General features: G+C 33.1%; 1 pseudogene; it reads left to right on the forward strand.

Annotated features, from left to right (window-relative positions):
• Positions 1 to 13,995: 13,995 nt before the first annotated feature.
• LOC123246620 lies at positions 13,996 to 48,728 on the forward strand (annotated as a pseudogene).
• The last annotated feature ends 15,689 nt before the right edge of the window (positions 48,729 to 64,417 follow it).

Raw genomic sequence — 64,417 nt, forward strand, 5'->3', positions numbered from 1 at the left:
GAGAGAGAGAGAGAGAGAGAGAGAGAGAGAGAGAGAGAGAGAGAGAGAGAGAGAGAGGCCATATACATAACAAGACATGGTTATTAAATCAATTGATCTTAGAAGCAAAATGAAAACTAGACCAATAACAATTTCTCATAAAAGAAATTTAAAATTATAATTCATAGAGAGGTTAAAGAAAGATTCTATTTAAAACTATAGATAATGACGATTATAATAAATTGCCAGAATTTATATAAAACCTTAAGATTTGTAAAATATTTGCAAAATTTTATTTAATTTTATCTTCATATTAACCAAGGGAATTAACTGATATCATAAACTCCTTTATACAGATAAAGATAAAATAAAACACTTGCCTAGGATCACATAGTGTCTAAGGTTTCATTTAAACTCAAGTCCTTCTGACTTATGGCCCACTGCTCCATTCCCTATGTTACTTAGTTCAAGATACCTGAGAGATCATGTTGTCTGACCTCATTATTTTATAGATGAAGTAAAGCAGGCCCTGAAAGTTTAAATGACTTGCAAAAAGTCACAATGATAGTAGGCAGCTGGAATAAGATTTGTGTGGAGGCCTCCTGATTCCAGATGCAGCATTCTCTCCTTTATTCTACATGTACGGACTGTAGAAGCCCCTAGCAAATAAAAAGGAATTTCTATTTTATCCTTGAAAAACACTGAGGGTAATTGTGAAGAGATCAACTAATTAAGGTCCTATTCATATTCGTCTAGGTTAGGAGTATCTTACAATTATAAATCATGTCACTAACCAGTATATGGGCAACTAGGTGAAGCAATGAATGGAGTACTGAGCCTGAAGTCAGAAAGTTTCATTTTTCTGAGTTCAAATCTGGCTTCAGACACTTACTACCTTAATGAACCAGGGCAAATCACTTAAATCTGTTTGTCTTGGTTCCTCATCTATAAAATAAGCTTGAAAAGGAAATGATAAACCCTTGAACTCTGCCAAAAAAAAAAACAAAAAACAAATAAAGTCATGAAGAGTAAGACACCACTCGAGTGAATGACAAACAATACATAAGTATACCTTTGAGTGTATATTGACTTAGAAAAACACATAGTAACATGATCTAGGTTTTATTTATTTTTCCATATTAAAGACCATTATTTATTAAATTTTCTTATTTACATTATATCATTATACCATTAGCTCTCATTTATATATGTCAATGGATGGGGGTTCCTTGGGCAGGGAATACACCCACCAACAGTGCAGATTTAGACCCATTCACTTTTCCCAATTCCATTCCATTTTTTTCAATGGCCATCTGTAAATATTCCCCAGAGATCTGGCCAATATGCTAGGGCCCTTCCTATTCTTATTTTTATTTTTATTATATAACCACCAACAGCAACAACATCCCTCCAAAAGTAAAACTAAACAAATGCATAAAAAACATTGTGTAAAATCACAAATTCTACATTGTTTGCAATTTGTTTAAAATATGTAAATTATAGATATGCTTAAATCAGTATCTTCTGTTTCTGAGTTCCCTTTTACTTGGATACTATTTTTCTTTTGATTTTGTGGCTATTTATATACATATATATGTATACATATACATATATATATATAATCATCGAATTTATTATTCTCTTTTCTTCCCTTTTTGTCTTTTTATATATTTCCTTTATGTTTCTGGTATTTGTCATTTCTACAAACATAATACAATCTGTTACATTCAGATATCATAATCTATTCAATCATTTCATTCATTGCCTTTATGTTGTTTCCAGTTATTTTGTTATAACAAATTTCCATGAATATTTTCATTTGGACACAGCTTTTTATCCTCTCTATAATGTCCTTAGTAGTGAGATCTCTAGGCAAATGAGCATAAACAGCTTAATAGCTCTTGATGTATATTTTCATCTTATTTTCTAAAAAACAAAACCTGTTCTATCAATGTAATATTAGGCCTGTTTTTCCATGTTTCCGTTTATATTTAATTTAATCATGCTAGCTCATCTAGTTCCCAGTTAACATATATTAACAGGTTCATGTTTTGCTAGACTTGTCCTTAGAAAGCAGAGACAATCTATTGCCAGGACCATACTCTTGCCGAAACAAACCTTTGCAGATTGGTTATATCCAGTGGAACTTTTGTTCCAGTACCATAATCCCTCTTGGATGCAGGATTACCTCCATAGTATAATGAATATTGAAATAAGACTTTTGCAGCATATTTATGCTCTCTAAGTCATTGTTGTTCCTCTAGAAACTATGATTGGATTATGTGTATGCTCATGATTTGTTTTATTTTTTTATTTATTTTCTTATTTCCCAAATGTGTTTTAATCTGGTTCCTGTAGTTCTCAGGAGTAGTGTGAGATACTAGTGACCATAGACTTCATGTTTAATACCTCTGCTCTAAATGTTCACTTTCTACCTATAGTATTACTCTAGCCAAATTCATTGAAAAATAGTGGAGCCTTATTTTCCTCTAAGTCTGCTCTCTGTTCTGCTTTCTCACTAATCTTGGCATAATTCTTTCCTAGGAGGAAAATGTGAAGGTCAGTGATAATCTTCAACAGCAACAGACAAAAATGAGTTTCAGATATCCTCAAATAGCCCATCATGCCTTGACTTATAAAACTCCAAACCAACCCTTTCCACCAGACTGAATTAAACAGTTTGCAGAAAAATCTTTGTGTGTCTCAGGTCCCTCCTGTGCTTTTATATAATATTACCTACTGCATAGCTATGTATAGGATAGAGCATTAAGAATAAATTCAGGGAAATTTCTGTTCAAATCTTGCCTTAGACACTTAATAGCTATTCCAAACTAAGGGAGTCATTTACCATTCCTTGCCACAGTTTCATCATTTAAAAAAAAAGAAATCAGAAAGAATCTATCTTTCAGAAGATTCGTGATGATCAAATGAAATAATATTTGTAAAGTGCTTTGTAAACTTGTAAGTGTTCTATCCGTGCTATCTATTATTATTATTATTGGTATTAATGCCTGGGAGCTTAACTCTGAATCTGTCTCTAGAGTCAGATCCTTAAACAATCTTGTTGAGCCAGCTTAATAGTTGGCTAAAGATCCAGCCTTTGCATCTCACCCTTTTTGGATTCAGTTTGTTATTCTGGTTCTGAACATTTTATATTTTTATAGAAACCAATTCTGATCCTTTTTGCCTTTGTGTCTTTTTTTAAGTACTGGATACAAATCACAACCTCTGTCATTTGAAAGTTACCATACTGGCACTCAAAAGCTGCTACTCATTAGAAGACTCCAGATATACTATGATAGTTCCAATGACAACTATACTGAAAGAATAATGTAGATTTCTACTAAGCGTGATACTTAGCCATTATCATTATTTGTAAATCTGAATTTGCCACCCTTCATACTGTGCATGACACTTGCAAAATTATAAAGGAGAAGAAATTTGTCTTTGCTGTACCATATTCCTTAATCTATTCTTTATCCTCCCACCCTCCAACTCTAAGGAGAGTCCTCTTTTCCCCTCAGATATCTAATGTTCATAGTGTTCTCCCTTCCCATCCCTTTTTTTCTCCACAAAAACTGAGTTTCATAAATGAAACTGAAAAAATTTCACGCTAAAGTGAAAGTAACTAAGAACATGAAGTTTTTGCCTTTTTTTGCCAAATGTTTATATTTTAAAGGGTTAATCATGTCTGGATAATAGAATGAAGCTTTTGATTCATTAGATTTTAGGAATTCTCAAAAGGTAAGAAGAGTGTTATGGGGTGGGGGAGAAACAGGGAAACTCGACCATTCTGCAAACCTCAAAATATATAGGTTTTTGTCTACTCTGCCTAATATCATCCTGATTATGATTCTTATAATCTAGTGTTATTATAGATAAAAAAGGTAATGGAGGTGGAGAGGGAGAAGAAAATGGAGAAGGTCATCAAAAGGGTATATGTAGGTTAAGGCTGGTATATATTTTAATTGGAAAGTTCTGATATAATGGGAAACCTGGGTCCCATATAATTTCAAAATGTTCCCTTTCACATAAGTATTTAGAGAACTATATCATTAGTCACAGTTATTAAATTTATGCTATTAGATGTCAGTTTATGATTCAACCAAATTCTTCCCACCCTACTCAACTCCTCTCACATAGAAAAAATGGACATTTTAAAATGATTACTTAAAATAGGATTTGAATAACATTTTCTTGACTATTTTCTATTGAAAATTCAAGTTTCCTTTGCAACAGACCTGCACATTCTCATTATTTAAGATTATAACTTTTTTCTCTCTCCCTTTTTTAAAAAGATTTGCAAAGCTCTGCAAAAATTTCACATCTGGCTCTTTGCCTGTGCACCTGATGATATCTCAGGAGAAATTATATAAATTAAAGGCAGACATAGAAAGGTTCTTTTTTTTTCTAATTCAAAGTAACTGAAATATATTGAAGAAAACAAGAGTGAAGAGAAAATGTAAGAGATACAGAGTATTGAGCTATGAAACTAAAAAAGGGTGTGACAATGTGAAATGAATAGTAAGAAGAGCATAATAAAGAAGAGGAAAATGAGAATAACTTTTAAATCTGCTGAAGTCCATTGTGTGTGTTTCTAGAGAACATTACTTTTATTTTCCTCCATCACATCCCGGAGCCTTAGTCACTGGATATTTTTTTCCTTTAAATTTTGAAAATGATTAGAACTTGGCACATAAGTTTCAATGACCAATTCTAAGAAAAAGGCTCTAAGATTTTTTTTCTTCTTAACACTTCTATTGACCAATTTTTATGGACTTTTTCCCAGAACTGTTTAGAGAGAGAGAGACTTGGATGACAGGAGCATATATCTGTTGCCTATAACATGAAAAAATCCACGCTAGATCAGAAAGATGGCCCATCTGACAGTATTCTGTCATACTAGCCACAGGAGATGAGTAATGAAATGGAGAATGCTAAAAGGTCAAGGTTATTTACTCTAATTCTCCTTTTCAAAATCTTATTTTTCTTGAATAATCTATTACAGAGGTATCCTTCATGCATTGAGTTTATTTGTATGTTAAGCCTATACTATCTTTTGGGAGTTACAAGTTTATTAAGTTTGCAACCTGCTGTGTAAATCAGAGCTTTTCCAAACTACAAGGAGTGTCCTCTTCATTCAAGTGCTCCAGGAGGTAATGAACAGCTCCATGCTCATCCCCTTGACTATTTCTCATGAATTTTTTCTAGGCCTTGATCCGAACTTTCTTTAGCTTTTGTCCTTTTAAAGTGAAAATGAAACTTTTTTAGGCTGTCCCCTGTACTTCCTATTGATCCCCATTCCCTTGATCATTTTGACTTGGTCTTCCTAGTATTTCCCTTGTTCTGTTCTGTCTTTCTTAAAAAAAATCTATAATGGCACAGGGGGATATGAAAACACACATCAAATAAGTGTTACTCACTGTGCTCATAGCCCTTAGAAAAGCTCCAAGATTTTTTTCAGCTGGCTTAAGTCAGATGCAGCATGAAAAAACTTTGGGGAGTGGTGGGAATCTTATGAAGAAACACCAGGGCTAGTTAGCTCACTATGGATTGTGCACATGGGCAAACCCTAGGAACCATCAAGTCAGGAATTCTTTCCTGGATAAGTTTTAATACTTAGTAACTATCATCTCCACAAATTTTGGGTAGAAGGGGGAAGTGGTGGGATTATAAGTAAACTATTTTCATTTTGGTCTATTTAGAGCCAGAGGATCATTTTCATGAGATTACATTTCAAGATAGAATAGACAAGACAAATAATGCAATGTAAATATGTGTTAGAAATGTTATGATCTTTGAGGGACTTGAGAGAAATGATATAATTTGTTAAGAAGAGTAAATCTAAAATCTAAAATCAGCTCCAGAATGAGTCAGTGGATCCAGTTTCTCTCTCTTTTATATAGGGCACAGGGTAACTGATGATTGGTATCATGCCCTTGCATGGTATCAGGAATCTCCCAAGATTCCAAGTGTCCAACTGGAAACCCTACCCAAAGACATGGCTTCTTGCAAATCGTTCCAAAACTTAACTTACAGAAAAGAAACAATGGTAATAATGGTCATAGCTTCCATATGGACAATGTGTTAGGGTTTGAAAGGCACTTTACAGTTTCTGTTTCCTGATCTAATGTGGCAGCCACTGAACATTTATTTGCTAAGGAAAAAATATTTGACTTAACTAAAACAATAAATTGTACATTTCACTTTTACTTTTCCCACCTCAAAATAATATAACACTGAATTTAATTCTTATATAATAATAGACAACTGATAACTTTGTGTTCCCTTTCTCATTCCTAAGAGGGACAGGAAATTGAATTAAAATAAATAGATTTATGGGATATATAGATAGATATGTATATGTATGCACACATATATTTGTTTATGTATATATATGCACACACTTAATGAATGTGCATATATTTATATACATAACTATATGCATCTATATGCATGCACATGTGTACATCTACAAATATGCATGTATGGCTGTATACATATATTGTGTATGTCAATCTGAAAAAAAAACAAAACTACTAAAACAGTTATAATAAAGGTCTTTAATCTAGGTAAAAAGATTAATCTGGGAAGATAAGCAGAACCTTGGCCCTGGATCTTCCAATTAACTACAGAATGCAATGTGCCTGTATAAGTTTTTGGAGAGAGAAAGGGCATGGGTCCTGCTATTCACTTGAGAATGATGCCCTTGCCATAGTCAACCTGGCTGGGTGAAGAAGAAATTCCTTAGACAGAAACTAGAGAATCTGGGAGCAGCTTAGATACAAAAGGAGAAACTAAGATAAAAGAGATACTTAAAATTTGATTATATCTACTAATCCTATCAAAAGTAATCAAGGAATGCTTGAGGATTTATTGTTTGATCTGGGAAAAGGGTCCCAGATGGTTTCTTAAAGATAAGTTATAAGGAACAAGGCTCAATTTGAAGTTTCATAAAACAAGGTTGTCATATATATTGGTGAATAAATATACACATATATATGAAAATCTATATGCAAACATGTATACACATATCTACTTATTTATCTCTATATACACATACATGTGTATATACATATGAGCATATATTCATAAATAGCATTAATATTCACTAATAAATTTATATATGTATGTGTAACCCCCCAGTAATGAGAGTGGTCCCCAGTAAATTCACAGCCCTAACTTGGAAATAGCTAGACATGTAGCTTACTCCTCACATGAGAGCTCAACCCCTCCTCTCCCCAAATATTGTATGTTCTTACGAGAAATTACTGAAACAGAAATTCTGTGAAAGTTTTATTAGATGGTTACACACTCACACATTGAATTATCATCTACAGAAAACTCTGTTTGGAGCCACAGAAGTCATCTAAACCCATTGTCTCTATCCTGTGAATAATTGACTTCCATTGTGAGTGTTCTAATCCCTCTGCTTGATTCAACCCTCTATAAATATCTACCTGAAATCAATAAACTTTGTCACTGATCAGCAAGAGGCCTTTGATTCTGTCTGTAAGTCTCTCTGTGACCCTCCTGATCCCAACCTCATTCCTCTTATTATGTTCTGTGACCCTCAAGCTGGTCTCTACATGCATGTTATGTACATGAATGTGTATGTAAGTACACACACACATTCTCACTAATATGAAGGAGAAATGGCCTGGAGATTATTTTTTCTTGCTAATGTCTCTCTTAGGTTTTCTTTTTCTAACACAAAGTGCTTAAAGGAACCAATCTTTCTAATTCAAAACTTGAACTTCTTCTCCAGAATAAAAAATAAATAAAAATAAAACCAAGTGATATAGAGTAATATAGAGATATCTATTTATATTTTAAATGCTTTTTAGTTATAATGCAGTCCTAAGCTAAAGGCAGCAAAAGCTAAAAACACTCTGAAAATCCTTCCAAACCAATCTTTAAAAAGTTCCTCAAAACAACAAGTGTCAAAAACCAACAGCAAGATAGAGAGAAAGGGCTGTTCTGTGGAAAACAAGTAGAAAAGTAGGTAAAGAGAGTCAATTTTCAAGGTATAAGAGGGGAACTGGAAATAAAACTACACACAAGGGAGTGCTAGCAAATCGCCCCCCACCTACTGCTCCAAATTCCAAGCCTGGGCATACACCAACTTTAGGATCCCAGGACCTTGTCTACACCAACAACAAAGCACCCCACACCCCACACCCACCTTTCAAAGTCTCAAGCCAGGGCACCAGTACTCAGTGAGGTCTGAAAGTCCCTTAGTACTTGGCCCTTTTAAACAGCAAACCTAGCCCCAGGGCAAAATATCTTGAAGTTCTGAGTCCCACAAGCCATCTACAGAGGTGACAGAATTAGTAGGTTTCAAGACTTCTTTCTAGTTCATGGTAAAAAAAAAAAAAGGCTGGGAAAATGAGCAATCAGCAAAAGAAACACCTAACCCTAGAAAATTTCTATGGAGACAAAGAGCAAGGCACAGAATAAATAAGAGGCAGTGAGATCCAAGTAGTTCTAACCATTAAAGAGAAAACTATATTGTCTTTATAATTTTTTAAACTTTCTTCAAATTATTTAATTTGATTATGCCTGTTAATTGGCCTATAAGATATCATTTTGAAGGGGTTGGAAACTTTTCCCAAATAAGCCCTTCTTTCCCTTCCTCTTATTTCTATAGAGTTTACCCTTGTTACTAATACCAATCTGTTACTCCTAGACTGTGTTTTTTGTATTTGTAGTCCCTGAAACAGAAAATAATTAGGGCTTCCACCTTTTTTTTTTTAATGATGCTGTTTAACTGATCATTTCTATTCTTTGTTTGTTTTGGTCATTTTCAGCTAATATATTGTCAGTACTGCAAATAAAGATAGTCTTCTGAACATAAAGGAAGGAGAAAAGAATGCTGACATTTGAGATGGTCATTTTAAGAGTGAATGATAAAGTAACTGGGGAAGAGGAAGACTTTACTTGTTCTACTATCTCCACAATGCTCAAGTGAAATCTCAACTTCCCATCAGAAAATTGTTCTCCAGGAACTGGAACTTCTCAGTTCCATTTGATCTTCTAGATAAGAATACTCTTCTCCTGGTAATTGCCAGAGGAACTCTTAAGACCAAAATCAAAGGGATGCCAAATAAATTAAGGTAACACAAAGGTGAAGGTAATGAGGTAGTGAATAAAGAATGTAGATTCCAGAGAAAAGGAGAACATATAAAAAAATGATCATCTTGAGTTGAGAGACAGAATAATAGTGAATACTGCACTGGAGTTAGGAATCAAGAAGACCTGATTTCAATTTCCACCCCTGACTTTTAGCTCTGTGATCATGTCCAGGGGTGATTCATGTAATTTTTTTGAAGCTCAGTTTTTCTTAATCTTAAAAAAGGAATAATTATACATAGAATACCTACCTCATAGAACCATTGGGAGACTCAAATGAGATGTTATATGATAGAAACTTTAAAAATATCTGGAAAAATCATCTGATGTAGCCATGGAATTCCTGCCTTTTGAAGTTACTAGAATGGCTTTAAGCATTAACATATGACCTCAAATTACTGGTAAGTTGTACACACATATACAAATATTATCCTATTATAAGTGATATTTTTAAATTTATATTTAACATTTTTCTTTCTTATGAAACTCAGAGTGGATATAGACACAGCTATCAATAGATTCTAATTAAAACTCATAGATGAGAAGTTACTGTTAAAGCTAAGTTTTCAAAAAATTGTGAATAGGGGAAAGCTGGGTAGTTCAGTGGATTGAGAGCCAGGCCTAGAGATGGGAGGTCCTAGGTTCAAAGCCAGCCTCAGACACTTCCCATTGTGTGACCCTGGGCAAGTCACTTGACTCCCATTGCCCACCCTTACCACTCTTCCACCTATGAGCCAATACACAGAAGTTAAGGTTTTTTTTTTAATTGTGAATCACAAATATATTTTATTAATCAAATATATGGAAAAATTGAATGCTATAACATGGCTGCCACATTTATAGAAATTGTTTGACAGGATATGGAACTGTGGAATATTTATCTTGACCTCAAAGAAGATTGGGTTTAAAATGATGAACTACCTTAACAAAGATTCCCAAAAGCTAACTCTTAGAAATGATATCTAAGAAATGTATATGCTGTTGGAAACATTATGAAGAAATGGAAAAGCAATAGTGCTTAAAGGCCTAGGCTGGAACAAGCCTGTGATTGAGCATGAGCTTTTACTTTATCATACTGAGCAAATCATTTAAACTCTCTGCATATTAGCTTAATAATTCTTCTCTATTACACAAATACATTCAGAAAATTAATGTTTGCCAGGTAATTTTAGTTTATTTTTATTATAATATATTCCAGATTTTATGTGAATAAAATTTCTTACTGCTCATTTTCTGATATTTTACAATCTATTTTTTTCTCTCCCTATCATTCTTCCCCCCTCCCCAGGAAGGCAGGTAACATGATATAGGTGGTACATAGATTATCATATAAAGCATATTTTCATGTTTACCATTTTGCAAAAGGACATATATTGCTTACACCAGAGAAAAACTCATGGAGGAGTCAAACAGTTTTATAAGGAACATACTACAGATCAGGGATAAGATTTCCATTAATCTACATATTGGGATTCTAATTACAAAATTAATGACTAGATTATTTGTGGTATTTTATATCTTTTGTATATTTCAAAGTTCAATATAATACATTACTCTCTATCTTTGCAACATCCCACCTGAGATCTGAGGGCTAATAATTATTAATGGAAATCCAACTTTTTGTTCCCTTGTCTTTGGCATGGAAAATCTGGGAGTGTTCTAGTCATGACTGAATCTGCAGGTCTAGTTACAACCCGCTAGAAAATCTTATAACATGGAGATAAAGAAGAGCACATATGTTTCAAATTTGAAACATCACTCCCCTAAAACTTCAGTGGTTCCCTATTAACTCCAGGATTAAATATAACCTTGTCTCTCGTGTATAGCCCCTGAAAACCAGTATACCTGTCTATTATTGTACATTACTCTCCATCAAGCACCCTGAGACTTTGTCAAATTGAACTTCTTAGTGTTCCTGATAAATAACTCTTGATTTTCTACTTCCTTACACTCCCATTGGTGGCATCCAGTGCTGGAAATACACTCATTCCCCAACTTTGTCTTTCAGAACCAGTACTTTCCTTGGATATTCAGTTAAAATGACGCCTTCTACCTGAAGCTTTCCCCAATCATACTAACTAAAATTGTTCCACTCCAGTGATTTTGTGTCTTTTTATGTATTTCGCATAAGTACATATTGCATTCCTGAGATAGATCTTCAGAAAAAGGCTTTTTTTTTCTTTTGTTTTGGTGTTCCCATGCTAGCCTTTTTGTGGAATAGGTATTTAATAAATGTTGATTAATTAGTTGAAAGTAGAGAATGAAAAAAGATTTAGTGATTTAGATGTTCAAAATATTTATATTTGCATATCAGATTTGAAAGGAACCCTAAGAGTCATCTAATCTACTGATTCCCATTTAGGATTCCTTTGGGAGTTCCCAATGATAGGCTAAGTGGTCAGAGAAAAAGATTATATAATAACATCTAAAGCAGTGAATAACCATCTGATTATATTACAATTTACATTATTTTCTTTTTCCTTTGTGACAATAAACATGTACATGATTAGAGTTTATGAGTTTGTTTCTATAGCAATTGAGATATCATTATAATACACACATCAATTTTATTGTTAATGCAGGGATTACATTAAGCTAAGATTGCCTATAAGAGCAAGTTCTTAGAGTTTTTCAACCTGTAATCAAATTGTTTCCAAACTGACAAACGGCTATGACATTTCAATAAAAATGTATTTCCAATGAATGCACATACTCCATTTGTGTTCTTTACACTTCCTCTTTTTCTCTGTTCCCCTTTGTCATACTCGATTAATTGTATCTTCATATAAACATTACAGATGTTTGCATTTTGGGAGCACAAATGTCAGGCTGTTTGAAAATCAGGATTGTTAGGCATTTACATTACAAGCCATTTTGAAATCATCATGGATTGTCATAACCTTTCTGAAGAAACAATTTTATACTGTCTCATTGTAGTATTCAGTTCATTTTACATTTTCAATATCATCTTTTTATATAACTATTCTATCTTGGGAAATTTCAAACTATCTGATTGACAACACTGGGCAGTGACTCAGTAGAGTTTCTGTGAAAGTGTGATCAATGTGCCAAGAAAGTAACATCTGAAAAGATCTAGTCCTTAAAAAAGTTAGTTTATATGTTAATGTTAAAAACCAAGCAATATATGAATATGTACCTTACAAAATTTGTCTTTTAATTTGGAATCTGTCATTAGTCAATAGAAAAGCAAATATTTTTCACAACCAGTTATTCATTTTAATTGATTGCTTGGTGACTGATATTTTTAAATGAATGGTTATCTCTTAGAGAACTCATAAGTTTCTCCTTTTCCTTGTACTACATGTGCACAGAAACACACACACACACACACACACCCTCTTACTTTTTCTTTTTTAAACCAAAATGCAAAAATAAACATGGTATGAAACCAGTTTTAAGAGTTTCTGAGAAAATATTGCAAAACTTTCTTCAATTAAAAAATATAGCATTGAAATTAAATTTAGTTTAATATGTTGGTAAACATCAAATAACTTATATTTTATCTGATTAAAATATATATATATATTCAACAACAAATTTTTTAAAAATAAAAATTTTAAAGTAAATCCTGTAATATAATGATGATATATCTCAATAGACTACATGTTTTAATTATTACATTGGTCCAAATAAAACATTTGTAATATTTTAATTTTTTCTGATTTTATGTTTATATTTTGATGAGTATAGGCATAATATATTTAATTAATTTAAATTACATAATACAAACTTTGATATAGAGCTGTTAGGGTGCAAAAGTTATCATTGTATTTATTGTAAGAACTTTGTGAAAAAAATCAAAAATATATTAGGATAAGTTTATAAAATTACGTTGATGATTACACCAAAATTGTGAAGTTGTTGAAAGGATTAAGAAAATAAAAATTTGGGGAAACTATTGATCTAGAACAACTCCCTAATTTTGCATATGAGGAAATTAATGCCCAGAGAAGTGTGATTTTTTCCTAGGGTCACTATTGCTGGTTCCTAGGCATAACTAGGCCTACAGCCTAATCTTTCTCACTCCTATTGTAGTCCTTTTTATGTGGGAAACACATAAAAAGGTATACATGAGAAAGAACAAGGATATCACTTTGACTATATTACAGGATCAATGGAAGGGAGTAATATACAACCTATTTAATTTGTTTTTCCCATTAAATTAATAATGAATGAAAAATAATTATTGATGTCTGCTGAGGCTCCAGCCCCAGGCTGTTACAGAAGAGGAAAGCTTGTGAAGTTTGTGTGTGTGAGTGTGTGTGTATACATGTGCAATTTGCTTCAAAAATGTGCTAAGTGGTTTTGATCTTCCCAGTATTGTGGCAGTAATCTGGGCACAATAAAATGTCTAGATTACTGCCCTTTTTTACCTACCTCATAATGAAGGTGACCCAGGGGCTCTGGATGTAACTGAATTTATCTGACAAGAAGATTAGACATACAAATATTCTGTAACAGAAAATTATTTCTTTTAAGATACTATAATAGTGAAGAAATTATGATATGGTTTCAGAAAAGTTACAGTGATATGGAAAATAAAACACACCATCTGCTTTAAATAAATGTTAACTTCTTCAGATTTTAGAGCAGTGTAACCAAAAAAATGGAGAGGAGATTCTAACATTTATTGTATGCCAAACAAATACAGTTGCTGAGATCAAAGAATTTGCCTTCTTATGGCAGAGTCACATGGGGGAGTTATGAACAGGGAGAAGTATTTCTGTTTAGAAAGTTACCGTGAAGGTCAGTGGGACAAAAGAGAAGTAGACTGATGCAGCCATTTCTAAGAAAAAAAATTACATTTAATTCATCATTTCTGATTCCCATATTAGAGAACTTGGGGATAGCAAAAAAGGAAAGATGGAACAGATGGCTGGAGAAAAGGAAAATAAGCGAAGCAGAGTGGCTAGTGATTTCTTGGGAAATGCTTTTTTTGTAGAAGCAGGTAACATTCACGACTTGTGACTTCCAGGAAACCACTTTCTCCTGGCCATTTGTCAAACTGAGGAAGAGATGGCTAGACTGATTCTATTCCCCAAATTTCACTTAAACTTAAAATAAAGGTGTTAGTTATGTGTAGACAGTGAAATATATTGGTCCAAAAAGTTAGGACACCTAGAAACATTATTATTAAGCAATTTTTATCATTTCTATAGGTTCCAGGAGGATTATATATATTGAAAGCTAAAGATATACTGCATGTAGTCAAGATTAGAAGAAAAATCAGCAAACTGGGAAGACAATTTATAGACAATTCCTCAGGTAGAGATCTCTTATCTAAAATATATAGGGAACTTTGTCAGATATATGAGTATGAACCATTAACCAATAGATAAACATTCAAAAGATATGAACAGACAATTTTTGGATGAAGAAAGCTGCACATTAAAATGCTCTAAATCATTTTTGTCAGAGAAATAAAAATGAAAAAAAAACTATAGAATATCATCTCACACCTATCAGATTGGCTAAAGGAAAAATTAACATGTTAGAAGAGCAATGGAAAAACGGAGACACTAATGCCCTATAGGTAAAACTGAGAACTGATCCAACCATTTGGGGCAGAAATCTAGAATAAGGCCCAAAGAGTCATGAAACTCTATTTATTTTTTTAATTTTCCATTAATCATTTTATTTTTTATTTTTAGTAGAAAATCTTTATTTAATTAATTAAGAAAATGTTTCCATGTTTACATGATTCATGTTCTTTCCCTCCCCTCCAACCCCAAATTCCCCCAGTAGATGACTGTAATGTAGAAGATGGCAGGATGTAATTCCTGCAAAATACAGGGTCAAGCGTCACCCAGAATTCCAGGGGACCCCCTCCCTGGGAGAACTTTGGGTGAGGCTTGACCCTGTATTTTGCAGGAATTACATCCTGCCATTTTCTACATTACACGACACACAATTGCACTGGGTTTTACAAGTATCATTGATCAAGACCTATTTCCATATTACTAATAATTGCACTAGGTGATCATTTAGTCTATATCCCCAATCAAATCCCCATCAATGCATGTGTTCAAGCAGTTTTTGTTTCTGTGTTTCTTTTTTTTTTAACCCTTGTACTTCGGTGTATTGTCTCATAGGTGGAAGAGTGGTAAGGGTGGGCAATGGGGGTCAAGTGACTTGCCCAGGGTCACACAGCTGGGAAGTGGCTGAGGCCGTTCTGTGTTTCTATTCCCACAGTTCTTCCTCTGAATGTGGATAGTGAACTCTCTCATAAGTCCCTCAGAATTGTCCTGGATCATTTCATTGCTGCTAGTAGAGAAGTCCATTATATTTTCTTTTACCAGTGTTTCAGCCTCTGTGTATAATGTTCTCCTAGTTCTGCTCCTTTCACTCTGCATCAATTCCTGGAGGTCATTCCAGTTCACAAGGAATTCCTCCAGTTTATTATTCCTTTCAGCACAATAGTATTCCATCACCAATAGATACCACAATTTGTTCAGCCATTCCCCAAATGAAGGACATACCCTCGTGTTCTAGTTTTTTGTCACCACAAAGAGTGCATCTATGAGTATTTTTGTACAAGTCTTTTTCCCTATGATCTCTTTGGAGTATAAACCCAGCAATGGTATGCCTGGGTCAAAGGACAGTCTTCTAAAGCCTTTTGGACATAGATCCAAATTGCCATCCAGAATGGTTGGATCAATTCACAATTCCACCAGCAGTGCATTAATGTCCCAATTTTGCCACATCCCCTCCAACATTTATTACTTTCCTTTGCTGTCTTGTTAGCTAATCTGCTAGGTGTGAGGTGGTAGCTAGGAGTTGTTTTGATTTGCATTTCTCTAATCAGGGGGGATTTAGAACACTTTTTCATGTGTGTATTAATAGTTTTTATTTCTTTAACTTAAAATTGCCTATTCATGTCCCTTGTCCATTTGTCAATTGGGGAATGGCTTGATTTTTTGCATAATTGATTTAGCTCCTTGTATATTTGAGTAATTAGACGTTTGTTAGAGATTTCATTATAAAGGTTTTTTTCCCCAATTTGTTGTTTTGCTTCTAATTGTGGTTAGTTTGGTTTTATTTGTACAATTTTTTTAATTTAATGTAATCAAAATTATTTATTTTACATTTTTTAATTTTTTCTAACTCTTGCTTGGTCTTAAAATCTTTTATTTCCCAAAGATCTGACAATTATACTAGTCTGTTTTCATCTAATTTTCTTAAAGTTTCCTCATTTATATTCAAGTTATTCACCCATTCTGAATTTATCTTATTGTAGGGTATGAGAAGCTGATCTAAATCCAGTTTCTTCCATGTTCTTTTCCTATTTTCCAAGCAGTTTTTGTCAAATTATGGATTTTTGTCCCAAAAGCTAGGATCTTTGAGTTTATCATACACTATCTTGCTGTGGTCACTTACCCCGAGTCTATTCCATTAATCCTCCCTTCTATCTCTTAGATAGTACCATATTGTCTTGTTTTGATGACTACTAATTTATAGTACAGTTTAAGATCTGGTACTGCTAGGCTACCTTCCTTCACACTTTTTTTCATTATTTTATTTGATATTCTTCATCTTTTGTTCTTCCAAAAATGAACTTTGTTATGGTTTTTTCTAATACAGTAAAAAACTTTCTTGGTAGTTTAATAGTTATGGCAATGAATAAGTTAATTTGGTTAGGATGGTCATTTTTATTGTTAGTTCATCCTACCCATGAGAAATTAATGTTTTTTCCAATTGTTTAGATCTAGTTTTAATTGTGCAGAAAGTGTTTTGTAGTTGTCTTCATATAGTTACTGTTTGCTTTGGCAGATAGATTCCTAAGTATTTTATATTTCATAGGGTGATTTTAAATGACATTTCTCTAACTCTTGCTGCTGAGATGTGTTGGAAATATATAGAAATTCTGATGGTTTATGTGCCTTTATTTTCTATCTTCCAAGTTTGCTAAAGTTGTTGATTATTTCCACTAGCTTTTTAGTTGATTCTAAGATACTTTAAGTGGATCATCATATCATCTGCAAAGAGTGATACCTTAGTCTCCTCTTTGCTATTTTAATATCTTCAATTTATTTTTCTTCTCTAATTGCTTATGCTAGTGTTTCTAGTACAATGTTAAATAATAGTGGTGATAATGGGCATCCTTGTTTCATGCCTGATCTTATAGGGAAGGCTTCTAATTTGTCCCCATTGCATATGATGCTTGTTGATGGTTTTAGATATATACTGTTTATTATTTTTAGGAAAGGCCCTTCTATTCCTATACTTTTAATGTTTTCAAAATGATAGAATGTTGCATTTTTCAAAGGATTTTTCTGCATCTATTGAGATAATCATGTGGTTTTTTGTTGGTTTGCTTGTTAATAGAGTCAGTTATGTGAATGGTTTTCCTAATATTGACCCATTCTTATATTCCTGGTATAAATCCCACCTCATCATAATAATAACCCTCATGATCATGAGATGGAGTCTTTTTGCTAGTATTCTATTTGAGATGTTTGCATTTATGTTGATTAAGGAGACTGATCTGTAGTTTTCCTTTTCTGTTTTTGATCTACCTGACTTTGGAATCAGTACCACATTTGTCATAAAAGGAATTTGATGGAACTCCTTCTTTGCTTATTATGTTAAATAGTTTGTATAGTATTGGGATTAGTTGTTCTTTGAATATTTCATAGAATTCACTTGTGAATCCATCTGGTCCTGGAAATTTTTTCTTAGGGTGTTTTTGATGGCTTGTTCAATTTCTTTCTCTGAGATGGGATTATTTAGATCTTCTATTTCTTCTTCTGCTAATCTAGGCAATTGCCATATTTATTGCCATATAGTTGGGCAAAATAGTTTGTAATGATTGCCTTAATTTCCTTTGATAGAGGTGAAGTCTCCCTTTTCATCTTTGATAATGTTAATTTAGTTTTCTTCTTTCCTTTTTTATTAGATTGACCTTTACTTTGTCAATTTTATTTGTTTTTTCAAAGTTCCGGCTCCTAATCTTATTTATTAATTCAATAGTTCTTCTACTTTTGTTTTTATTAATCTCTCCTTTAATTTTTAGGGTCTCTTATTTAGCTTTCATCTGGGGATTTTTAATTTGTTAAATTTATAGTTTTTTGATTTTCATGCCCAATTCATTTATCTTTGTCCTCTCTAATTTATTAATATATGCACTGAAGGATATAGATTTCCCCCTTAGTACTGCTTTGTTTGTATCAGATAGATTTTGGCAGGATGTCACATCATTGTTATTCTCTTCAATGAAACTATTAATTGTTTCTATGATTTGTTCTTTTACTAACTGATTTTGGAGAATCATTTATTTTCTAATTAATTATTACCTTAGTTGCATTGTCATCTGAAAAGGTTGACTTTATTATTTCTGCTCTTTTGCCCTTGTTTGCCATGTTTCTATGCTCTAGTATATGGTCAATGTTAGTGAATGTAACATGTGCATCTGAAAAGAAGGAGTATTCTTTTTTGTCCCTATTTATTTTTCTCTACATATCTATTAACTCTAATTTTTCTAAGATTTCACTCACCTCTCTTACCTGTGTTTTATTTATTTTTTTGGTTTAACTTATCTAGATCTTATAGAGGAAGGTTCTGATATCCCATTAGTATAGTTTTACTAGCTATTTCCTCCTTGAGCTCTGCCAGTTTCTCTTTCAGTAATATGGATCCTATACCATTAAGTGCATCCATGTTGAATACTGATATTTTCTCATTTTTATACTGGTTTTTATCAGGATGTGATTACCTTCCCTATCTCTTTTAATCAGAACTAGTTTCACTTTGGCTTTGTCAGATATCATGATTGAGACTCCTGCCTTCTTTTTCTCATTTGAAGACGTAGATTTTGCTCCCGCCTTTTACCTTGACCCTGTTTATGTCTACCTGCCCATGTGTTTCTTTTAGACAACATATGGTAGGATTTTGGTTTTTAATCCACTCTGTTATTTGCTTCTGTTTTATAGGTGAGTTCATCCCATTCACATTCAGAGTTATGATTGTCACCTGTGTATTCCCCAAAATTTTGATATCCTTACCTAGTTCTACCCTTTCTTCATTCACTATTTCCTTTTAAATCAGTGGTTTACTTTCAATCAGACCCCCTAATCCCCATCCTTATTTTACTTCCCTTTTCATTCCCTCCCTTTTTGTTCCCCTCTTATCATTTTTTATGGCCTATTTAATTCCCTCCCTCCGCCTCCCTCCCTTTTTGTACTCCCATCCCACCCCCCACTTGGTTTTTCACTTTTGACTTTCCCTGTAGGATAAGATAGAATTCAATATCCCCAATGGATCTAGTTGTTCTTCCCTCTCAGAACTGATTCCACTGAGAGTAAGGTTTAAGTACTCTCTTCCTCTCCTTATTATAATATTATTATTCCCATCACCTCTTTGTGTGGTATAGATTATTCTATTTTTCTTATTTCTTCAAATTTCTCTTGATGGCATCTTCTATTCCCTCTCCCCTTTTCTTTTTTTTTGCATGTTGTCTTAGACCACTTAGTACCCCAACCTCTACTTATGAATAACTCTTCTAATTACTATAATAGTGAATATAATTTTTGAGTTACAAATAATATTTTCAATATAGGCATATAAACAATTTGATTTTATTTAAACCTTTAAATAAGAAAATTAATTTTTTTCTTTCCCCTCTCTTTCTTATTTCCCTTTTCATATTTCTCTTGATTTTTATGTTTGGATAACAAACTTTCCACTTAGTTCTAGTCTCTTCTTTACAAATATTTGGAAATCTTATATTTTGTTGAATGCCCATACTTTCCCCTGGAAGTATATAGTCAGTTTTAGTAGGTAGTTGATCCTTGGTTGGCTACCTAATTCTCTTGCATTTCTGAATATTATATTCTAAGCCTTGCAGTCTTTTAGTTTGGAGGCTGCCAGATCCTGTGTGATCCTGATTGGAGCTCCTTGATATCTGAATTGTCTCTTTCTGGCTTCTTGTAGAATTTTCTCCTTACTTTGGAAGCTCTTCAATTTGGCAATCATATTCCTGGGGGTTGTCTTTTGAGGATTTAATGTAGAGGGTGATTTATGGATTGTTTCAATGTTTTTTTTGCCCTCTTTTTGAAGAACATCAGGGCAGTTTTCTTGCATAATTTCTTGTAGTATGATGCCTTGGTTTCTGTTGACTTCTGGGTTTTCTGGTAGACCAATGATTCTCAAATTGTCTCTACATCTGTTTTCAAGGTCATTAATTTTCTCTGTGAGATATTTCATGTTTCCTTCTGTTTTGTCACTCTTTTACTTTGCTTTATTAATTCTTGCTGTCTTGCGAGATCATTGACTTCTACTTGCCCAATTCTAGTTTTTAATGAATGGTTTTCACCTAAGATCCTTTGATTTTCCTTTTCAGTTGGATCCATTCTGATTTTTCATGGCTTCCAGCTGGTCATTTCTGGTCTTCAATTTGCTTATTATTTCATGTCATTTATGGGCTTCAATTTCCAAGTGAGAGATCCTGTCTTTTTAACTGTTATTTTCTTTTTGAACTATTTCCCACTTCTCTTGCCAATTCTCTTCCACTTTTCTCATAATCTCAGATATGAACTCTTCAAGAGCTTTTGAGCAATCTCCATTTTGGGGAAGGTTTGGATGTGTTTATATGTTTGTCCTCCTCTGCTATCTCCTCTGTAGTCTGGGTTTTTTCTCTGTAAATATTATCCAAGGTCAGTGACTTTCTCTTGTTCTTTTTAGTGGTTGAAGGTTGTATTTCTTGGGAATTGCTGGCCATCACCATGCTGGTTTCTCCTTCCCTCAAAATTCTGAGTGAGGAGGGCAGGCTTTCTGTGTATGGTGCTACAGAGCAGTTTTTGTCTGAAGCTACTTTTTGAGTTTCTGTGTCTTCTACTGTGTTATGCCTCTCTCCTCTCTATCTCCATGCCCAAAGTCCACATTCTTCAGCCACCTTGGTTCTCAAATTTAGCCGCTCTCAGGGGTAAGTCCCTTGTATTCTTAGTCAGCTTCCATGAACCTAGAGATTGCCCCATGCTTGCCCTGATTCTGGTAAACTGGCTCTGCCTCTGGCACCATAGGTAGGGTATCGAAGGGTTGATAAGCTCGAGTTTTAGTGGGAGCTATTTCATTCCCTTATAGAGTGGAAATGCTCAAATCCCACATACCTTCAGTGTTGCGCTTTATGGGGGAGTCTCTACATTCATCTGAAATTGGTTCTTTTTGTCCCTTTTTAGTATCATATATTGGTCAGTGGTGAGGAAAGTTAGCTTCTTGTTTCTACTCTGTAGCCATCTTAACCCAGAAGTTCTGTATTTGCCTTTTGATAAAAAAAAATTATTAGTTTTATTTCCTAAGGTGATTAGGAAAAAGGAAAACAACCTATATGTTCCAAAAATTTTTATAGTAGCTCTCTTTGTTATGGCAAAGAACAAATTAAGACAATACCTATCTAGTGGACTGGCTCAACAAGTTGTGGGACATGATTTTGATAGAATTCTATTGTGCCATAAGAAATCACAAGAGCGCATATTTTTTCTAAAGGGAAGACCTACATAACATTATAAAGAGTGAAATAAGCAGAACCAAGAGAATATGACATACAGAAATGAATTGTTGATTGAAGAATGACTTGTGCATGTCCACCTCTAAAGAAAGTACTGATAAATAGAAATTAGAAAGACAGTTTTATTTAAAAATATATCATTTTGTTAAGTGTAGATAGTGGTTGGAAGGAGGGAGTTATCTTTCATGTAATAAAGAAACAAATTTAAATAGAAAAGCTAAAGTTGCAGAATAGGGATATATAGTTTCCTAGATTCCATATATAAAGTAACATTTGCTATTTCTGTTTGAACATAGGGTATTCATTATGTACCATATATTCTTCCAGTGCAGTACAGCTGCCTCCACAAACAGCTGAAGGGCAATGTGCTACTGGTTATTGTAACCTTTCAGATGAGATGTAAAACAGAATTATTTATAACTCTAGTCTCTTAAAATGGTTATGTAAATACTAAAATAGTAATTCTTTTTTTTATTAACATAGAAACTTTTTTGCCCCTGGATGTTAAACCATTATATACATATCAAAAATGGAAACTCACTTGAAGAAGAAACTGCTATTTTCTTAAATTAATATACAGGAAAAATGATTTTTATCTTCTGAAATTAATTACCTGAAAATATGCAAGTGTTGTTAGAAGTCTAGGTGTGGTGAGTTTAATTCCCAATATTACCCTTTCAGACTTGTAATGATCAAACACAATCCCTTAGATCTTTGAATGTGTCTGGTCTCCTGTTCACACACTGATCAGTACACATACTAATGCCAATTTTAGTGCTCTCTAACATTGTTAAGTCAGGATGCTATCAAAAACTAGGCATTTAGTTGTTGCCCAGTAAGTCATATTTACAAATACATGATGATGCCCCAGATAATCCTCTTTCATCCTGGCTGCTAGCACTTAATGACATCCTTGCTCCAAATGTGGCTAGCCCTATACAAAATTTGAATGAAGCCACATACTATATCCAGATTATCTATATTACTAATAATGTCCTTTTTGATCCTGATACACTTTCATTCATCAGAAAAAGCTCTAGGATCTGGGATAATCAATAAAATTTAATTTGCAAAGGTTGATTTCTTTCCAGTTTTAGACTCCTTTCCCAAAAGAGTTTATTTTTCATTCAGAAGCATTACTAAATGTTGACTATTAGAACCTAAGAGCATTAAACATGCTTTCCTTTTTTATTTTAATTTTTTTTCAGGAGATGGGTAAACATTGGTAGATCATAGATAGTCATGTATCCTTTTTTTAAACAGGTCCATTATTTCCATTTACAATGAAGTACATTTTTTTTATCCTATTCTGGAGCAAAACTAGAGAAAAAAACATATCTAACATATTTATTATATTCCATTTAATGTCTTAAAAATAAAGATTTACCACTGACCTTTCTAGCAAACATTTTCCCATCCCCTCTACCCCCTAAATCTCATATACAAGGAGAATGATTAGATTTGTTGCTTAAATGTTTTCTTCAAAAATATTATTGAAAACATTTTGTTGTCACATGCAATCATAATACAATTTATTTAGGTAGGATTATTTAAAATTACTGAGTGGTATTTTGGGATTCAAAGAAATGTTAAAATACTTCCTATGTTATTTTTACCTATATGGCTTTTGGCAAGTCACTTTACCTCTCAAAGCCTCAGTTGCAAATTGAGTTTTTATATTAAAATTATTTTAAATAAGTTGATGTCTGAGGTTCCTCTAAATTCTATTAATAAATTATAAGAGTAAGATATTTTAGACTTTTTGGATAGGTAAAGCTTAACATACTAAAGAAGAAGAAATTTATTTTTCTGTGTAGAATAGAATCTAGAAAAATGACAAGGAAAGAAGGTATCCAACAATGGTCATAGGATGAAGAATCATAATGGTCAATAATAAACATTATTCTGAGGAATACTGATGTCACCATATATTAATTTGATAACTATAATCCAGAATTATGATGTTTTTCTAAAACATGTATCCAAGACATGAGAGAGATCTTTCCAAGTCTGGTTAAAACTGAAGATTGCTCCTGATGTAAAGGGCTTCATAAGGTGATGAAAGACTCTTATAGAAGGAACAGAAAAGCATTGTTAAGTATCATGATGTCCTATGGAAGAAAAATAAATATAATAAATACTATTTACAATATTTTGATCACTTCTATACAGGTCATAGAAAAGAGTAAGGGGGGAGGAAAAAAGACAAAATTGTGGAATAATGCCAGTATTTTTATTGCTCTTTCTCGATCCACCCCTCTATAGAAATTTAAAAAATATACTAAACTGATTCTGAGTGGGAAAACCAACAAAAACTCAGTGTGTCATTTTTCCAGACCTGAATATCTTGGGAAATAGAAAAATAGATCTGGGGAAATTGTGGTGATGGCTGGCTAGGAGCAGAGCATAGTAGAAGTCATGATAATGCAATAGTAGCAAGATGCATTACTTATCAGAAAGACATCATAGATTATCACAACATTAGCAATGAGAGAAGAAATGGATACAATTTTGAAATTTTGTAAGCCATTACTAAATTTTAGATTAAAATTCTAGAGTAGACTGTTTCCATTCATGATAGAGCAAGGCCCTTATTTGGATAAGGAACACAGTACTGAGCAAGAAGTGAGTGATGAGATGTCTTTATTCTTTCACCACTTGGAAAAAAACCAAAAGGGGAGCAGGGGAGTGGGGAGGTCAAAAAAGGGAGGGGAGAAGAAGGGGGAGAGAATTCATTAGGCCTTTAAAAATAAAAAGAGGGGAATAACAAGGGAGGGAGTAGAAAGGGAAGTTAGTCAAGGGAGGGGATAAGGGATACCGGCTCAAAGCAAACCACTGGTTTAAAAGAAAATAGTGTAAGAAGAAGGGGTGGAACTAGGGGAGGATACAAAAATGTCAGTGAATGCACAACTGATAATTGTAACTCTGAATGTGAATGGGATGAACTCGCTCATAAAAGAGAAGCAAATAGCAGAATGGATCAGAAACCAAAATCCTACCATATGTTGTCTACAAGAAACACATATGAGGTCGGTAGACATACACAAGTTTAAGGTTAAGGGCTTGAGCAAAATCTTTTGGGCATCAAATGAGAAAAAGTAGGCAGGAGTGGCTATTATGATTTCTGACAAAGCCAAAGTAAAAATAGATATGATTAAAAAAGACAAGAAAGGTCATTACATCCTGATTAAAGGCAGTATAAACAATGAGGTAATAACACTGCTCAATATGTATGCACCAAGTGGTATAGCATCCAAATTCATATAGGAGAAACTGGCAGAGCTCAAGAAGGAAATAGATAGTAAAACCATAATAGTGGGAGATCTAAATATTCCTCTTTCAAATCTAGACAAATCAAACCAAAAAATAAACAAGAAAGAGGTAAGAGAGGTGAATGAAGTCCTAGAAAAATTAGATTTAATTGATATGTGGAGAAAAATAAATAGGGACAAAAAGGAATACACCTTCTTTTCAGCTGCACATGGTACATTCACAAAGATTGACCATGTAATAGGGCATAGAAACATTGCAAACAAATGAAAAAGAGCAGACATGATAAATGTAACCTTCTCAGATCATAATGCAATAAAAATAATAATTAGTAAGGGCACCTGGACAGGAAAATCAAAAACTGGATCTCAACAATTGGAAAGCCATTGATTGTTCATGGGTAGGAAGAGCTAACATAATAAAAATGACCATACTACCCAAATTAATTTACCTATTTAGCACCATACCTATCAAATTACCAAAAAAACTTCTTTACTGAATTAGGAAAAACTATGACAAATTTCATTTGGAATAACAAAAGATAAAGAATATCAAATAAAATAATGAAAAAAATATGTGAAGGAAGGGGGCCTAGTAGTACCAGATATTAAACTATCCTATAAAGCAGCAGTCATCAAAACAATATGGTACTGGCTAAGAGATAGAAGGGAGGATCAGTGGAATAGACTTGGGGTAAATGACATGAGGGTATATCCTTCAATTGGGGAATGGCTGAACAAACTGTGGTATATGTTGGTGATGGAATACTATTGTGCTCAGAGGAATAATAAACTGTAGGAATTCCGTGTGAACTGGAAAGACCTCCAGGAACTGATGCAGAGCGAAAGGAGCAGAGCCAGAAGAACTCTGTACACAGAGACTGATATACTGTGGTAAAATCGAATGTAATGGACTTCGGTACTAGCAGCAATGCAATGACACAGGACATTTCTGAGGGATTTATGGTAAAGAACGCTGCCCACATTCAGAGGAAGGTCTGCAGGAGAGGAAACATAGAAGAAAAACAACTGCTTGAATGAATGGGTTGAAGAGGACATGATTGGGGACTCAAAACTACCACACCAATGCAACTAACAACAATTTGGAAATAGGTCTTGATCAATGACACATGTTGAAACCAGTGAAAATGTGCATTGGCCATGGTTGGGGGGAGAGGGGAAGGGGGCATGAAAGGGAAAGTAGGATCATGAATCATGTAACTATGTTAAAAATGAATATTAATACATGTTTTAAAATTTTTTTTAAAAAGCACATCATATCTATGAAATATACATGGGGACTTCATAGCAACGAAGCCAAACATATCAATGTAACTCAGCAACTAGAATTTTAATCTATTGCAATAATCTTTCTTAGCCTAATACCTTAATTGTAATGAATAGGGAAATTACATCTATGAAAAATTTTGAAAAAATACCATTAGAGAAACCTCTCGAGGCTTTCAAGGTTGTCTTGAGCAGCCTTTAGGGAAATGTAGTTAGCCACACTATGGGATCTGAGATTTGCCAGTACTGATGGTGATTATGGAATGAACCATGAACATGCAGATCAAAAATATTATCATCTTTTTTTCCTGTATACATCACAATATATACATGTACCTACAATATTTATATTCCCATTTAACAGAAAAAGCAATAATTAAACAAAGTCAATACATGAACTATATCTGTCAGCACATACTATATTATCTACCTATAATTCCCATTTCTTTAATGAAAAAGAGGTCTATGTCTTTATAACTTCTCCGGACCTAGTCATGAACTTTACAATTGCAACAGTATTAAATTTCTTTGGATTTTTAAAAATTATATTTTGTCACTCTATATCATTTTCCTTGTCCTTTTTGCTTTGCAACATTTCATACAATAACAATTTAAAATACCAGGAGACTGAATCTTTGGTAAAAAAATCAATATAATAATCAGGCTAGCAATAACCAATAAACTAATTGATCAGTTATCTCTCTTGATGATCAGTGACAGATAGAGACATTCAACACCTTAAGTTAAATCTAATTTCAGGATCTCATTATTTAGCCCTCACCTAGATATCTCTAATTGGCAAATACCTAAGGAGGAGGTGGGTTCCTCCCTGATCTTATGAAGATGGAAAAACCATATGTTTAATCATAGGCTTGACATTTCTAAATGAAGAAACCAGGTATGAGCTTCTCCATTCACTCTACTGTGGGACATTGCCCTGTTGCCCTCTAGACCTATTTGACCATAGCCTGATTTGTTTACTATAAAAGATGAATCTTCAATTCTCAATCTTAGTTTATCAGGTTTTAGAAGCTGCTTTAAGGCAAAGAATGTAAGAACATACCTTGGTCTATTGGCAGAAAAGGGATGAGAAAAGAAGCTGGAAAACTCTAATGTTGCAAAGCCCTTTTAGAAATAATAAGCTCATTATTAAGAATAAATCTTTCCAATATACATTTCATCTTTTGTCACATGAATTGATTATATTTTTTATTTCTTTTGCACTAATCAAATTGAAATTTGTCATGAATTCATCATAGGTTTTTTGTTTATTTTTGTTTTTTCATTTAGGTAATTTGATTTTCTTCTACCTTTTGAACAGGTTAATTTAAGGGTTTTTCATTTTTTTGTCTTTTTAAATAATCACCATTTAGCTTGTTAATCCTTTCGATACATCATATCTATTTATCTTCTAATTTTCAAGGATGTTTTTCTTGTGATTTTTAGGGATTTACTAGTACACTGTTTCCATTGTTTTCATTTTTAATTACGAGTTCAGTTCATTAGTCTTCTTTATATTTTAAAGACATCTTTTCAGACTTCCAATATTTCCTCTGAGGGCTGGTTTAGCTACTTAATCAAATTTTTTTTTATTTCTTACTGTTTTATCTGTTTGAGACCTTAGGTCATATCCAGCCTGTCTCTCCAGGCTTTTTTCCCCTTATCTCTTTTTTGTTTTCCAACTCACTTGTTCCTAACTTCCCTCCTCACTTTTTGTGTCTTCCTCCTTTCACTTTAAATGACATAAAATCTTTTTTCTGTATAAAACTCCTGAGCCTTGTTCACTTAAATTTAAACCATTTTAGTAATGTGAGAATCTCAAGGAGAAGGGACTGATTCTAGTGTCTAGCTAAAATAAAAGACAACAAAAGCTTCATTAATAAGGGTCTTTAATTGAGGCAAGGAAATTGCAATTCCAAGTAGCACACAGAACCAGAGAACTGGAGTTTTTGAGGAGCTGGTTGAGCATAGGGCTCTTAAAGAATACTATCTCAGAGGGAGTGAAGTAGAATTCTTAGACCAGAACAGCTGCAAGCATAAAGCGATTGGAATATTCTATGGTTTTTCAAGTTACAAGGGGTGACTAGTAACTGTTAAGTTATTTTGCACAGATATGTTTGGGGATTTGGGAGGAGTTGTAACATCTGGCCAGAAAGAGGTTTTTAGGTACAGCAATAAGGAATATATATAAAAAAAACCATAGAACCAGTTTTTATCTTGTGGACCAGCTTGACCATTCTCAAGAAGTTTATGTCTCTTGGTCAGGGTGAAGTAAGCTCATACCTAGATGAATTCAGCACCAGGTTTTCCTTTAAGCACAAAAATCCTTTCCCTACCAACTACTTGTCTTTGCCTAGGCACCTCTCCCACACCTCCCTTTTTATCCACACCAGTAACCCATTGTAGTATGTGATGGTCTGTGCTGTATCTTGGGACCTGATTTTACAGATACACATGATGATATATATAAATATAGGTAGATAGATAGATAGATAGATAGATAGATAGATAGATAGAGACAGAGACAGAGACAGGGATAGAGATAGAGATAGAGATAGAGATAGAGATAGAGATAGAGATAGAGATAGAGATAGAGATAGAGATATATAGTGTTANAGATAGAGATAGAGATAGAGATAGAGATAGAGATAGAGATAGAGATATATAGTGTTAAAATGTCTTTTGTCTGGATGAGAGGCTGTATTTTTTCCTAGCTAAGTATAGAAAGCACACCATGAGTAAAACAAACAAATAAACATAAATGCTATATGTTGAATAATCTGGAGAGGATAAATTTTAACAAAGAAAAATATTAAATGGACCTATATCTCCTTTTCTGTCATGAACAATAGGTCAGTAAGTGTGGGGGTCCAAAGAATAGAAGTTTTAATACTATATATGAATATTAAATTAGGTTTTACTGTTCTAAATGTGAGCTTATTGTCCAAATGACTAATAATTAGAATACTATTATAAGTAAGGCATTGGATCAAAATTGACATTTTCCCTATAAATTGAATAAGAAGACAAAACAATGTTTCAACTTACTGGAAAGATGGCTCATAGCCATTACTTGAAGACCTGTGAAGGCACTCATGATATTAGATTTTTGTTTGTTTTTTTGGAGGGTCTGGAAGCAACAAGCAACACAACTCTTATTTTTTTCTTTTTCCTTCTTAATTTTACTGCATTCTTAAGATTTTGCATTCCAAATTACCTCTCACCACTGCTCCTCTCCCACCCATTGAAAAAGTAAGCAATATGAATATCAATTATAGATGTGAAGTCATGAAAATCATGTTAACCAGTTTGAAAGAAACAATACAAATCATGAAACATAAAAAAATTATTAGGTTTCTTCTGCAAGTAGATATTATTTTTCCTCATAGATAATTTGGAATTGCTTGGATCATTATCTTGTTCATAGTAGTCAGATCTTTCAAAATTTATCCCCCTTATATTATCTCACTTATTGTGTACAATTTTCTTCTGGTTCTACTTATTTCACTTTGCAACAATTTATGTAAATCTTCCCAGGTTTTACAAAACCTTTCAAATAATATCATTTCATAATTTATTTAGTTATCTCAGATTGCAATATTCATGATGATCATTTCTAAATAAAACCACAGTGTAAATAACTATTCTATAGGACCTAATATTCATTCTGAATAAAGTTGTAAGGAAATTCTGTAAAGTCAATAAACTAAATTAAATAAATGAATAATCAATTACTTCAGTACTTTAGGGGATGATGGCAAAAAAGTACACTGAAGAATATAGTTTAAGATAAAAAGAAAGATGCCAAAGTCTTGTTGAGAACACACAAATCTTATAGCCATATATCACAAATTCTGTTTTAAGAAGAGTCAGGAAGCAATGAATATGACAATTACCAACACACAACAAAATATGAAATATTATGTAAGCAAGAAGGAAGCATGAGGAGACACAAGAAGAAACTCATTACCAAACTTCAAGTCTGGTGTCTACAGGATCAGATCACTAGTTTCTTAGAACAAATATTATAATAACTATCAATGAAATTCCTACTAATTTTCTAATAGATTGTGAGATCCTTAGGGCAGCAGCCATATTTTTGCCTTTTTTGTTTTTGTTTGTTTGTTTCCTTAGTGATTAACAAAGAGTTTGGAACATTGATATGCAATAACTGCTTGCTTTTATTGCTGTTGCTGAATAATCTGAGATGTCCACAAGTAAAATAAGGCAGCCTTATGAAGTAGTATGCTTTTCTTCAATAGATGTCTTCATAGAGGTCAAGGATGTTACAGTGTGAAATTATTAGTATAGGCAAAATTTTCTATCTATGATTCCCCTGAACTGTTGAGATTCTATCAATATCTGATTCCTGTTAACCATTTTAAGTATTTTGACTTGCTTGATGTATTCAGATATAAATAAGATGATACCTGTTTTAGCATGTATTGCATTTTCTTCATTCATATTTACCTTGTTAGTCCCTCAATCCTTTCAGTGCTGGAGCTATGTATTTCTTTTGTCTCCCTCCTTTCCCTATTACCCTACTATAACTAAGTATAAATGTTTCTATATTACCTACTATTCTATATTACCCTACTATAACTAAGTATAAATAAAAGTCATCACTGACCTTGCCTATCCTAAACTTGTAATAGAAAGGCACCCTCAACATTTTCTTTTTCTTGCCAAATATAAGTTTTTAAGAATGTAAATTTCTTCTGAAACGGATGTACCTAGCACCTAGATCAATTCCTGGCATATAATGGACATTTAAAAATGCTTAAAGATTGAGTTATTGATGGATGAGGGGATGCCTTTGTGGCTCTTAAATTCATTCATTGTAGTTTTTTTCCATTGGTGTCAAGGTAAGGATATTAATATGTATTTCTCTTTCATAATTTGAGACAAGGTTTATTATTTTTATAAGATCAATTTTTCACTTATTACTCAACCATAAACATTATAAATTAATTTCTTCTAGAAATCACCATGGATCTCTGAAGTAATTTTGTACATGCAGGAAAAAATACTGTAAAATAGCATCTATCTTTGATTTACACTGCACTGTTAATAATATGTCATTTTTCATTATCAATGCAACTAAATAAACATTATAAATAGCTGTACCTTGGGTAGAGTATACTTAAAATAATCCAACTTGGGCAAACAAGATTTACATGAGAAGAAACAAAAAATATTTAATGGTAAATATGTACAGATTGTACTTTTTATTTTCAGATGTCTTCCTTAATTATGAACCTAAACCTATGGCTTATTAGAGATGACATCAGAAGTGGAGAGTTGAGATCACTGAAGTATTGATAGAATGCTCCTGGTGTTCACTTCCCCCTTCCATTTCTTTTTTCTTCTTTTGTTTGTCAGGCACTGTGTTAAGCACTTTGATTTTTTCCCCAGATTTTATCAATACATTTTTTATAATTGTTTTCTGACCCTTTACAATCTGTGTTATCTCCTGCCTCCCCAAGATGGTAGATAATATGATATAGGTTTCACATGTTAACATAAAATATGTAGTTCCAAGTCCGTCATGTGAAATAAGATACATCACCTACACCAAAGAAAAAGTCAAGGAGGAAATAAGATAAAGAATTTTATGCTTCAATATGCATTCAGACTCAATTGGTTCCTTCCATGGTGGTAGAAGTCCTTTTTCCTCATGAGTGCCTTATCACCTGGAAAGAGTGATAGCTTTGTTTCATCATTGCCTATTCTAATTCCTTCAATTTCTTTTTCTCTAATTGCTATAACTAGCATTTCTAGTACAATATTAAATAGTATGGATGTTCTTTTTGACTTCTGTAGCCAGAGTCACAGGATTCTCATCCAGGGGACATTCTCTCTCCCCTGGGAACCAGTAGTCTTTCCTTAGTCCTTGAACAGAGCTTTTTTTCCCCAAAGGTATACACCATTCCTATTGTGCCTAGATGTACTTATCTGAATTTTTGCTTGTGTTGTTTTACTGATATTTGTATCCCTAGTGCTTAGCACAGTGCCTCCCATCATGTAAGCTCTTAATATATGTTTGTTGCCGACTGCCTGAGGCTCAAACTCAAACTTTTGTTGCTTAGCAGAACCTGCCAGAAATTGTGTTACAAAGATGAACCCTTTGAAAAATCTGGAGCAATTGTAAGATACTGAAGAATAAAACATTAATGGAGAACATGACATTTTATATATTTTTTGTCTTTGATAGAAGCAATGTGTTATGGTCCTTAAAAGGATGCAGGGAGTTGGGGAGACATAAATTAAACATTGGAAGCAAATATGCCCCTCATTCACCTTGTTCTGTACCAATTTGCTTAGTGAGTGCTTTCCTGTAAGAGAAGTCAAAGGCAAAAATCTTCCTAGCACAGTCAGAGCATTCACAAATCTCCCATTTAATGGTGTTCAAATGAATAAGGTTTCAAATATTGTATAGAGCTCCTGATTGTTTGGTTAATGCTGGATTTGGATTCCCTCATTTCTGCAGTTTAACATATGCACCTATAAACTCTTCCAAACACAGCAGGAGGGCAATTATATTTCATTATCTCCCTCTCATCGTCTCCTTTCTTTACATGCCTCTCCTCTCTTCAGTAAATGTTAGTTGATGATAATTCCACTGTTAAAGTCCTGTGAAAGGGTAACATCCTTTATCCTGTAATATTAATGGAGCCCATCAGCAACATGTCACATAACTCAGCCATTTTATGCTAGTGATTCCTCTCTTATTACTTTAACTTGCACCCCTAGAGTTACAGTGTTTTATTGGTGTGGTTTAAGTGTGCTATTGTTACTTATGGGTTAAGCAGGTAGGATGATTGCATTAATAAAAATTGATAAGTAGTCAGGTTATCCTTTCTAATTTATTGCCATGGCAACAGACAGCACATGTGCCTTGTTGCTGAAGAACAGAATGCTAATAATCAAATGTGTCTTACCCAAATGAATATATAACATGGCTTACTAATATAATGTCTTGACATGGTATACATTACTGCAAAGAAATACACATTAATTCTGCATCCCAGTTACTTGATGGATGCGCTCTGGAGAATTAAAAAAAAAAGATGAAAAAGTTCCTTTGAAACATCAAAGCTGTTCATTAAAGTAATGTATTTTAAATAGTGTGTACAGTGAACGATTTAATTCTCCAACACTCATCTTGTTTATTTCTGGAGGTGCTTATATTCCAAGAAAAAAATTGTAGCAAAGAACAGTCATTGTGACATCCATAGAAAATAATGGGCACTGCACAAGAGTTCAATTAAGCAATAATCCCTGGGAAAAATGGTCATTACTAGCAGTTAATGATTGGTTTGTTAGTTAATGGCCCAAGGCAAAGCTGAGGGCGGTTTAGGCTCTAACAAACGAGTTGTGAATAGTAGTAATAGCTTGTGAATTGTAGCAATGAGGGATTTTAAAGGGACTTTTTTCTCTCCAGTTATAAACTACCTTTAATGTTTTATGATAGCAATAATATGCTTTTTAAGACAGTGATTGTAACACAAAACATTCTCTGAAATAACTGATTTTTTTCAGTAAATTGACAATTGATTTTCCACCGATAAGGATGCAGACCATGCCCTGTTAGGTTTATGGCATATGCTTTTGGAGAACACACGCATGTACATTACTGTATCTTTATTATTCAATGGATTGGCCTCAAATAGAAATGGTACAAGGCAATTTCCAATTGCTTTACCGCACTGCATTTTTTGTAGCTTGAAAATACATGGGGAAAGTCATTTAGGGATCATTTTACTTATTCTTTGTGTTTCTTGGGTAGCAAAATGTTGATTGTTAGCAGCACTATTAGCATAACTTGATAGTGAAGTCATCTGCTCTATTTTTCCATATAAGAGGGGCCTATGAGGAGAAAACTGAGTACTGTAGGTTCCCTCTGTCCTCTAATCATCTCCTCATGAAGCCATGGATAATTTAACAGAATAAATGTGCCATGTTCAGAAGTTCTTTACCCAACATCAGCTATATCTTATCTGTTCTCTCTTATAATCCATAGGAAATTAGGCTTCATTAGTTTGGGTACTTGCCTTAGAAAAGTACTTGTAATGAAAACATAATAGCTCCTGGGACATAGGAAAGCATCGACTCCTTTTAGAATTAAGACTCTGCATTCAGATTAAATGGGAACAGAGTCTGCACAATTGCCAAAAAAACAAATGGCCAATTCATTGAAAAAGGAAAAAAAGCACCTAAATAGTTTATTTAGCTGAGTATAGTCCTCCTAAAAGGAGTAGCTGACAGATCTATATCTATTCATATTTATACTTTATCTATCCTCCCTCTCTGTCTCTTTGAAAAAGGTCTCTCCTCCCATTTTTAGCTCATTGTATTATTAGAACCATAACTAAGGTCGAGAGTCAAGGTTTTGTCTCAAATATCTGATATCTGGGAGAGTGGTATCCCAATTTTCTCAACTAAAAAGTGGAGATAATAATAGCACCTTTAATAGGTGTTTCTTTCCCTAAGCGATTCTACTTCATTGTCCTCTATTCTGCTTTGGCTCAACCATACGATGCCTACCTCCATGGATATCGATCATCAAAAATTTTCCAACCCTGCAACCATGAGAATTCAACCATACTCAGTGTGTCTCCTAGCCAGGAAATCAAAGCCACACAAAATGACCAGAATTAATGGCACAATTAGTGATAATGTCTTCAGATACTAGCCTTCCTAGCAACAGCCATGGGTCTCCTTGCTTCTCCCTTTCTCTGCTCAAACTACAAATGGATTTGTTCTAGGTGATGGAACACTTAGTAATGACCATAATCAATATAAAAAACACAAGCTTATTGTACCTCATCCTTGACACTGGCACAGAGTAGGTCTACAGTAGGCCAGCTTTCCAAATTTAACCTTTTTTATCAAAAATGTTTACTATATTTCTATTCATCATTGTTGAGAAACTGAAGATTTAAAGGTATTATGAGTTATAATTTTGAGAGTACAGGGTCACTCATGGCTTTAAGCTATCCTCTGAATAGAGTAGTTTATTTGAAAATAATATATAGATAAACATAAATAATTATCTGTCTAAAATTCTCAGTGATTCTTTCCCCTTAGTGTCTTTGTTTTTTGTTTGCTTACTGGATTGTTTGCTGGTTTGTTTATGTGTATCTCTTAAAAGAAATGTATCCTTCCCTTTGATTCCTAAGAAAAATTAGCAAGTACTCCATCATCCTGCATATGATCCTTTCAAGCAAAACCTAGAGTTAAAATAAAACTCTTCATTTCAAGTTGGATTGAAAGTGGTCAAAAAAATAAGTCACCAAAAATATAGTTATGTGAAGGTATTTCAAAAGCATATACTAATTACTCTCACACTTCCATCCTCTACAGCATGAAAACATCTCTTTCTTTATTCTTTTATATATTATTGTACATTTGTGTGCCAGGGAGATAAAACACTTGACATTAGATAAAGAATTGATGATACGTAAATAATGACTATTAGCCCAATAAAGATGTGGCTGTCAGCACAATACCTTGTACCTCTTCCTAACTTAATTGGTAATGCAGAGCAGTGTGTACATTATGTTGCTCCAATTAATTCAAATCATGCCTAATTGGGATCTCTCAAACAACTCCCTCCTGAGTTACAGAGGAAATTGAATCAAGCATTAAATCAGAAAGCCATCTATATCTTTAAATATATTGTTGTTGATAATCAAAGATGCTACTGTTGATGTTATTAAAGTGAAAACTTGCTTATTTTATACACTGGAAGAATAAGGAGGGGATTGTGCCTACTTAGTAACAAATTCTGTTTAACTGAGAATTTCAAATGCCAGTGGAATACCACATTGTACAAGGATTCCAAAATTCCAATTCGAAATTATTTATTCAAGAAATCAAGATAGAGTAACAGTGATTTAAAAAAGCAGATCTAGAAGAGACAGTTCACTAGGGGCAAGAACAGAGAGAACCAAAGAAAACAATAACACAGCTAAATGGCAAGAGGATGAAGCATTTAAAAAATGAGCAAATACTAGAATGGTCAGGAAAAGGTAAATTAAGAAATTGCAAGGTTTTAAAACTCATTTGTCAATAATTTCTTCAGCTTTCTAATGTTAGCCTTTGCATATTGAAAAGTAAAATAATTACTTTTTTGATGGATGTATAAACCAGACTGTACATATCCTGCCTGCTATCACCTCAATGTCAACATGACTAGCCACAAATCTTTCTCTTGTAATTATTATCTCTTATCTTAATTTCTCAATATCTGTAGGTGCTATTTCCATTATTTTATTTACTCTCTTGAACAGTAATCTTTAACTCTTTGTTTTCTCTTTTACCCCATAACTAATAGTTGCCAAACACTATAGATTTTCTATACAATATTTTTTCAATGTCTCCATTTCAATTATATGTTGGTAATGATTATTGTTGTTTTTTAAGAACCATGACAATTATTTAAGACCCACTACAAATTTTCCCTCCTTCACTAAATTTTGCTTTACCCCTTTAAAAGGAATTGAGCATCTCTCTCTTTATATACATATATCTTGTACACTTACTACTTTCTAGATTACATTACAGTAATTTGCATTTCTGTCAGCTGATCCAAAGAATATTCAAATTACCAAACAATCATGCTCATCTCACATGCCAACAAGGTTATGCTTAAGATTTTGCAAGGAGGGCTTCAGCAGTATTTAAACTGAGAATCACAAGAACAGGCTGATTTTTGAAGAGACAGAGGAACTAGCGGCCAATTTGCTAACATTTGCTGAATTAGAAAGAAATCAAAGGAGTTCCAGAAAAAAATTCTGACTTTACTAAAACTTTTGACTGTGTAAATCACAAAATTAGCCAAGTCCTCAAAGAGATGGAAGAACCCGATTATTTTACTTGTCTTCTTAGGAACCTGCATAAGAATCAAGAAGCAAAAGAATCAAAAACAAAACAACTGACTGGTTTAAAATTTGAAAAAGAAAATGGCAGGGCTGTATATTTTCACCATATTTATTTAACTTATATACAGAGTGCATTATGTATACAATGCCAGACTGAATGAGTCAAAAGCTGAAATTAATGTTGCCAGGAGAAATATCAATTTTTCTGACATTCAGAAGATTTGACACTGATGGAAGAAAGTAAAAAAGAATTAAGGAGCCTATTGATGAGGGTGGGGAAAAGTGTAGATGTTGGCTTGAATTTTAATATTAATGAAAAAAAAACAAGAAGATTCTCACAACTGGTCCCATCATTTCCTGGAAAAAAGAGGGAGAAAAATAGAAACAGTGTCAGATTTTATATTCTTGTGTTCAAAGATCATTGCAAATGGTGACTACAGCAATAAATTTAAAAGATGCTTACTCCTTAGAAGGAAATCCCTGGAAAATATGGACAATAAACTATAAAACAGAAGCATCACCTTGATGAAAAAGGTACATATAGCCAAAGCTATGTTGTTTTTTCCCAGTAGCAATGTATGACTGTGAAAGGTGAATTATAAGAAAAGTTCAGCACTAAAAAAATAAGTGCTTTCAAGTTGTGGTGCTGGAGAAAATGTTTGAGAGTCCCTTGGACAGTAAAGAGATCACATCAGGCAACACTATAAGAAATTAATTCAGATTATTCTTTGGAAGGTCAAATGCTCAAGCTGTACCTTAAATACTTTAGCCACATAATGAGAAGTCAAAGACTCATTGGAAAAGACCCTGTTGTTAGGAAAGATTGAAAGTTAAAGGAGAAGGGGACAACAGAAGATGAGATGGATAAATAATATTATAGAAGCAGTAAAAATGAACTTGGACAGATTTCAGGAGATAGTGGAAGATAAAAAAGTTCTGTAGGGATACAGTTCATGGTGTCATGAAGAGTAAAACATAATGGAACAAATGAAAAATAATAGCTCATCAAAGGAGGTTCTACATTTAGGAGATCTTATTCAATTTCGGATACTCTGCTAGCATATTACCTTGCTTATTGAAAGTATTTAATAAATATCATTGAATTAATTGAATCCTACACATCAGTGATCAATGGAATGTGGAATAGTAATTTTAATATGCATTTATTACATGCCAATTGTAATTAGAGGCAGGTAGTTTGGAGCAATGGATAGTGTTAAGCCTAGAGCGAAGAAGACAAGACTTCACATCTGGCTTTAGATTGTTACCACCCATGTGATCCTGGACAAACCACTTAACTTCTGTCTGACTGTTTCCTCAATTGTAAATAGAAATCATAATAGCACCTATGCCCCAGGGTTGTTATGAGAATCAACTTAGATAAAAGTTCCTTAAAGAGTGATAAGCCAAATAATTGGAAATTAATAGATGTATGTATGTTTCTTTTCCCTTCTCTTCCCTACTCTAAAGACTATGGAGTTGGAAAATCTAATTGATAAGTGGAATATAATAAGACAACAAATAGTCAGTTAATCTAGAAACATTAATTAAATGCTCATGTTATTTTTTTATTTTTTTAAACTTTTATTTACAAGTTTTAACTTCTTTTCTTATGGAGTCAGTTATAAAAACTGTTGCCATGTAGAACTATAACATTATTTAGATTTCTTTTTCTCATATACATCTCATCCCTTCCCCAACACCTTCATTTCTCAAAATGTATGGCCTATTTAATTTTTTTTCTTTATTCAAAATACTTTATTTTCATTATTCTATATGATAATAATTTTCAACATTTTCTGAAATTACAAGATTCAAATTTTCTCCTTCTCTCACTTCCCTCCCCCCTCTCAAAGACAATTAGACATTTGATCTGTGTTATACATGTATTATACAAAGCATAGTTCCGTATTTGTCATTGTTGTAATAGAATACTCATTTAAACAAAAACTCCAAAATAAAGCCATAAATAAACTAATATGAAAGACAGTATGCTTTGGTCTGCATTCAACTCCTGTAACAGTTCTTTCTTTGGAGGTAGATAGCATTCTTTGTCCTAAATCTTTGAGAATTGTCCCAGATCATAATATTGCTGAGAGCACTGGAATCTTTCATAGCTGATCATCTCAAATACTGTGTTACTGTGTACGGTGATCTCCTGGTTCTACTTATTTTGCTCTGTATCTTTTTGAGTAGGTCTTTCCGATTTCTTTTGGAGTCATCCTGTTTATCATTTCTTATAGCACAATAGCATTCAATCACCAATAAAATTTGTCCCAACATTCTTCAATTGCTGGCAATTCCTCAATTTACAAATTTTTAACACCACAAAATATTCTTATACAAGTAGGCCATTTCTCCTTTTTTATGGTTTCTTTAGTATACACACACGGTAGTGGTATTATATGATCAAAGGGTATGCAAAGACTTATCATCCTTTGATCATAGTTCCAAATTGCTCTCCAGGATGGTTGCATCATTTTACAACTGCCAATAATGCATTAGTGTTCTAATTTTACCACGAATCTCCTCCAACATTTATTTTTCTTAACTATCCCTTTCCTTAACTATCATATCAACCATTCTAATAGATATGAGGTGCTGCCTCAGAGTTGTTTATTTTTTATTTCACTAATCAAAAACAAGTTGAAACATTTTTTCATATAGTTATTGAAAACTTTGATTTCTTAATCTGAAAACTGTTCATATCCTTTCATCATTTGGTAAATGGGGAATAAGTTTTATTCTTATAAAATTGACTTAGATCTCTATATAAATTTTAGAAATTAGACCTTTATTAGAGAAACTATTTTATAAAATTTTTCCAGTTTGCTGTTTCCTTTCTAATCTTGGTTGCAATGATTTATTTCAGAAGGTGATCTATGGATTCTATTTTATCCTTTTCTTCAATAATATGAGGGTAATTTTTATGACCCAGAACACTCTGAGTGACTTAGAAAAAAGAATGTTATCCACATCCAGAGAAAAAAATGTTGGAGTTGGCTAAGCTAAGAGGAAGTGCATTTATACATCTATGGTGGTTGATTGTGGTTCTGGCTCCTAAGTTGGTACATGATGTTGGACATGGATTAATTTAATTGGACATTATTAAAAGACCTAATGTGATTATCTTTTTTTTCTTATTTAGAATTTTTTTCATATAAAATTTAAAATTGGATGCTTAGAATTTTTCATCCAATAGTCATTTGGCCTTTTTTGTGCTAATTTTCCTGATGAATTTGATTGGCAGTGATTCATATTCCACTTGCTTCAGCCTTATATCCTTCTCTGATTTCAATGTTTCTTTCTATCCTCCTCAGGGGGGGGGAATGAATTTTTATTTCATATGAAGAGTTTAAGTTATTTTAGGAAAAGAGATTTACTACCTCCTGGAATCCAAATGGAGATGCCCATGGAGATCACATGGAGAACTCAAGCTGACCCAGGAGCCTAAGAGAGCAACCGAATGTGAAAACTTTTGAACTTTGTGGGTTTTTAAATTCATTCATCTGGTTTTAAATTCATTTGTCTTGTTAAAATCCATTTATTTTGTTAAACTCACCTTTTTTTTTGTTTAAATGCATTTGTTTTATGTACATATATATATATATATATATATATATATATATATGGAGAGAGAGAGAGAGAGAGAGAGAGAGAGAAAGAGAGAGAGAGAGAGAGAGAGAGAGAGAGAGAGAGAGAGAGAGAGAGAGAGAGAAAGAGAGAGAGAGAAAGTTGTTGTGAAAAAATGGGAATATCCCCTAATTTTTTTTTGTAAAAGAAGTGGCAAATATTTGATTTCTGCCTTCTTTTTCTCAGTTGAAGCCCATTGGTCCAGCCTTTTATTTTTACCCTATGTACGTTTTCCTGTTTCTTGAAGACAACATATGGTAGGATTTTGGTTTCTAATCCACTCTGCTGTTTGCTTCTGTTTTATGGATGAATTTATCCCATTCACATTCAGAGTTATAATTATCAACTGTGTATTCCCAGACATTTTGATTCACTCTTCTTGTCCTGTCCTTTCTTCTTTCACTATTTTCTTCTATACCAGAGTTTTGTTTTTAATAAGTTCCCCTAATCCCATTCCTTACTGCACTTCCCTTTCTCTCCCCTCCCTTCTTATTCCCCTCTTATTATTCTTTAGGGTCTTTTAAAAACTCCCCACCCTCCCCTCTCCTGCCCTAGTATTGCTTCACTCCCCACCAGGCCCTTAGTTCTCTAGGGCATGAATCAGTTCTTTTCCCCAATGGATCTGATTGTTCTTCCCTCTTTAAGTTAATTTCAGTTCACTTAAGAATTAAATATTTCCTCCCTCCAAACACTTTACCCTTCCAGTGTACTGGTCTTCTCCCCTGTTTGCCCCATGTGCTTCTTTATGGAATATCAATTTACTTCATTTTGTCTGTTTTCCCATTTCTCTTAATATTATTTCATTTTTTCCCTCTAGTTTTATATATATGTATATCTCTTGAAATTTCATCCTATACAGTTTGTCACTGTTCCCTCTCAGTAAATTTCTTCTAGTTACCCTGTTGATAATAATAATTTTTAATATTTACCAATATCTTCTTTTCTTCTAGGGATATCAATCAATTGAACTTATTGGGTCCCTTGAAGAAAAGTTTTTTTTTGTTGTTTTGGTTTTTTTCTCCCACTTTCTTAATTACTTTGTGGTGATTTTTTTGAGTTCTCTGTTTGGAAAGCAAACTTTCTGTTTAAGTCCAGTTTTTTCTTTATGAATGCTTAGAAGTCTTCAGTTTTAGTGAATGACCATACTTTCCCCTGCAAGAATATAGTCAGTTTTGCTGGATAGTTGATTCTTGGTAGTATATCCAATTCTCTTGCTTTCTGGAATCCTTTCTGGATCCTGTGTTATAATAACTATAGTTCCCTGGTATCTGAATTATTTCTTAGCAGCTTGTAATAATTTTTCCTTGATCTGGTCATTTTTAAATTTGCCTATAATATTCCTGGAAGTTGTCAGTTGTGGATTAAATGTAAGAGGTAATCTGTGGATTCTTACAATTTCTACTTTTCCCTCTTGGTCAAAAATGTCAGGGCAATTTTCTTTGCTTATTTCCTATAACATGATATCCAGGTTTTTTCTTTTGTCATGATGTTCTGGTAGACCAATAATTCTTAAATTGTTCTTTGGTTGTGTCAATGAGGTGTTTCATATTCACCTCAAATTTTTCATTTTTTTGATTTTTTTTGTTTTATATATTTGTTTTATATATTCTTGCTGCCTTGTGAAGTCATTTGCTTCTAGTGGTTGAGTTCTATTTTTTAAAAACTGAATTTCATCCCTGGATTTTTGGTCATCCTTCTCCTTTTGGTCTGATTTTCTTTGTAGATCGTCTTTTTTTCCTTTGTTTCATTTTCAAACTGGTAAATTTTGTCTTTTTAAGAACTATTTTCTTGTTTTAATTCAAGTATTTGCTTTTTCAAATTGTATTCAGTCTCTTTTGATTGCTTTTTGAGTTCCTAAAAATCTTGAGTTAATTGAATTTTGAGTTCTTCCAAAGCTTGTGTTCAAATTGCTGGAGCTTCTTGATCTATTTCATTTGCTCTTTTTTCACTTCCTTGAAAGAAGCTGTCTATTGTAATTTCTTTTCCTTTTTTCTGTTGTTTACTCATATTTTTTCCTTCTTTGTTCTGCTTGGCTAAGCAGATGGATTTAATGAGCTTTGATGAAAGATCTTCCCTCAGCTGGCAATAGAGGTTTTTATTTACTTTCTTTGCAGTCTATAGTGGAGGGATGTTGGAGTTTCCCTGCCTTCTGAAAACTTCTTGTTTATCTAATTGATGGGATTAAGCCAGGACTGGGTTAGTCCATAGTGCTTAATGTGCCCTAAGGCTAAAATCTTAAGTGAAAAAAGTATGGGAAAGATGGAGTGTTTTCACTGAGCTATCCAGCAGTAAGGTCCCCCTGCTCTGTCCTGCTATTACTTTTGTGTTTCTTTCCTCTCAAAGAACTTTGTTCTCTGTCTTGGTGTGGTAAATGTAGGTCTGAAGTTTTGCTCCATCCAAGCCACCATCTTCCAAGCATTTTTGATGTGTTTCTCTGCCTTTCTCCTCTAGCCACCTCCCTGGTGTCTGTGTTCAACTCCTTTAGTCTGGAGCCAGCAAGGCCCTCTCTCTAGGCTGGTGTTTTTGCCTGTCTGGAGATTTCAGAGGCTGTTGGAGACTCCACACAGTCCATGGAGGAGGGGTCCAGAGATTCCCCTTCTATACCCTCATACCAAACAGTTCAAGAATTTAAGCCTTTTTCTTGGTGTACCTCTTGAGCTGTCTATCAGTGGGATCGCCCTGCTCTGTCCTATTGTTAGATTTGGTCCTCTTTCTTCTCAAAGCTCTTTGTTTTCTATCTCAGTGTGGAAAGGGTGTGGAGATCTTAAGAATTGCTTCTTCTAAGCCGCCATCTTCCCAGAATTCCTAGAGTATTTTTCTTTGAAGTTCTACATGTACCCATTTTGCTTTCACTGTTTCCTTCTGAGTCTTTATCTTACTCTTCTTTTTCTCCATAAACATTTTCTATTGTTAGGTGTTTTTGTTTTTGTGTTTTTGTGTTTCTTTGTTTTTGATGTTTGCTTATTTTTCAAACCTTTTTCTTGAGTTTTACTTTTATCTTAAAGATAGGCTCTCTGTTCTCAAGTTGGAGAGGACATCTTCTTATACTTAAGTTTTAACTTGCTGCTGCCCTTAGCTCTATTTCTGACGTTTTGCAAGTTTCATTTCTTCCTAGGTGGTATAATGGCCTATGACCTTGGATATCTGAAAGCCAGCTCCCCCTCCCTGGGACTGCTGGTGGCTTACAGAGCTCAGAGTATTGTGAGATACCCTGTCTTGAGCTCAAGGTTTAGCCTTTGCCTTGGTAAAAACTTTGGGCATGACTTTGGGCTATTTCATATCAGGCACACTGTGGACAACCTTCCACTGGGGCTTATAGCCTTTCTTTGAGCTTGGGAAGGCTCTCAGGGCCCCTCTCTGAATTTACACAGACAAGGTGCTGTAGATTGCTTTAGCTAGTGCTCAGGCCCTACACTGGGCTTACACTAGCCAGGAGTACCAAGTAGACTGTCTTTCACTTGGATATTGGACCTCACTGGAATCTTGAACAAGGACTTTGGGCCTCCCCTTGGGCTCAACAACTATGCACCTTGCCAACTATCTTGCAATGGGCCCAAAGACCTTGGTTTAAACTTATTCAGAGGCTCAGACCTTCCTTCTGGGCCTACACCAGTCAGACATATAGTGGAATACACTGGGCTAGGACTTGGGGCCTTATTGCTGTGTTGGGCTGAGGCTTGCAACTTTAAGAGCTGTATTTGGGATTGTAATCCTTTTGGCTTTGGCAGGTTCCGGGGGTCTCGACATTGGCTTGGGTCCAGGTTCAGAACATGGCACAATAGGTGGGGTTAGGGTAAAGGGGACTTACTTTTGGCCTAAACCAGTACTCCTTGGTGGGTATTGCTAAGGTCTTGCCCTCTCTCGCCCCAGTGAACCAGACCCTCTCTGCCTACCTTTCAAGTTGTTTTCTGCAGGAAAGTTGTTTAACTCTATTCCCTGATTTTGTTACTCTCGTCCTGTTTCTGAAACGTTATTTTAAGGTCGATTGGAGAGAATTAGCATGGTTTGAGCTTTCTTTGCTTCTGTTTGACCATCTTGGCTCAAGTGCTTACCTAATAATAGGCATTATACTAAGCATTGGGGATACAAAGAAAGTAAAAAAGGCAGTTCTTATCATCAAAGAAATCATGTTTTTGTTGGGGAGGAAACATGATCCCAAAACAACACAAGTGTTGTTTTTCTTTATTTTTAATCTATTTCTTTAACATTTGCATTTTACTATTCTTATTTCAAAGATGTCTATATCTTTGTGGGATGTGAAATCCAAGAAAAATGAGAGGAAAAGAAGGCAGCAGAAAAATATGTTTCTGTGTATGTGGAGAAGAGCCAGGGCAATTAAATCAGGATAAATATCCTGATTTACTATAGTATAATAAAGGGAGGCACAAGTATAATGAAGCTTACAAAAGCAAAGCGTCAAGAATGCTTTTTATTTTCCATTGAAAAAGCACTAGGGTAGAGAGCTTGGAAGTGTGAGAATGCAGAGATAGTAGACACCCAAACCTTCAAACCAAAAGGATCTCTGAGGTTAGTAGCAAGGTTTTGAGATACCAGAGAGTTTCCTGAAGGTCCAGCTTTGAACCTCAAAGATTCAAAGTGGATTTTAACACCACCATGTGAATGTAACTATAAGAACTCATGGGAATTAAGGCAAGAGCTATGATGGTCAGCCAAAACACCCAGAATCTCAGCCTCATAGAAGATATAGAACAAAGCCTGAGTTCAGGAACTAATCCTGGAGATATGAACAAATTAAAGATGAAAACATCAGCCTGTAACAAACATAGAGAAACTCCAAAAGAACGAGCAAGCAACTCCATAACAACTATAAAAAAGATTCAAAGGAGTTGAATTCCTAGAAGAAATAAAGGAAGATCTGGTAGAGGATTCATTTCTCAGAAATAAAGATAATTGAGTCAAATTTATAAGAATGCAAACCATCTTCCTATTGAACAAATGGAGAAAGGATATAAACAGGCAATTCTCAGATGAAGAAATTAAAATTATCTTTAGTCATATGATAAAAATGCTCCAAATCACTATTGACTAGAGAAAAGCAAATTAAAACTACCCCCTAAGTACCACCTCACACTCATTGGACTGGTTAGCATGTCAAAAAAGGGAAAATCATAAATATTGGAAGAGATATAGAAAAACTGGTACAATAATATACTTTTGGCAGAGTTATGAAATGAAGTAACAATTCAGGAGAGCAATTTGGAACCATGCTCAATGGGTCATAAACTGTGAATACCCTTTGTCCCAGAAATACCACTACCAGCTCTATATCCAAAAGAAATTAAATATAGGGGAAAAGAATAGATATACACGAAAAACTTATATCAGTTTTTTTTGGGTTGTGATAAAGAATTGGGAACTGAATGGATGTCCTTCATTTAGCAGAACGGCTAATCAAGTTGTGGTATATGCTAGTAAGGGGATACTACTTTGCCATAAGAAATGACAAACAAGATATCCCCCAAAACCTGAAAAGCCAAAAATGCAATGATGGAAAGTGAAGTGAGCAGAACCAAGAGAATGTTGTTCACAGTAACAACAAAATATATATGATGATAAACTCATAACTTAGTTTTTATCTACAAGGCAAGAATGCAGGACAACTGCAAGAGAATCATGCCAAAAAAAAGGATTTCCACTGCTATATAAGAAACAAACTTAATCTGAGTGTCAGATGAAATTGATATTTCTTTATTTTATTTTCTTCATGATTTTTCTCTAGTGAAAGAGATATGGATCTCCTTTTATGACATGATAAAATTGGAAATATGCATTATGTGATATGTATGCAACCTATATCATATTACCTGCCTTTTTGGGGAAGAAGGGGAAAAAAGAGAGAACATGGATTGCAAAATAACAGAATATGAATATTGAAATTTGTATTGACATGTAATCTGGAAAATATTAAAATTAAAATTTTGATTTTTTAAGAGAAGTAAATAAAGATAAAAGGGGAAGAAAATGAAATAAATGGCATGGGGAGGGAGAAAATTGGAAGTAGGATAAAGAGCTTAGAAGAGAAAGTAATAAACCTTACCCAAGCAGTAGACTCCATTAAAACAAGAATAGATCAAATAGAAATCAATGAGATAGGAAGAAAGATTAGAATAAAATTAAAAGATTGAAAAACCAGAAGAAGAAAAAAAGAGCTGTCAACACTGATTTAGAAAATTGATCAAGGAAAGATAATACAAAAAAATATTATGATTCCTGAAAACATTGATAGAATAAAAAGTTTGGATGTTATGTTTCAAGAAATTATAAATGGAAACAGGTCAGATTTATTAGGTCCAGAGAGCATAGTAAAGATTATAAGAATTCGTAGATCTCTTCCTGAAAAAAATCAACAAATGAAAATTCCTAGGACTATTAATCAAAATTCAGAGCTCCCATATCAAAGAGAAAATATTTCAAAAATCCAGGAGGAAGCAATTCCAAATACCAAAGTACCAAAGACTTATAATCAAGATCACACAAGACTTGGCAGTTTGAAATATGAGAGGTATCTCAGAATAAAATTTTAGAAAGGCAATAGAGATCCAACTACAACTAAGAATAATCCACTCTGCAAAACTTAGTATAATCATATATGGAAAAATATATGTAATGAAGTTGAAGGATTTTTTTAAATGATAGAAAGAATAGAGCTGAGTAGCAAGTTTGAAATATAGGCATATGACCCAGATAAATCTAGAAAGGAAAAATAAGTTGATATCATCAAATCCTGGGTAGATGCAGAATGAAATGAGCAAAATTTAAACCAGCACAATAATGTAAAGAGAAACATCATTGAAACCATTAGATAAAATTGAACTTCCATGTCTCTAGATATTCTGGAGACATAATTCTCTTCTAGACAAAAGGGGTAGACTCAAGATGGAGAAAAGAACTTTAATTTTTGAACATGATATGGAATCATTTTCCTTATGGTATAGGCCCTCCTCACTTTGTGTTTTTAATTGGGAAGTAGCAGTAGGTGTGATTAGTAATAATGGTGCCTTACAAGGTCATTATAATATTTTAAATTCACAAAAAGGAATATAAGGAAATTCACCCCAAAACATGCCAATCAAGACAATTTTGTAATGAAAGTATAGAATTAAGACAATTAAAGCAAATTATATGTATAGTTTATGACTTTTTATACAATTACATTTTTTAATATTTTGCTTCATATATGGAAATGTTCTTTGTGGTATTTAAACTCAGTAATATTTTAAAAATCAAATAAAATTTTAAAATAAAATGAATGATTGGCATTTGACTCATGCTCTCAGAGCTATTGCAGTACATTGAGCTCCATAGAGACAGCATGAGGGAAAGTAATTAAAAATGGGCAATTTTTAATTGATCCTAAGGTGATCCTAAGAAGCTGATTGGTAAAATGTCTTCATATGCCTTCTTCATGCAAATCTGCCAGGAGGAACACAAGAACAAGCACCCAGACACTTCTGTGAACTTCTCAGAATTTTCTTTAAAAATGCTCAGAAAGGTGAAAGACAATATCTGTTAAAGAGAAAGGAAACTGTGAGAATATGGCAAAAGCTGATGAGGTTCATTATGAAAGAGAAATGAAAACCTACATACAACCTAAAGGAGAAACAGAAAAAAAAGTTTAAGAATCCCAAGGCACTGAAAAGACCTCCTTCGGCATTTTTCTTATTCTGTTCTGAGTATCATCCAAAAATCAAAGAGGAGCATCCTGGTCCTTCCATTGGAGACGTGATCAAAAAAAAATTGGGAGAAATGTGGAATAATACTGCTGTAGATGACAAACAACCTTATGAAAAGAAGGCAGCTAAACTGGCAGAAAAGTATGAAAAGGATACTGTTGCATACTGAGCTAAAGGAAAATCTGATGTGGATAAAAAGGGAGGAGATGTCAAAGCCGAGAAGAGCAAGAAAAAGGAGGAGGAAGAAGAAGATGAGGAAGATGAAGAAGATGAGAAGGATGAAGAAGAAAAGGAGGAGGAGGAAGATGATGATGACAATAAATAAGTGTATTCTAGAGCAGTTTTTTCCTTGTCTGAAAAAAACATTTACCCTCCCTGTATGTAACTCGCTACTGTTAAAGAAAAAAATTGAATTGTAAGGCTGTGTAAGATTTGTTTTTAAACTGTACAGTGTCTTTTTTTTTGTATAGTTAACACACCACCAATTGTGTCTTTAGTTAGCCCTGTCCTTCAGTGGTATTTTCAATAGCCACTCACCTTGCCTGGTACAGTATGAGAGCTGTAAATTGGCATGGAAATTTAAAGCAGCTTATTGTTGGTGCACAGCACAAATTAGTTATATATGGGATGTAGTTCATTTTCATCTTGATTTGTCTTTGATGCAGCATTTGAAATAATTGTTGTTCTGTTAACTGAATACCAATCTAATTTCAAAAAAAGTTGCATCTGTTTTGTTGACATTTAGATTGCTTCTAAATAAATACAAATTTTAATTTAAAAATGAATCATTTAAAAATAATCATATTATCATTCTTTTCTTGGATAGTCAGAGTTCTCTAGATAATATTATATGTCTATATGGTAGAGGCCAAAACTTCTGTTAAATTTAAAGATGGCACATTTATTTATTTTTAAATAATTTTTATTTTTTTAGAAAAGTTATCATGGTTACATGATTCATGTTCTTACTTTCCCCTTCACCCCACAAACCTTCTTCCCTTCCCCATAGCTGATGTACATTTAAAGATGCCACATTTAGTTGGTAAAAATGTAGCTTTGCGGGGATTTGAGTCAAAAATGAAACTATACAAATCCTAGACTGAAGATGTTTGAAAGGATAGTATTTCTTACATAAATGACTTGAAGTTAGTGATAGAGGTGAGTAGACTTAAAATATTCTTCAATGTAGCATAGTAACCCCTGAAGCAAACGTGACCTAATCATATATTAATAGACTTAAAGGAGAAGTGTCCAAATCCCGAAGTATCTGAATAAGGGAGTATTGTTAGCCCACTTTATTATTTCAGACAATATTATAATATTTAAAACACATATAAAAGAAAGAAAAAAATCAGATTGTTTTCCTATACCATAGAAGATAGAACTATGGTATGGGTGTAATTTTTAAGTTTATAGACTTTATCTTGATAGAAAAAATTATCACTGTTAGAGCTGCTTATAAAAAGAAATAAAATAACTTAGAAAGTAATAAATTATTTTTCAATGGAAGTCTCATAATGGAGACTATGGAATCATTTGTTTATTATGCAAGATAAACTTTCTGCTTCAGGTAAAATTCAGACTAGTTAACATCTGATTCCTCTTCTATAGCTTAGATTGCATGCTTGTTTATAGGAGCATAATTTTAAAAATATAATGATTACCCTATGAAAGAGAATGTGTTTATCTTCATGGGGAAGAATAAATCAGAGAGAATTGAGGAATATTGTATAATCCATGAAAAAGGATGACATATAATAAATGATATTCTATACCAATTGACAACAATATGAACAATGACAAAACAAAATTGTATCTATATAAAAGTAAAAGGATAATATGCATGTAATAACTTCAGATAATGGGGAATAAAGTTCACAGATATTATACAGACACTTTTTAAAGATATTCATTGATATTAAACTGATTCATAATTTTTTGTTTGAAAAAAGTTAGAAGACAAAAGAAAGGAAGAGAAAAACAAACCATATTCTTCATTCAAATTCATGAAAAATTGCCTTTCACTAGGTGTCAATATATTGTTACCACAGAAAGAAAGAAAAGCATTATTTAATGTATTAATATGAAAGGTAAATAAATGATAAAAACAATAAACATCATAGAATATCCTGAAATACTGAGAAATCTCATTTGATTATATCACTGATATTAAGATAAATTGAAAGTGGAACAGTACTACCTACCACAAACAAGGCACACATACATTTTTTAAGTCCTATCAAAATTGAAATTATAAACATACAATCTAGCATATTTTGGCATTAACATTTTTATGAAAACAAAGAGTAGGAACAAAGAAAAAAGATTTTCTAGAATTCCATTACTAAAATTGAATATACTGTCATTTCTAGAAACATAGAGGATAAAACAATCATTATACTCTGACAGATTGAGGTCAACTCTTTCCCCCTCAACTTAGTTTAAAAAAGAAGTATGCCTTCCTCAGCTTAAAAGGAAATTCATTTCTATCTTGCCCTTTTCAGATGGTAGCTCTTCAGTTAAATATGAGTAAATGGGCTCAGCAATATCATCTGCATTTATTCCAGGAGAGCACCACTGGTTTTTAATAAGAGTTCACCAGTACTTAGTCGGAATACTTTGTGATGGGGAGGCAGAGAGGCAGACAGAGAGGCAGATAGACATACAAAGAGACAGAGATTTGGTTTATTCCTCTCCTAGTATGTACATTCCATAAGGGAAAGAACAACATCTTCCCTAAATTTGTATCTTATTGCCTAGAGTTTTTGATTTAATAAATGTTTGTTATTTATTTTGAAAAATTAAAATAATTGCTTATGTGACAAAGATGTATATGTTCTTGTCTTTATCTTTGTCCTCATTTTGTCATGATTGTGCCTAAGGGATATCTAGCTAAGACAAGAAATATTTATTCTGACCTAAAGTCCATTGGCCTTTTGTTAATCTGTTACATATTTTTGCTGTTGCATTTTTTTCTTATCAGAGTACTTATTTAGTTTGACTCCAGCTATTATTTTTAAAAGGTAATTTCACCTTTTTTTTCACCTTCTTCATGCATCATGTTACATCCACTCCAGATTTCTCCCTTCTTCCTTATAATTGGTTCCTATTTCCTGATAACTACATCATAGAGCCTATAGTGGTGCAAACTGAAGAATGCATTATGGGGATTAGGGATATGACAAATGTCCCCTCTCCTCTCAATCTGGAAAATCAGTGTAAAGTTTTTTGGCTTTCTCTTTGTACCACAGAAGTAGCTTAAATTTCTTCTTTTTTCTTTTATGGAGTGTTTAGAGTAACTTATTTATATTTAAGAGTTACAAAACCTTTCAAGGTATCTCTCCATTTCTAACTCTTGCATATCTTCCACTATCTTTTGCATTTTTTAGCAAACTTTAAGTTTTTACTAATTTTGACTTAAACATTATGTATATTTATCTATTAAAAACTAAATATGTTGACCTTACAAAATGCTACACATAGGTATTCATTTGTTTCTATTTTTTTCTTTGTTGTCTACTGACCTTTGTGTGTCATCTGTGACTTCCACAAAACTCTCCAAAATTCCCATTTAGTTTCTTTTGCCAATCCATGATAATTGAAACCATGATGAAGAAAGTTATGATGTAGAAAGGATACCTACAGATGTTTTATAAATCTATTCCTAAAAAAATAAATAAAAAAGATTACCTTCTGTATGATGACCATATTTTATGGAACCCCCCCAAATTTACCTTTATTCCTTGGGAGTTTGCCTTAAGAACCTTTTTTTCTTAAGCCTCTCCCAGGTAGTTCAGTCCCTGGCTAGAGTCCTCCTTCTCTTGTCTACATATAAGCCAAATATTGGCCTTCTTTTCTTTTATTCTCCCCAGAAGGCTATATAAGACCCCCAAGTTTTTCAGTTGATTGGAAAATCCTCTTTGAGGTGCATTTTCCTGATGATAGTTTTACCAGAGTCCAAGAAATTGTCTTTGAGTGATATATTGTGCACAACTCTGTGTGGTGAGCATTAGAGCATTGTCTTTCTTGTCCTGATTAACGAGTTGTTCTAACTAGTTTGGTGGTTCTGTGTTTCTCAAGAGTGACATGCCATAGAATTGATACTATTTAGCTTGTTGTTTTTTTCACATCTAAATAATAAATCTCATCCACAAGTGTCCCTGCTTCTCCACATCAAAGATATTATCCAAAATACCAACTTGTACATATAAATTAAGTATGTCATGTTTCACCTCTAAGTTCACTTTCTGGAGTAAAAAATTACATTTTATTCTTCCAGCATTAATTCTGGGACTAAGTATAATGCTCTCCTGGTTCTACTCATTTTATTGTTCCTTATCTTGTGTAGTTCTTTACAAACTTCTTTTTTTAAATCAGTATGCTCATCATTTCTTATAGTACAGTAGTATTCTATCTCAATTAAACGCCACAATTTGTTTAGTCATTCTCTTATTGATGGACATCCTCTCAATTTCTAATTCTTTACCACCACAAAGATAGCTGCTATAAATATTTTAGAGCATGTGGTTGTTTTCCTTTTTCCTGATCTTCTTGGAAAACAGACCTAGCAATAGTATTCCTGGTTCTAAGGACATACACAGTTTAGTAACACTCTGGGTATAATTCCAAATTGATATCCAAAATAGATGGATCAGTCACAGCTCCACAAATAGTGTATTAGTGTCCCCATTTTTCTATGTGCTATCCAACCTTTGTCATTTGGCCTTTTTTTCATTTTAGCCAGTCTGATGGTTATGAGGTAATATCTCAGAGTTGTTTTTTAATGAATAATTTTTATTATGTTAAATTAAACATGTTTTGTACAACCAGAACCTAAGTAAGCAAGATTAGATGGGAAATAACAAAAGAACTAAACTAAATTTATGAGAACATGGGTCATTCCACAGTTATCAAAGGGTCAAAGAACATGAATAGGCAGTTTTCAGATAAAAAATCAATGTTATCAATAATCACATACAAATGTTCTAAATCACTTTTTTAGTCTAACAATTTTTATTTAATTAATTAATTCGGAATATTTTTCTATGCTTACATGATTCATGCTCTATCTCTCCCCTCCTCGCACCGCTCCTCCTATAGCTAATGTGCAATTCCACTGGATTTTACATGTGTCATTGATCAAGAGCTATTTCCATATTATTAATATTTGCATTAGGCTGATCATTTAGAGTCAACATCTCCAATCATATCCTCATTGACTCATGTAATCAAGCTCAGAGTTATTTTGATTTACATATTTCTAAATGGTAAAATTTTAGATCATTTTTTCATATACATGTACATGGCTTTGATTTCTTCATCTCAAAATTGTCTTCATTTCTTTTGCCCAATTTAACAACTGGTGGGTGGCTCTTATTCTTATAAATTTGAAAAAATCCTTTATATGTCTTATATATGAGACCACTATCTGAGAGAATATCTATAAATTCCCCCCCACAATTTTCAGCTTTCCTTCTAATTTTGTCAGCATTTATTTTATTTGAAAAAATCTTTTCAGTTTGAAGTTGTAAGTTTATTCTTTTTTAAAAAAGGATATGTTTTATTTTTCTGTTAAAAATATTTATATATTACTCTCACTTTGTGATCTCTTCTAACAAAATAAAACATATGAGTAAAATTAATCATACAGTGAAGAAATCTGAAAGTCCAGGGACCATTTAAAAATGTTAATTTTTGCAAGATTTTTCTATTAAGTAACAAAAAATATTTTAACAGTTTATAAAAGTTCTTTCAAATAGTTCATTTCAATAACATGTATGTGATATTGGCATGGAGGTGGCTCAATGGATAGAGAGCCAGGCCTGGAGATCAAAGGTTCTAGGTTAAAATATGACTTCAGACACTTCCTAGTTGTGTGACCCTGGGCAAGTCACTTAACCTCATTTGCCTAGCTCTTACCAATCTTTTGTTTTGGGATGAATATTTAGTATTGATTCTGAAACAGAAGGTATCAAACTTTAAAAATAATAATATTCACATGATAGTATAAATTATTTTTGTGATTCTGTTTATTTCTTTCTACATTGGTTCCTATAAAGTTTTTTTTTTCAGTTATAGTAATCTATTTCTTAATTTATTATGGCAAAATAATCCTCCTTCAAGTTTAAAAGCCACAATTTATTCAGTCACTCTTTAGTTGTTAAATACCCCTTAGTTTCCTTTTTGCCACCAATAATAAGGGATACGATGAATATTTTAATTTTTGTATGGAAAGGACCTATTCATCTTTCCTATAACTCTGTTGGGTATAAAACTTGCAGTGTTTTGGTTAGGTTAATAACGACTAGTAAATTTTTGTGTATAACTCTAAATTGGTTTACATAATGGTTGTAATTCTTCATAGGTCCACCGACAGTGCACCACTATTCCTGTTTTCTCACAGCTCTTATAACCATAATTTTTCATTATTGTCATCAATTGCCACTCTAAAGATCCACTGATAGATGTGAGGTAGAATGGATCAATTTTTTTAATTAGCATATTCATTTATGTAGTGCTGATTTAGAGCTATAGCAGATTTGCTTTTTTTAATTTGACAATCAAAATCATCTACTTTGTCTTCTGTAATCTCCTCCATTCTTTGTTGTATCATGAACTTTTCTCATTCATATGTCTGATAGCTATTCTTTGTATTTTATTTATAATGTGCCCTTTTATATCTAGGTCATGTAAGCATTTGAAGATTTTCATTGTATAAGTATAATAAATAACAAATTTAATGTTCTCCAGATTACTGTATAATTTTTTTGGCATTTAATGAGTTTTGATTGGAATGAATAGATTTGAAATACTTATTCCTATTTCTAGAAATGGGAAATAAAGAATAGAACCTCTTAAATTACTAATCACAATTGATCTGAGTGTACTTGGTCAATAATAAAAATGGGGGCCTCAAATAAGACTAGTATCATTTAGTTCAACCTCAACATTTTCTTTTTATTAACAAAATATCTATTTATTTATTTTTCAATTATATGTAGAAACAATTCAAAATTTTTTTCTAACATTTTAATTCGTAGTATATTATGAAACATGGAACTGATAGCTCCCTCACCTTTGTTCTTTTTTTTATTTTAAAAATATTATTTAATTGATTTAGAACATTTTTCATTGGTTACATGATTCATGTTCTTTCCCTCCCACCTTCCCACCCAAAACCCGCACCATAGCCAATGAACAATTTCACTGGGCTCCTCCCCTTTGTTTTGAGTTATTTCCATTATTTCTCTTGAAACTCTTCAATTTTTCTCCTCCATGTAAATTGTAATTTTCATTAGTTCTTTAATCATTTAAAAGATTAATTACAATAGTTTTAAATATATTACATTAAATAATAATTGTATTTATATTATATTACATTGCTCCCCGCATAATTATTATCAGGTATTTTGTTACTTTATCATTAATTTAGTTCTGGTTTTCCTCAGTCAAATAGAGTAACTGACCTCTTGATTGGAGTCTAATTTTATAGTACTAGATCATAAAATGTAAAAAGAGCAACTTTTCTTGTGATGTGATTTCTAAAAGAAATAATAATCCCACCTGTTTAAGTCAATTTTATTGATTTTTTAACATTACTTAAATTCCTCTCAATTTCTTTCACCTCCCTGAGAGTCATAACATGTAGCATATAATATTTTTTAAGGAAAGGAAAAAATCAGCAAAATCATTGTCAAAAATCTCTTGAAATAGTTTCAATGTTTCATATCTATGAGCATTGCAGATCTTCAAAAGAGTGTGAGAATAAGTAGTTTCATATCTCATCTTTGGTTCCATACTTGTTCTTCCTTATTCCGAAAAAAAATCATTTCTATTTTTAGTTGTTCTTTTCATTGACATTGTAGTTGTCATTTTAAATTTTATTTTCTTAGTGCAGGGGGTGAAGGGGAAAGTAGGAGCATGGATCATGTAACCATGTTAAAAATGAATATTAATAAATGGTAAAAAAATAACAAAAAAAAGTAAAAAAAATCAATAAATTTTATTTTCTTCAATATGTTTATGTCACACCAAATCAGATCACATAAATCTTTGTATTTTTCTTTCTATTCCACATATTCTTCATCTCATATAAGAGTAATATTCCATTATATTTATGTATCACAGCTTGTTACTCATTTCCAAGTTCATGGACATCTACTTTGTTTCTTATGCTTTGCTATTACAAAAAGTGATAATATAAATAATTTGAGATATGTGGGGATTTTCTTCTTTTCAATGACCTCATAAGTAAATGTATGTTTGTACCTATAAGTGGATTTTCCTAATTATATTTAAATAAATGACTTCTTCCTTTTGTGTCGACTCATCACAGTAATTGACCATAATAAATAAATAGTTGCCATAGAAGAATAGGAATTCTATGCACTAAACTGAAATTTATGTAGACTGGGAGGGAGGGAGGGAAGAAGGAAGGAACAAAACAACTAGTAAACATCTGTTATGTGCCAGGCATGATGCAAAGCAAAACATAGATCTATGATATTACTAATTTGGAAAGGGCAACCAATGATTCAGGCTGTCATCCATACCTTTTTGTACAGGCACTCTTCTATGAATTAGGAATACAGAGAAAGCCCCAAAATAGTAGCTACTCTCAATGACTATACATTCTAATGGGTGAGATAGCACATCCAAATAAATGTTGAAACATAAATTGGATAATACTGAATAGATCATCATGATCTGAAAATTCTTGGTTAATTTGTAAATTGTATGATTAAAATGATAATTGTATATAAAGTATTTTTAAATATGTGAAAGCATTTAGACATTCTAATTTCAACACTTTTTATTACTACCATAATGCAGTTCAATAGATTGTGAGATGGTTAGAAGAGTGAGCATATATAACCAATCAGTTAAGTATTCTGTTAATATTTGGTGCATTATATGGTTCTTCAATATTTTTCAGAAGTTTAGACCTTGTTAAGAAAGCCTATATTTTGTTGAAAATCTATTCCTTGCATAGTACATGGAAACAAATATGTGAGTTCTTGGACCTGGCTCAAATTCAGTTCATTTTGACCTTGGAAACATCAAAATAACAATATTGGCTACAGGCTTAGTTGTTGGAATAATTGTTATTTTAAAGTTAGAAAAGGAAGCAGATGAAAGTTCATGATTTATTGATCTGTTGTTGTATCTGGTTAAAAGCCAGCAATTTGGTACTAATTCTCTATGCAGATATTGATTATCAGGGAGAAAGACTCAGAGGAGGAACAATTGGATATTGTGAAAATTGACTGAAACAATTGTTTGGTATGAATTGGAAATCCCTTCAGAAGATGCATGCATGTGTTTATATAATTCATATATTTTCTTCTTAGGTTCAGAACATATTTATACTTGATATCTTTAAAGAAATAGGAAAGAATTAAAACTAAATAAGGAATGGTTGTTTTGCATTAGAATTTAGAGGGGATCAAATCTCCATTGGAGAAATCAAAGAATGAGAAGTTTCATCCTTGATCTCCATGAATTTCATTTATTTTCTGCATTTACCTTTAAATAATCCATGTACATAATCCCCCTTATTTTTCAGTATTTCATGAAGCTAATTGAACCACATCATAAATTGTGGCTGCAAAGATTACCTCATCTTTTTCTATGTATAGAATCTTTCTTCATTGATCTGCAAATATTGGTCTAAAAGATATCACAAATTCTATTTCTTAAGGAACAAGATTGGGAGCAAGTAGAGGGTGAGATCAATCATTCATGCATCTTCTGGAACAATTTTTGGAGTGCATCCTGAATCAGTGATAAAGTTGTCACTAGAACCCTGATTCATCTGCTATTGCTCTCAATTACAAACTAGTCAGTTAATAACAAAACAAAACAAAAATCTTACGTGACAAATCACTTTATGCTGATTCCATCTAAATCTTTGTTTCTGATTACAAATGCTTCATATTTCCATGACACCATCATTTCAACAAAGAAATGAGCAACTGAGGGATTGTGGAAACCACAAAGTGACTCATTTGAAAAACTCTGAAATATCTGCAATCAGATAATACTCTATTTTTTAAGTGAACAACAAATGTCTCCACAGTTGAAAATCAGATACTTGACATTTATTTCCATTTAGATACAAGTACAAACTCATATAATATTATGGCAATTTTCTTCCTCTATTGCCAAAAGGAAATGAAAATTTTCCATTTTAATTTTCAAAAAAGGAGATAAGGGAAGATAAAAAAATCCTAGATGGGAATATTGAGGAAAGAAGATGATTTGAAAGATGTTTTCAAATATACGAATGACTGTTATGAGGAAGAGAGACTATTTATTTTCTAACTCTAAAAGATGTAGAAATCAGAAGAACAAGTGAATAGTGGGATCAGCATTTTCACTGGCTTACTGTCATGAGGGAAACACTTTCCTTCTCATTTCTGCCTCCTAGATCTTCTGGTTTTGTTTCAAGACTCAAATTAAATAAAATAGAGAAAAGAACCCCTCAAACATAAAGGACAAAACCTCACTGCCAAAAAGATAACTGAAAAGATTTCCACTGAAAAAAAAATCACAATTCCAATGCCAAATGAACCATGTCCAGAAATGGAAAATTTATTTCCCTTCAATCCTCTAGAATTGGAGTGTTGACATTCCTGAAGAACACCAGCTTGCAGACCTGCCTCTGACTGGTGCTCCTTTCCTGATGATTGAACAGGAGAATGCACTCAAAAAGCTTGTAAAAATCTTGCTCTCACATTCAATGCTGCCTCGGAATCTGATTTGTTGGAATCAACTTTGAGCTTTTGATCACGGATGATATTGACCTGCTGCCTGTGTGTCATGACCTAACTATTTATAGTGTGATTATAATTTTATTAAAGCAATTCTTTATGTACTAAAAAGTACTTCTATAAGAAGCTACAAGAAACTTTTCTTAGTTTTCCTTATTTTCAATGCCATTCCTTTAAGATTGTGTCTAATTTTTCCTCTCTATATCCTTTTTGTACATTGTTATTTCTTGTTGTCTCAGTCATTAAAGTATGAGTGCCTTGAAACCAGGAGTTTTTTTTTTTTTTTAGATTTGTTGGTTCTTTTTATGTGTGTTTCTTTTTATTCTTAGGGTTTATCAAAATGCGTGGAACATAAAAGATGCTTAATAAATACTAGTTGAGACTGACTGCTTTTCTGGAAGGCTGTAGAGGGGCTGTCCTTTGAAATAAAGGTGGCTGAGGCAGCTGGGTGGCTCAGTATATTGAGAGCCAGACCTAGAAATGGGAGATCTGGTGTTCAAATCTGGCTTCAGGTAAGGGTTTTAAAAAAAAGAAATAAAAGAAAGGAAGGTTTTACTAGGTCAGTGATGGAGAACCTTTCAGAGACAAAGTTAGACAACCCCAGGTTGAGTGCCACAACCATTGGATACTCCCTTACCCCAGACATTGGGCTGCTGGGCAGAGGAGCAGGTGATAAAAGGCATGTGTGAAGAGGGGGAGGAGAGTGTCCTGAGCACTCTGCTCTCCTCAAGCTCTGCTCCCCTCCAGCTATGTACCATGCTGTGAGCTATGCCGCCCTCAAATCTAGCTACTCTCCTACCCCACTTCAGGGATGACAGTCTCCACAGACTCAGCAAGCTGTTGTCCACACTACACTCTCACGCAGCATGTGATCCCCCTCCCCTAATGCCTTATTCCAGACAGGGAAGAGAAAAAGTGTTCCCATTGGACTGCTGGACAGAGGGGCAGGTTAAGTGAGGAATGTCCTCAGGTGTATGAAGACGGGGAGGGGAAAGCTCTGTCTAGAGTCCCTCTGGATTTCTAGTGACAAACTCTGGTGGGCATACACAGACATGACCACACAGTGGACTCTGTGTGCCCTTTTGGGCACGTGTGTCATAGGTTCCATATCACAGGGCTAGGTAAACTCCAAAGTTATAGAAAGTTATGTATACATTTACATTTTCTTTCTTTTGTATTTATAATTTGGTTATTGTTATTGGTAATTATTTGGCTTTGGCAAATGCTAAATGTTATTCTTATTAACTATGACAATGCCATACACAGTAAGTACAAAATAAATAATTATTGAATAATTTATTATTTTAATGTTTTGGTCATTTATGTATTTAATTCTTCAGACCTGTTAAATCCTGAATTTTTTGCAATAATATTCCATTTTAAATATATTTACCATATATATGTATGTTGGTATATCTATCTATCTATATACATATATTCATATATATGTGCATATACATACACAAACAACAAATGACATTTATTTTCTTGTTTGATGTTGATATGACAGATGCTATGTTTATTTTGAAAGTGAAACCAACAGGCAAATTTAATTGATTTAGTGATATTAATGGTGGTGGTTGGGGAGAATGGATTGTGTTTCAACTGGATAGTTTTACCATGTATACAAACACAAGAATGTTAATTAAAATTTTCACTTTTTCACTGTTTTTTTTTTCTTGGCATGTGCACTAAAGTGATCATTTTTACCAAAGCAATGATGGAATTAAACCAAATAGTACCAGTTAAAGAGATCTATTTGTGTGTGTAACTATCTATCTATCTATCTATCTATCTATCTATCTATCTATCTCCCAGAATTCACCAGTTATTTAAATTGCGCATGCTAAAATTAGTTTTAGAACAGTAAGTAGAGTGATACAGTGGAAAAGAACACGGAATTTGGAATTAAAAATGGGTTAAAATCCTTCCTCTCTTTCTATATTTATGGCCTTAGCCAAATTACTTCAACTCTCTGGGACCTAATTTATAAAAAGAAGGGTTTAGAATAGATGACATTTTAGATGCCTTCCCAATAGATAGTATAACAGAGTGCTGAAAATGGAATAGAAATTACCTGAATTCAAAACTTACCATAAGTATTCACTAGATGTATGTTCCTGGGAAATTTACTTTGCCTCTTCAATTCACATGTAAAATGTAATAATAACATTTATATCAACCAGTTGTTGAGAGGCTTAAATGAGATATATATGTAAAATGTTTTTCAAACTTTAAAGTCTTATGAAGATGTTGGACGTTATTATAAACTATTATTATTGTTGTTAGCAGCAGCAGCCATATTTTCAGTGAAATGAGATAGTCTGAAAAATATGTAGGGAATATAAGAGAATGGCAAAGAGGAAAGAGAGCTTCCATTTACTTTTACTATTTTTGTCTTTTTACTTAATTTTTCTCCCCATTTTCTCTTCTCTCTGTCAGTTGTCTCTGGCTTTCTCTCTGGAGAGGATGTTTAATTGTGACTTTCACTATTTGTAAGTGTCCCAAGAACATTCCACCTGTACCAGACCAGGAAATAAGTTTAGTTGGTTATGTATGTCAATAATGTCTTTTATATAAATGAGAAAATGGATTCTTTTTTAATTAATTATAAATATCTCAATAATGATTCCTTGATTTTCTCCAGCCAAAGAAAAACTTCTGAAATTTTGTTACATTTCACTGAATACTTCTTGGATGTGAGGCTACTAAGGGACAATTTTCACATATAAGATTTCTATTATCTCCTTTTTTTAAATGAAGAAGCAGAATGGCAATTCTTTCAAAATAGTATAATAAGCAATTGAATTCATATAGCATTAATGGCTAAAGACCAGAGGCAAACTAAACCAAATAGGAAGAGAAAATAGTACATATGGGTAATATGACTAGTGTTATGTTGCTATAAGAGTCATAACTTTTGATTTTAATAACTTTGATATAATTAAATTCTCAATTTTAACATTATAGTGAGTCACATTCTCAATTATCATGTTTTCCCCCATATCCCATTCATTCTTCTTGTTATTATTGTTAGAATGATTTTAAAAAAAAAGTAGGACATAATGAACTCTGGGATAGGCATAGGGATTGGGCCCATAATTTCATTGCATTAAAGACCTCTCAAATATGGAAATTCCCTGTATCAATGTAGATCAGCATCTTCTTTGGAATTTAATCCTCTCAAAGTGTTGCCTGGGTAATTGAAGGACTTCAACTTGCCAAAGTTTATAAAGCTAATATGTATAAGAAATGAACATGAGCCTAGGTCTTGGTGGCTCTGAGATAAACTCTTCATCCATTAAAAACAATGTCTTAGAATATGACTTTTACCACAATTAAATTTGATCTTATTAAGGTACTGAAATCATCTAGCATCTTAGTGTCCCCTCCCAATTTCATTTCACTTGTGAATTTGATAGGTATGGCACCATACTTTCAATGATAATATCAATTCAATGATTTTTTTAAATCAGTGGTGAAAGTGATGAAAGGAATAAGGTTATTGCATCTAGCCTTCTAATAGTCCTAAGAATGCTTGAGTTAAGGATGTGAAGCAAACATTCAGATTTAAAATTAAAAGAAAAGAAAAATATATTTATTATAAATCATTTATTACAGCAAAAATGATATTATTCCATTGTATAATGTGACCCCCCTCTTAAAATCTACAGTAAAATCATTTACTGTAATATCTGTACCTCGATCTATAATACTTGTGATATCTATAGCATCTGCAGCTAAGATTTCCTTATTTCATTTCTACAGAGGTTACTTCCTTGCAGAGTGGCTAAAGCCATTAGGCTATAATTATAACTATCCCTGAGATTCCTTGGTCTAAGGTAATGGGACATCTCATTGATGCTCTGAGGGTGGATGCAGGTCATGGTAGTGGTAGTGATCTGACCTGTTTGCTACTTTATGTTTCCTTTATGTTCTCAATAGATTTAGAAAAAGTCTTTACAAAATACAACACTTGTTCCTATTGAAAACACTAGAAAATACAGGAATAGAAGGGCCTTTCCTAAAAATAATTAACCATATATATTTAAAACCATTAACAAGCATCATCTGCAATGGGCAAAATTAGAAGCCTTCCCAATGAGATCAGGAGTCAAACAAGGATGGTCATTATCAGCTCCATTATTTAACATTGTACTAGAAACACAAGCAGTAGCAAATAGAGAAGATGAAGAAATTCAATGTATTAAAATGAGTAACGAGGACAAAGAGCTATCATTCCTTGCAGATGATATGATGATCTACTTAAAGAACCCCAGAGAAACAACTAAAAAGCTTGTGGAATTAATCAACATCTTTAGAAAAGTTGCAGGATACAAAATAAACCCAGAAATAGACTTGAGGTAAGTGACTTCAGCAAGACAGTCTATGATAAAACCAAAGAATCCAGCTTTTGGGACAAAAAAGTCATTATTTAAGAAAAACTTCTGGGAAAATTGGAAAACAATATGGGAGAGACTAGGTCTAAATCAACATCTCACACCCTATATCAAGATAAATTCAGAATGGGTGAATGACTTGATTATATAGACAGAAACTAAGTAAATTAGGTAAGCACAGAATAGTATATTTGTCAGATCTCTGGGAAAATAAAGGTTTTAAAACCAAGCAAGAGTTAGAAAAAAATTACAAAATGTAAAATTAATGATTGTGATTACATTGAACTAGAAAGTTTTTCTACAAACAAAACCAGTGCTACCAAAATTAGAAGGGAAGCAAAAATTGGGAAAAAATCTTTATAACAAAAAACTCTGACAAAGATCTAATTACTCAAATATATAAAGAGCTAAATCAATTGTACAATAAAACAAGCCATTCTCCAGTTGATGAATGGGCAAGGGACATGAATAGGCAATTTTCAGATAAAGAAATCAAAACTATCAACAAACATGAAAAAGTGTTCTAAATTTCTTATATTTAGATAAATGTAAATCAAAATAACTCTGATGTACCACCTCACACCTAGTAGATTAGCTAACATGACAGCAAAAGAAAGTGGTGAATGTTGGAAGGGATGTAGCAAAATTGGCATTTCTATACATTTCCAACACACTAGAGCAGCAAGAAGTAGAAAGAGAAACACCATTTAAAATCACCCTAGACAATATAAAATATTTAGGAATCTATCTACCAAAACAAACACAGCAATTATATGAAAACAACTACAAAACACTTTCCAAACAAATAAAACTGGATCTAAACAATTGGAAAGCCATTGATT

The sequence above is a fragment of the Gracilinanus agilis genome, chromosome 4 (assembly GCF_016433145.1).
Source record: "Gracilinanus agilis isolate LMUSP501 chromosome 4, AgileGrace, whole genome shotgun sequence".
NCBI lineage: Eukaryota > Metazoa > Chordata > Mammalia > Didelphimorphia > Didelphidae > Gracilinanus > Gracilinanus agilis.